The sequence below is a fragment of the Perissodus microlepis genome, chromosome 14 (genome assembly GCF_051167445.1).
Source record: "Perissodus microlepis isolate ML-2025 ecotype Zambia chromosome 14, ASM5116744v1, whole genome shotgun sequence".
Classification (NCBI taxonomy): domain Eukaryota; kingdom Metazoa; phylum Chordata; class Actinopteri; order Cichliformes; family Cichlidae; genus Perissodus; species Perissodus microlepis.
In genome coordinates, this window is record NC_140474.1 from 6,588,007 (window position 1) to 6,643,167 (window position 55,161).

The 55,161-nt window shown below is 39.7% G+C and overlaps 5 protein-coding genes and 1 long non-coding RNA gene across 6 annotated transcripts; 3 read left to right on the forward strand and 3 right to left on the reverse strand.

The window, feature by feature from the left end:
• The first annotated feature begins 3,678 nt into the window (after positions 1 to 3,678).
• Positions 3,679 to 19,628, forward strand: tmem91 (transmembrane protein 91). Its single transcript, XM_084951068.1, has 4 exons — positions 3,679 to 4,221; positions 10,274 to 11,873; positions 15,390 to 15,536; positions 17,378 to 19,628. Exons 2-4 carry the CDS (start codon positions 11,439 to 11,441, stop codon positions 17,531 to 17,533), a joined length of 738 nt encoding a protein of 245 aa, XP_084807194.1. The 5' UTR covers positions 3,679 to 4,221; positions 10,274 to 11,438; the 3' UTR covers positions 17,534 to 19,628.
• A 104-nt stretch (positions 19,629 to 19,732) lies between these two features.
• exosc5 (exosome component 5) lies at positions 19,733 to 24,899 on the reverse strand. Its single transcript, XM_084951070.1, has 6 exons — positions 24,751 to 24,899; positions 23,052 to 23,165; positions 22,710 to 22,831; positions 22,453 to 22,593; positions 20,891 to 20,980; positions 19,733 to 19,921 (listed from the first exon to the last, which is right to left on the reverse strand). The coding sequence occupies exons 1-6, from the start codon at positions 24,884 to 24,886 to the stop codon at positions 19,826 to 19,828; spliced, it is 699 nt and encodes a 232-aa protein (XP_084807196.1). The 5' UTR covers positions 24,887 to 24,899; the 3' UTR covers positions 19,733 to 19,825.
• Positions 24,900 to 26,499: 1,600 nt separating this feature from the next.
• Positions 26,500 to 37,610, forward strand: bckdha (branched chain keto acid dehydrogenase E1 subunit alpha). Its single transcript, XM_084951062.1, has 8 exons — positions 26,500 to 26,822; positions 29,840 to 30,016; positions 30,124 to 30,210; positions 30,887 to 30,995; positions 34,571 to 34,732; positions 34,828 to 35,034; positions 35,134 to 35,275; positions 36,666 to 37,610. The coding sequence occupies exons 1-8, from the start codon at positions 26,709 to 26,711 to the stop codon at positions 37,006 to 37,008; spliced, it is 1,341 nt and encodes a 446-aa protein (XP_084807188.1). The 5' UTR covers positions 26,500 to 26,708; the 3' UTR covers positions 37,009 to 37,610.
• Positions 37,611 to 37,802: 192 nt separating this feature from the next.
• Positions 37,803 to 40,678, reverse strand: LOC146373332 (N-acetyllactosaminide beta-1,3-N-acetylglucosaminyltransferase 2-like). The gene is made up of 2 exons (XM_084951064.1): positions 40,182 to 40,678; positions 37,803 to 39,262 (listed from the first exon to the last, which is right to left on the reverse strand). Exon 2 carries the CDS (start codon positions 39,173 to 39,175, stop codon positions 37,919 to 37,921), a length of 1,257 nt encoding a protein of 418 aa, XP_084807190.1. The 5' UTR covers positions 39,176 to 39,262; positions 40,182 to 40,678; the 3' UTR covers positions 37,803 to 37,918.
• Positions 40,679 to 42,062: 1,384 nt separating this feature from the next.
• On the reverse strand, positions 42,063 to 46,974 carry LOC146373333 (N-acetyllactosaminide beta-1,3-N-acetylglucosaminyltransferase 2-like). Its single transcript, XM_084951063.1, has 2 exons — positions 46,801 to 46,974; positions 42,063 to 43,522 (listed from the first exon to the last, which is right to left on the reverse strand). Exon 2 carries the CDS (start codon positions 43,433 to 43,435, stop codon positions 42,179 to 42,181), a length of 1,257 nt encoding a protein of 418 aa, XP_084807189.1. The 5' UTR covers positions 43,436 to 43,522; positions 46,801 to 46,974; the 3' UTR covers positions 42,063 to 42,178.
• Positions 46,975 to 48,591: 1,617 nt separating this feature from the next.
• On the forward strand, positions 48,592 to 49,691 carry LOC146373334 (uncharacterized). The gene is made up of 2 exons (XR_014802217.1): positions 48,592 to 48,787; positions 49,415 to 49,691. It is a non-coding gene; the product is annotated as an uncharacterized LOC146373334 (long non-coding RNA).
• Positions 49,692 to 55,161: the final 5,470 nt, after the last annotated feature.

Here is a 55,161-nt window from a genome sequence, read left to right on the forward strand (position 1 = left end):
CATGAGTGATGAAACTTCCATCCCATTAGAACAGTTTACATCACAAGCTGCTATGTTAAACTATTGATCACCGAGCTCTCTTCAATGCAACGCAACACTGCATCACCTTTTGCCCCCCTCTAAGCTCAAACATTAATGAAACATTAATCCGTGTTCCTGAGAATTCACTCACTCATCCAGTCAAAATAGCTACAATTATGAACATGATAATACTTAATACTATTGCTAAAGCATGTGTCCATATTCAAATTGTGTTTATCATAAACATCCTTGCATTTGTGTGAGTGTGTTTGTGCCACATGCTGAGTGCCATTTTGATTGTTGTTGTATCCCTAAGCAATTCTTTCCTTATGTAACATAAATAATTTAGCTCTCCAGAGGCAGAGAGTGGAGCCCGAACATTCATGAGCCATGAGCGCCAACTTTCTTCATGTATTGTCTTGCATGGAGGGATGGATCTACAAGGGCTGCATTTCCCCTCTGCTGGTGTGTAAAACCCAGCAGTACTGCAGCGCATGCACACACAAATCATCCCTCATCAGCTGTGTGCAGCCCTGATGGAAGATTGAGCTGCTGCATTTGCATTTCGCCCAAAGTGCTTGGCACACAAACAGCATCTCTTGTTAGCCTTTTTTCTGTAACAAGAATAATAGATTACATCTTGCTAAAACATCAATATGTCCCCTAGAGCTCTTTCAAAGCAAAAATAACAGCAGGTTTGAGCGAAGATCATCCTGATCACTCCTGCTCATGTTTTTTGCCCTTTATATTGGAAAAGGCAATCTGATGCTGTAAGCCACCTGTGCAGACAAAACATGTTCCGTCAATAATTATGTTTTTGAAATCTAGAGTAATGTGGTTTTCCCTCCTTGGGGAGTATTAGTTTTACTGTGTTTTCCCTATTGTGCTACTTACCACCTCAGGCTCTCTGCTAATACTACACTCCTCCTTCTCTCCCTCCTTTATTCTCCCTTACAGGTTTTGCTGAGGTGGCTAACTCTGTAGCGCTGTTGCTGCCACAGCGCTTCTAAAGGAGAAAAACAAACTTATTTAAAATACCAAGCCTAGCTCTATTTGTTTGCATCTTTTTTTCTTCTTATTACAAAATGTAGTAATTGAACTGCATTCCTGAAAACACTGCTGTATGTGTAAATATGCTGCTGCTGCTGTGGTCATCGCCTTCTATCTGGAAGTTGTCTTAATCCACTGTTAGCTCATTATTTGCAAAGCTGCTTGTTAAAAGTGACAGGCTTGGTGATAAGGGCTTTATCATCAACAGCGGATATTGGTATGCAACTGACACATACAAAACCAGTCGGGGTGAATTGTAGTGCAGTGCAGAGAAGCTGATATCATTTTTTAAATGCTTAAATATTTGTGGGGCAGCACAGTGGTGTTGTGGTTAGCTCCTCTGCTTCAGAGAAAGAAGATCTTAGGTTTGAATCCACCAGCCACATCAGGCCTTTCTTTGGAGTTTGCAGGATCTCTCTGTATCTGTGTGGGTTCTTTCTGGGTACTCCAGCTTCCTCCCACAGTCCAAAGCCATGTACACTAGGTTTATTGGTGACTCTAAATCCATGATGTACCCTGCCTCTCGCCCTATGATAGCTGGGCTAGGCTTCAGGATGGATGGATGGATGGATAATTACTGGCACCTTAGCCTAGGTGTACTCCACCTCATTGCTTATGAGAGCTGGAATGGGCTCCAGCCCAATTGTGACTCTGAATTGGATATGCAAAAGAAAATAGATGTACAGATAAATATTTGTAAGAAGAAATAGTAATCAAGCCTTTACAAAGAATTGTGTGTTGTTTCTTTTTGTCTTTCTTTGTTCAGAATTTTGGTTAAAACTGAATTATTTAAAGAGGCCGATGCCATTATTTATTCAAGTGCTTCCACATTCTTATATGGGCTACAACTATGTAGTACTTTTGCAATCTTTTCTTTACTTCCACTGGTAAAAAGAATTTGTCTCTTTGGTGTAAGACATGAGTGCAGAAATAATATCACTTCAGGCTAAAGACACTGATATCTGATATTTTAAGCCAAAATTTCAAATCCCATTAATTTTACTGAGCATTGTGCATATTCAGTGAGGACAGGATCCAAGCACAGAACACTAGAAACCAGGTTAGTCTGAAATCTAAGTCTTTAATCCACAAGCTTGGGGTCATGCATGGGAAACCAGTCTGTAAAGCAAACAAATGCGTTAAGGGGGAAGTCAAAATACATTGCACATAGAGGCCAACCAGAATCATGAGAAACTTGAAAAACAAAATGCACAATTATAGAAAAATGAAGGACCTTCTTCTTTTCCTCCTTCTGTTTCTTCTTCTTTTTAGGAAGTTAGCATCCAAATGGAAGTGATGGGAAAAAATCAAACAAAAAAACAAAACAAAACTGTGACAAAAACATTAGACTTTGTTGTGTGGCTGTTTTCAAATTGTCATATTAAAGGTTATAAGCTTATTATCAATTAACATGATCAAAAGACACCTTGCCTATCCTTAATCCTTATCTCTGCATATTTTCAGCTAAAATAGAGCAGAAGATGGAGAAAGATGATGAGAGAAAACTAAAGCAGGAAGAGAGAAGGAATGGTGGAATAAAGGAAAAGCAGGAAAATAGAGTGAATGTGCGAGGATGTGCTCAGACTAAGGAGAGCATATTGATCTCTATTTCATGATGGACTGGACTGAGAGGATGCTTGTCACACTGACAGGCAAAGATAAACGAAGCATCAGATAGGCAGCATTGTGGCTATGCTGACTGCCTGGAAAGAACCAAAAAGCAAGAACAAAAACAACTAAAAGGTTAAACCGTTTCAGGGGGAGGGGGATTCGAGCTAAGGGCAGCGTACCTCATTAAATACTCAGCTTAAGCCCTGTGGATTTCATTGACTGCTGGTGTCCAGAAATGCATGAGCTTTATCCTGCATGGCCTCCCCTGAAAAAGGCAAAATAGGCAAAAAAGCAAAATAAGCATGGCCCAAAGCAGGAATGTCTGTTTTTGCATCTTGAGACTATTTCTGACTGGAGATCTTAATGTGAGCTGGCCTGGGTGACTAAAGTGGGTCACAGGGTGAAGCTGACATTAAAGGACTGACACAAAGTGGAGTCATCCTTGCCGGAGGGCATCTCACTGCCTCCACTCTGGAATAGCACATATATACATAGGCCTAAAGAAAGCAACTGCATAATAATCAACCGCCCTCTGGGTCCCCCTCCCTCAGTTTTTGTTCCCTCTCTGTTTTGATTGCTGCCTCTGTCCACTTTTGTGTTTGCTACATGCAGAAACATAAATGAGATTTTCCATCTCATACTTGCACCTTGCCTGTGGGTATTGTATTTTCAGCCTGTCCAGAATGCTCAAATCAAATGGCATCCCAAAGGACACATACATTTGTTTTGCTAAGGCTAACCTTAAACCTCCCCGCTAGATCCCTGGTCTTAACCCAAATCCTAATTCCAACCCAAAATCAAGTCTTGACCCTGGTAATCCTCTTAAAGAAGTAAGAAAAGGCAAATGTCCTCACTTTGCATGTGCACGTTTCTCTTACTAAGCTTAAGAGGGCCTGAGAGTAATTGAAACACATCAAATACAGGGTGAGGACCAACAGGCTTTAGGACCCAGTTTTTCCGCCATAATATGGTAGCAGAAGCGCTGAGAAAAGACAATAAGGAGAGGGAGAAGACAGAGGGGGTTGGAGGAGCAGAAGAGAGAGAGAGAGATGCTTCAATGTGGAAAGTCAGAGAAAAACTGAGTGTGGCAGAAGAAAGTTGACGTGGTGTAACTACAGCAAGGCCCTTCTTTTCTCCGTGAGAGGGGAGAGACTGAGCGGGATACGATAGGAAATGTTGTATTGGGGAAACGGGAGCCTTTGACTAAGCATGCACGTTTACTGCTGCCAGGTTGCACAGGTGTATTAACGGCTACATCCACATGCATTCACAGCCGCATAGGAACCGCTGATGGGATACTGACAAGTTTGACTGTAACTCCGCGCACACGTTCCACTCCCACACAAACACGAGTGCTCGTATTTAGCTATACGCTGAAATGTACACGCTTTCTGCACCCTCCCACGTGAAAAGGCGAACAGAACAGCGCAAGATCCCTGTGTAACAGCATCCAGCCCTGTGGACTTGTTAAAACTGGGACACTGGATTCCACCGGGACTCACCTCGAGGACAGGACGGATCAGAGTTTCCGACGTTAAGGTGAGGAAATATTCAAAGAAAATTCCGGTGTTACTTACACTCAGCCCCCCCTTTTTTAAAAGTCAGAGGATGAAAAGACAGAAAGCTGAATAGATAAAAACGGTCGAACCAGTAATAATATTATTAAATATTTATTATTAATTTATTAAGACGGTTTATGTTTGTCATGTACAGTATGTATGTAATTCTCTGAAGAACAGGCTGATAGTATTTCAACCACAGTGGGAGCTCGTTATATATATATATATGCTCCATTGTTAACGTTTCTTTAGCCATTTATCGCTGTATAACAAGCCTACTGTGCAGTATTGAGCACCGTAGCACAGTCACGGAGACCACCTGATAAAAGCCACTTCCTTTTTGTTTTTTTGTTTTTAATTTAGGTAGTACATCTAAAGCTCTTTCAGCCTTCAGCCAGCATCTGAATTGGCAGATCAGTTTAAGTGTTAAATGTAAAATGTCCGGTGGGAAACTGCTTAAAAAACCTAGCCCAAGTGCTTTCAAAAGACATGCAGGGTGTTCTGGGGTTTTTTTGGGTTTTTTTTTTGTTTGCCAGCAGTCCTAATTAAGAGCAGGTCTTTTCTCTGCGGGGGGTGGGTGGTGCACACACCATGCCCTCGGTCTGTGATGATGATGATAATGAAACTATGTAAGAAACAGTGCTGCTCATCTGCAAGAAACTAATTTTCTAATCAAGTCATTATTGCATTGCAACACACTGATTTATATTTGTTCCTCAAAGGCTTACATTAGCGCTTAATCATAAACATTCCAGCAAGTACAGTATGACAAGCCAAGTCCTGAAAGCTTTACTTTTTGTGAACCAGCTTTTTCTCTAAAGTTTTAAGGTGGATCCTGACAGAATTTTGTGACCACATTGAGATTAACACTAGTACACATACACACACCACAGATAAAAAATACAGGTGTACAGGTCATTACACTGAAGGACAGTTGATGTAAACACAGTATGAATGACATCTGTGCAGTCTTGTTTAGTACACACATTTGCGCAGGCATAGCTAAAATGAAACTTGCTTTTCTGAACAAAAACCGGTCAGATAATATTTCAGGGGGTTTATGAATTCAAGAAATCAGAAATACTATTTTGGAGTGTAAAAATATTATTTAATACTTTTATGCTAGTCTTACTGGCTGTTAGGTGTATACTTTAATTGTTGTCTATTATTATTTTGAGGTCCTTTATTGTATAAATTAAGACATATTTAACATTGTATTTAAAGCACAGGAATCTTAAATTAATGTGTTGGATTTAATTTTTGTTATTTTGCATCTTTAATAATAATAATAATAATGGATTGCATTTATATAGCGCTTTTCGGGACCCTCAAAGCACTTTACAATACCACTATTCATTCACTCTCACATTCACACACTTTAGTAAGTGGTTTACAGCTGAAACTGCAGATTTGTTTAAAAATGTCTCTAATCGTCTCCCTGTAGTGCAGCGTTTCACTGTGTGTGTTTTCTAATGCTCTTTCATCAGATTTTCACATTTTATTTTACATGACAAATACCAAAATTACTGTAAATTACTAGCACACACTGTTTGATATGTAACTGCTCGGCAAGCACAAACAAGTAACATTATCTTAAATGGTGAAATGTTATTACACAGTAACATTAACATAAACCATTATTCATTTATTCATGTAGAAAGCATTCCCACAAACAACACAAACTATATACACGTTTACCACAAATAACAGAACATTGAGAAATATAGCGCATCTCTGTGGAATGTGTCCTATGATGCGTTCAGATTCATATTGCAGATGACTGACTACAACATACTACATATTCCGCAGAGATGCTGGAGCAATGTGCAATGTAGTACAGATGGGTAACTTCTCATTTCTTGGGCCTCACTGCACATGAGCACCAGCTGTGCGAGCAGTGCGTGTATGTGTGTGAAAAGAGACAATCTGACTATGGTGCAGCTGTGTACATGAACATGTGGGCTGGTTGGCATGGATTGCTTCAAAGGGTTTGTTTTTGTGTGTCTAAAAGGGCAAGGTGATGCAAGGCTGCAACGGACTGCAAAGTGTGTTTGTGAATGCATGTATTGTGAGGCAAACTAAATGACTGTGTGTGTCCGTGTGTGTGTTAGAGCAGGACATGCCATGGACCGATTAATGAGCTCACACTGTCATACACACATTCTGCGCAGGGGGTTTAAGTATTCCCAGTGTCTGGCATGACTGCACTCATTTGTTATTACAGAGTGATTCTGTGGAAATTATCTATCTTTTGCACTCTGAAATGACAGTTACATTTTTACTGGAAGGCACAGTAATGCTGGAATTATCCCATCCAGTTATTATCAAGCCAAGCAGAGGAACAGTACTGAAATGGCAAATTAGCCTCTGCTTCATTTATCCTGCAGTGAGCACTCCACTCCATGGTGAATGTGTTTCCATAGGAACATGGTGTTACTTTGAGCTTCATGTGCTGTGCGACGCTCTTGACGATCCTGCCTGTTTTTTGCTTATCTTTTCTGTTCAGCTTCCTCTCCTCTCCTCAGTCATTCTGTACAGATCAAGGAAGAGCAAAAGGGAGAAAAAGAGTTTGGAAATGAAATCAATAGGGCCATTTAACCACCGCTTGCGTTTTCAGAATTTCATTTGGCGTATCTCAGAGCCTGCTCTGGCCTTATCAGCCTGACATCGCTGTTCTTCAGGATGCCTTTTTATTACAGTCTGCAAGCATTTACAGCGCCAATTTCCTACAGCCACTATGCTATTTCTTTCCCGTGAGTGTGTTCACTGTATCTGCATCTTCATCTGTATCGGATGAAATATTGCAGCCGTTACTTCCAGTGAGAATGTGAATGTATGCTGAGAGACAGCGAGTCTGTGTGTGTCAAAAAGACTGCAGAGTCGCTGAAAATCTGTGTAAGAGTCAGCAGCAACAGTTCTCTACTTTCACGACAGGGGTTTAAGGCAATATTTCACTTTAGTTGCATATTTCGATGTCTTAAGAACAAGCTGTCTTTTCATGTAGTAAGTGGAAATGCTACTCAAAGAGACAAGTTTTAAGTTTAGTACAGTGGCTTTGCCAAAAGTATTGGCTGGATTATAAAAAGGAACAGAGTCAGATCAAAGAAAAGGAAGAGGGATATGGAGGGAGCTGAGAAGATGCGTGCTTGTATATGTGTATGACAAAACACCAGACTAAAAGGACAGAGATAGGGAGAGAGAGAAGAGGGTCTCTTGTAAAAGTGGTGCCGGTGATATACAGCAGCGTCCTTGCAACCTTCCTTCTACCTGACTGGATGTTTTATGAGCGTTGCAGAATCAGAAAAGGAGGCAGGCTTATAATACAGCTGACAGAAGTCTTTTTATGGTGGATGGGCAGAGGTGGAGGAGGGATGGGAGAGGGTGTAATAAAGCTGAGTGCATCTCTCCTGGAATGAAGCTGCAGCAATTGGGAGGGGGCAGAAAGGAGAGGGGAGGCTGGTGAAGTGCTACAAATATTAGTGTTACATGAGCGTGTGTGCAAAATGCACCATATGTCCAGATGTGTGCGTATGTGTTAGGAGAGGAAGGCAGTTTGCACAGAGCTTTTGCTGACGTCACTCTGTTGAACAATCACTCAGCCTCCATAAGGCAAGCAGAAAATGGAGCCCTCAGCATACGCCAGCCCAAAGACACCCAATTAATCCATTTTTTCCCCTGTGTGGTGCGGTGAAGCGTGCAGTGAGTCACAGAATTGATCTTGAGCCTGTGAAGTAATATACCGTGCAGAATGAATACTTACTGATGAGATATTATGTTGTTTGTTGAAATGACACTTTGTTATTCTGCCGGGAATGAAAAGACTCTTAACACACAATACAAAGACTTTTTTTTTCATCGCTTCCTGCTTGTCACCTGACAGTAGCAAATCTTGACCATTTAATTTTGATTGATTAATTTGAGATATTCTTACTTTAGAAAATGCAAAGTCAGTTTTACATGAGCTTAATTTCTTCATTTCAGATAACTGAACTAACAGTTTACATATTACATATTAACTGATGATGATGTAGGGATATCAGATCATGCATTGCAGGCCACTGGATAAAGATCTCCAATGTCGCTAAAATGTGTGAACAGTTGAAAAATTTCCAAATCGCTTCTATTTCATCCAATTTCTCTTGGAAAAAAACAAGCTTACCTTAAGCCAAGGAATGTGACAGCTCTGAGCTTGTGATTTCCCACAAAATATAGTCAGCAGTAACTTAAAATATATGTTATTATATGTTATTTAAACCTGATTAACTGCTTGCTAATGCAAATATATAATCAGCCAGTCACATGGAAGCAGCTCAGTGCATTTAACCATGTAATCACTTTCAAGAGTTCAAGTGTTATTGCCAAAGTTCAAACTGAGAATTAGAACAAGTGACATGAATGTGGCATGGTTGTTGGTTTCAGATGGCTGGTCTGGTTGTTTCCAAAACTGCTAATCTAGTGTGATTTTCCCATACAACTTCCTCAGTTTACAGATAATGATCCAAAAAAAGAAAAGAAAATGTCCAATGAGCAGCAGTTCTCAGGGTGACAATACCTTGTTTATGCCAGGGGTCAGAGGAGAATGGCCACATGGCTGGTGGTGATGGTGTAATGGTGTGGGGGATATTTTCTTTGACCATTTTGTGCCCATAGTACCAACTGAGTGTTGTTTTAATTGCACAACCTACCTGAGTTGTTGCTGACCATGTCCATCCCTTTATGCCTACAACGTGCCCATCTTCTGCTGGCTGCTTCCAGTAGGATAAATTCCCATAGCACAAAATATCATCATCTCAAACCAACTCACTGGTTTCTTGAACATGACAATAACCTCACTGAACTCAAATGGCCTCTTCCCTGGGGGCTCCAGTTATCAGATCTCATTGCGATAAAGCACGTTTGGCATGTGGTAAAAAGGGAGATTCCCTTCATGGATGTGCAGCTTACAGATCTGAATCAGCAACTGTTTGATGTTATCATCTCAATACTGACTAAAATCTCTGATATTATTTCCAAAAAATAAAAATAAAAAAAATAAAAAATATTTCCAGCACCTTGTGACTTTATGCCAAGAAGATTTAAGACGGTTCTGAAGGCAAAGGTGGTTCCGCCCAGTAATAGCAACTGAATGTAAGACACAGATAGAAAATGGGGAGTAATAAACAATCATTTCTCTGGAAATAGATGTTGAGAGGGTGGAGATTTCAAAAGCATGCAATGACATGTTAAAGAGGAATACTGGAAAGTTTGCAGTTTAAATAGACCAACATACTGGGACATGTTGTGTGTGAATGACGCAACACAGCTTGAGTTGTCTACCTGAACAAGCTCATAGGCTTGTTACATCATTATCCACACTGCTACAATTTTTACATTGTGTAGCTGTATCAAAATACATAAATACAGTGACAGCAGCTGTGCCCCTCCATCAACAACAGTTGAAAGTGTCTAACTGTTGTTTACATATTTATAATATTGACTAAATCTTTGGAAAAGTACTGGAAAGTTACCAGCTCAGGCTCCACAATGGGCCAGAATGGAGCATATTTTACTCACAATTTTTAGCTTTTTGGACTGAGATTTTATTTATGGCTGAAACTGGTATAAAACTCTGGTTCATGTAAGAGTAAAAATCCTATAAGAAAGACAACATTTCCTCAGCCATACCTGCTACAATTCATAAAAATACAGATATATACACAATAGAAAAATCCCTATGTAACCAAGAGACTAAGTGCATAAGGGAAAGGTTCATTTTCATAGGCAACCTTTCAAATCACGCTAATCCTCTGCTCTACTGGGAGCTTATTAAGTAAATCGATCAAGACGCACAGTCTCACAGTGAGATTCTTTTTTACTGGAGTAAAAAAAAGGGTTGATATATAATAAGAGTGCAGCTTTTTTTCTGTATGAAGTTATCTGCGCGCATGTGAATCAGGAGTTTAAGTAGCTTGAGCCCACAACCCTCGCAAACTAAATATGAGTAAAAGTGGAGAGTATAAATATTTTGTGTGACCTTGTTCTTCTCTTAACAGACATCAGCGTCCTCACTGGCGATCTGGATAGAGAGATTCCTCGTCCTCATCTATCCTGAATGAAACCCTCTTAAGGTGGATGCTAAGCATTAAAATTGCATGTCCCAGTGGAGAGCTGCCATACCAAGTAGCCAACCCGCAGCAATAAATCAACACTAGAGGACTTTTATTTCTTCATTATCGCTTCCTGCAGCAACAACAAAGGAACAGGCATGTTCACAGGCCTGTTGACCTGCGGATGTGCTCCATAGGATTCTATTTTTGGAGCCTCATTGCTTTTACAGATTAACTGCCCTCAAATATGGCCCCAATCCGTTTGTTGCTCCACTAGTTTGACTGCTGCCGGAGGTTGTGTATATTCATGCTTCAGAACGCCCCACTGTGTGACAGTTTAGTCATCTGAAGGGGCACTGCTTCTTTTTGAAAGCAGTTTGAGTCCACTTTTTTCACACTCTTGCAGAGGAACAAACACTTTGCTGTATGTAATGACAGCTGGAAAGACTTTTAAGTTATTCTTGTCAACTCCTAACTAATTGCCCTCTTTCATTGTGTAACTGAGGAAAGATTGACATCTGAAGCTTTTACACCACTGCCAAGTCAGTGTGCTTAGATTAGTGCGTCATATTTTACTGAAAGAGTTTTTCAGTCACACTACAGTCACACTGAATTTCCATTGCACCTTCTAGGACTAATCGAGATCTTTCATCGTCAGATTCGAGATTTTCATAGTGCGTGAAAGCAAAAGTAGCTACCGTTAGCAAATACGAACTGACTCGGCCATGTGAAATGGAAGACACAGGCCAAAGCCTGAACCATCAAGTCCTTAAAGAATTGTTTATGACATGTGAAGAGAGGACATTTTTGAATTATCCAACGTCACTCCAGCTGAACATTTCACAGGACAAAGCTACCACTGCTTGTTTCACTCTGACATAAATCTGGCATGCTTTGTTGGCCCCAGGGCCAAGCCCTATAACAAGAGAAAAATTAAAGAATAGGATTAAAGATGGATTATCACTGAAATACTAAAGCCAGCAAAGCAGCTGCCTTTGCATACTGTAAGCCCATTGGACTCTTCAGGGAGAAGCTCTATTGACCGATTTGTAGATTGCATTTGGTTGTTGATGTGGTCACCTATTGGGTGGCTGGTATTAAAAAGGAAAGGATGGAGAATCTAGATGAGCTGGAGCACCCTCTTCTGGGAGAAAGTGCCAATAACAACTGGGGACCAGGGCCGGGGCTGGGACCTGGAACTGGACAGGCCCCAGGTGGGCTGTTCAAGGGAATCTTGGTTAAGTGTGAGGAGGACAGGGCCTACCCTCCATTAACATGGAGGGGCTATTGTGGACATCCCCCTGAGCTTCAGCAACAGCAGCTACTGGATCCTTGCTCCTTACCACGCACACTGGAGTCCTTTTACCCAGCAGCCCCCATTTGGGGCCATACAGATGCCCTGCTCAACAAAGACTACTTGGAGACCACGTTTGTGGACATTCGGCCAGGTTCAACACTGGAGAGGAAGCTGCTGGCTGAGACGCAAGACTTCCACAGTGCATCCTACAGCATGGACGATGAGGATGACCTGCTCCCTGACTCTGATGTAAGCAGTGTTGGACAAGTTACTTTGAAAAAGTAATTAATTATAGTTACTTGTTACTTTTTCAAAAAAGTGACTGAGTTAGTAACTGAGTTACAAGATTCTAAAAGTAATTAATTACTTGAAAAGTAACTATTGCGTTACTTAAAAAAAACCCGTTTAACCCTCTGGGGTCCAGGCCATTTTTAACCACATTTCACCTTTAAAATCTATTTACTTTGCCTTGTTTGGTATCATCCTTTTCAGCACAACCTCACGTGTCTGAATTTACAGTTATGTTTTCATTTTGACATACTGTATTAACACAATTGATCTAAAATCAGACAAAAAACATAAAATCTGAGTAGAAAAAGTTATATTTTTTTACTGTAACATCGACAAACATGTTTAATGAATCATATTTCATAACTTTAAATGCAAATATAAATTGTCAATTTTAAAATCATATGCACAAGTTTTGCAAACAACAAAGTTATTTGCAACCATTTACCTTTTAGCGGTTTTTATAACCATTTCAAACTATTTACAGAACAATCAGCTGTTCTGCATTCAACAGGATGCCACACAAATTATTTGTGCCACTCCAAATATTTCTGTCCACTATAAAGGAGAACATCACAGCCTGATACCTGCAGGTGTATCACTCCTACTGTTTTCATTCAGCATTGTTCTGACACACAACACAAAACTATCCACAACACTACACACTAACTACACAAGACGACACATTAACTACACACTCCAAACACGCTAAACGTCACAAATCTCTCACATCTCAAAACTCTCTCTCTCTCTCGCTCGCCCTCACTCCTAAAACTTCCCCCTCTCCCTAAACAACAAAATGTCATGTTGCCACATCATTTTTGATTGGTCGGCATGGTGCATTTTTCCACCAACACGAAAGGGCAGGTTTTTTTTGTTTGTTTGTTTTTCTTTGTCATAAGCAGAGAGTGCTCGCTGCGCTGTCCTTAGACAGTAAACGTGACGAAACTATTGAGGAAAAAACGCCGCGTATATATTGTTTATCATGACTCTGGTTTTACGTGGCCTATCAGCACAATTTAAAAACTGGTATATATCACCTTGTTGCTTTGTCATCTTGAAGTGGTCATGTGATTGACTTAGCACGACTACTTTATTCTTCTTCAGTCAAACAGCTGCTTAAAGCTGCTGCTTAAAGCTGTAGCGTCCAGATTACTTACAGCTACTTCCGTGGAACTGATATAAAATGCGGTACGCTGAAGACAGCTTCAACCGTCTGTTTGTTGAAAAATAGTAACGCGACCGCACCGCATTGTCTTGTTAGTAACGGTAACGGCGTTATAACGATAGAAATAGTAATTAGTTAGATTACTCGTTACTGAAAAAAGTAACGCCGTTACTTGTAACGCCGTTATTCCCATCAATGGATGTAAGACACTTAAAAATGTCTTCTCTTTCTTCTTTTGTACTGACAACAGAGCTTGTGCAACCGTACAGGAAATAAAAGCAGGTCAACAAATTTTCCTGCTATTGTTCAAACAGAGGATTCGGGAATATTTAGATAGGTCTGAAATTAAGCATTCGTTTCTCAATTAGTCCTTTGTTTTTGTCTGTTAAGTTTCAAAAGTAACAAACCTGAAAGTTTGCATGTAGATGCCCATATTAGTTTTATCAAATCATTCTCATCCTCAGCTCAACCAGATCCTCTTCTTTCATGAAACATGCTACAGAAAAAGCAATGGAGCCTCATACTGTCAGTGCAGGTTCTGGAAACCAAAGACGAACTTAAAATAGACATGCGAGCAAAGCAGCAATTGAATGCTTACTGTCAAAAAGCCAGATTACATAAAGCTGCTCTCCTGCTGCATAACAGGTAATGACACCATAGTGCCAGTTCTATATCATGGACCACCGAGCAAAGCCCATCATGAAGTAAAATATAAATTAGCTACGAGATGCCAACAGCAGTCAACAAAATAATACATACTCTAAATGTCACCAATAAATAACGTTAGTGTTTGTACTGTTTAGTCTCACATCAAGGTCAAGTAAAAGCTTTTTAAATAACTAGAACTAAAATGCTAAGGGATGTTTAATGATTATTACTTTGATTAAGAATGCAAGTAAAAACACAAATACACAGTAGCACTACACACCGTTAAAATCGACAGCAGCTGGCTGCCACAAAGTTTAGGTAAGAGTTTGTTCCCCAAGGACAAAAGGAGAGCTTGTGTAAAATATTTTTTAAGCTCATTCTGAATGCTGGCAGTAGTGCAGTGATGCAGAGTCCTGGGCCTGTGGGAAAAAAACCTTGCAGTGACCTCAAATCTGCACAAGACAACATCTTCTACTTTGCTTCACTTCAATTTTTTTTTTTTTATAAAAGAACTTAAACTGACACATGAAACTCACTCATTGCTCCATGGTCAACATTATGGAAAAATAAGTGTCCCATCCTGATTGATTTTACATGTGAGCACAGGCTATAACTGACTTTTGCTTAAATTGATTTCCCTGCTTCTCATCAACACAAAAAGGATTTTATGTCTATAAAAATACTTCCCAACTATAGAAAGATTTTTTTTGACCAATAGAACAGACATAATAGAAATAGCCCTGTGATCCAAGCTTTAAATTAATTATCTTGTTTAGTAAAAAAAACAAACACTTTATGTCTATGTTTGCTGCTGGTTTACAGAACAGTTACTAAAATATAACAAAAGCCTTTTTTGGAATTGTACAACTGTTTCTTACACAAAGTAAAATGACCAAAGTGGTATGACAGGGTCATTGTGAGAGAGCAAGTCAGACTCAATATGCAGCTGTTTCAAAAAAGATGCATGAGTCATAAAGTGCCCCGCGGTCAGCAGAGCTAGTGCATATCCAGACTAACCCCATTCAATCACATTATCTTTCAGACACTAGCAAAGTTTTTAGTTGTTGTGGATGACTTGAATATAAGAGAAACAGCGTGTTTCACTTAATGTTGGAGTAGATCATCTTTGTATGTTTAAGACAACAAGAGGTATCTTTGTTAGATGGACACAAAGAGGTAGATTACAGAAATGACAAAAAAGCAAGGTTGTTTTTTACTTATGCACCTGTGCACTGGCACCTTGATGAAATAAACTGAAGGAAGTTGACAAGGCTGCAGCAGTACTGATCCATGAAATGGATCTTCAGAAATATGTATTCCTCTCTAGAAACAAAGTCTCAGTTTTTCTCTTAACCCACAAATTTTATTGAGACTCATTTTGAAACAAACTTCTTTGAGTCAAAATGTTTTTTTTTTTATTCACTTTACACACCGTCCTTGCACAGTACCTTACATTTGAAAAGTTTCTGTGTAATTTTCATTTGCAGGAAAATGAAATTAATGTAATACCTACTGCATTTTTGTGAAGGCTGAAATCTCACAGACAAATATCTGAAAATGTGCCCAAACAAAAACAAATCACCCTAAAAGTATTTCTTTATAATGTATGTTATCGCTTTCTATCCTGAACTCAACCTAAACGCACTCTGTTTGAATCCCAGGACTCATCCATCGATGATTTTAGTGATACAGACAGTGAGAACAACTTCCCTCTGATGATCCCTCAGGACTACCTGGGTCTGGCCTTTTTCTCCATGCTCTGCTGCTTCTGGCCCCTGGGCATCGCTGCCTTCTATCTTTCACAGAAGGTATACGAACACACACACACACACAAACACACACACACACACACACAAACACACACAGACACACCCTCAGTCCTGAGCAGACAAGATACAACTTGGCTCTATCATTCACAGCTGAGGGTGAATTTTTACCCTCTGCAGTATGTATGGACGATCAACGAGTCCAGTTCTTTAGTGTTGTGCAAGTGAAGGATTTATGGAGGAGAGCTGTGACAAGGAGATTACACCTGCAGAATCACACTTCTGAAATAGTACAAAGCTGAGAACTTTAGATACAAACACTTAGATCACATCCGAATCACAGTTGTCTATAATATGGTCTCTGTTGGTATCATAACTCAGATTTCTTCACATTGATTTCTTGAAGACATAAGCTTGAAAAAAAAAAAACCCACTGACCTCTGTTCTTATGTATCTTTTTCATTATGTGTTGCTTAATTTAATGGGCATGCATATGCCAGTATTGTGACAAGATGTATTTACAACCTTTGCATCAAGCAATACATAGAGCCATGACAAAACTAAGAAGAAGAAATAATAGTATTCCTGTACTGGGGTTTTGTCTTTAAATCAATATTTACATAAATATTTCATTGCAGCGCATAAAAACTGCTTGTTGGAGCTCACTGGTTTAAACAACATGCTAAGGGGCATGTACTGTGTTTTGCCTACATTTATTGAATAATAAAGTCACTCTTTCTACCATATGTATACTATAATATGTATAATGTCTGCCTTTCAACAGGGATATATCCAGTCCAGCAGAAATCTAACAGGATACCACATTAAAAAATGAATAAACTTAAAGTTAATATAACTACAAATGTGCTGTTCTAAGCAAACTATACTATTCATACACAACTTTGTCCTGTAAGTGTTCAGCATCTGCACACCACATATTTAATGACAATTTAATTAACAGATACAAAATGTAAACAGAAAAAAATTGAATCAAAAAGGACCGGCGATCTGTCCGGGGTCTACCCTCCCTTCGAAGACTATTTCCAGGATTAAATGTGCTTATTATGTTAAATGGCACTTTTTAGAATCACATACATGCTCAATCATAATTTCTGACTCATTGTTGTGCATATCACTTTAATTTTGCTCTTATTGATTGATGTTAATGTGGAAATATTTAAATAAAGTACTGTGCGTTATGAAAGCGCTTAAGTAAATGTACAAGGCTGTCTTTGTACTCGTCCTATCCATGCGCTCATCTGGCCAACACCTCTGGCCCCTCACCACAGAAAAAACAGGATAAAATTATTAAATCTGATTATTCAGAAGTCAGATGACTGGTCACCCAAAAGTCAGAATTGCTAGAAAAAAAGAACTTATTAGCCACATTTACCTATGGTAGTATTAAAATACCCCTTACACAAATATCTCTAGACTCCCTTATTTTATAAACTCATCCCTCCAGCAGTGCAGGGGAGAAAGAAATCCCATTAACACTTTTGCAAAGCTAACTGGCAGCATGCTGCAAAGGCCTTTTGATCAGATCAATGGCCTTCGTTAAGGTTTAATTAGAGTCATAACAAGAAACCTCAAGGTGATAGATTTCCAATATTGTTGAGTGCTGCCTAAAACAGGGGTCAGAGTCAAAGGCAAGGACTAGAGGGAGAAAGGAAGGAAGGAAGGAGGAGAAAATGATGAATGAGCTGCAATCGCTGGGTGTGATTTGGAGATGGAACATAATATGGGCTTAGCGTGAGATTGGAATGAGTGGAAGAGGAAAGTGTAGGCCAGGGAGGACATTGACAAATGATGATAAATGCTGTTCTCTCCTATTTTTTTCACTCTAATCTTTATCTCAGTGTCTCGTCTCCTCTTTTACTCAGACCAACAAGGCATCGGCTCAGGGGGATTTTCAGGGGGCCAACGCAGCGTCTCGCCAGGCTCTCTGGCTCTCGGTGCTCTCCATCGTGTTTGGAATCATAACATACATCTGTGCCATCGCTGCGTTGATTTCTTACCTGTCCGCAAAACCACCATAAAAGTAACTCTTTCAAACGGACTCGCATACAAAAGACTGACCTCTCACATATTTCATGAAGATCAACACATGCCAACATATCACCGTTAAATGTCAAATAATCACAGTGTTTGTCTGTCGACTTGTCTGAAGTCACGTTTCATCTACACCAAGCTGAAAAGCTGCGACACTGAAAACAGAAGCTGGGAGCTGGTGTGTCGTTTATAATCGCTTTGGGATTATAAAAAGAAAAATCAGCTCAAAGGATGTTCTGAGCACATGAAGAAAAATCATTGAAAAAGCAGTCTGTTACTTGTTTAGTGATTTGAAGACTTAAGTTACCTTCTGTTAAATCTGTGCTGTAGTTGTCATCATATGTGAAGCATTACTGAAGTAAAAAAAAAGAAAAGAAGAAAAACAGAAATTCACATTTTTCCACAGCACTGTAGATATCAGCATTACAAACAATGGATGAATAATAAGAAGCAGTGGGGATATGTGTCATTGTCTGCCTGGGAGGAGCTAAGTGGAGGGCAGTGTACGATTAGATGGAGTCTGCAGATTTATGAGAGGTCACAGCAAGGACGTGGCAGCAGATAAATCCCGATGGACTTCACTGTGGGAGGGCCTGAGCCAGCACTGTCACTCGAGGGGTGAAAGCTGGTGATGATGTTTTAAAACATACGATGAGCCAGAAGCAATAGTCCTTTGGAGAGCCCAGAGTTCCTTGCTGACGGGAGGGACCCCGAGGGAAATGCTGCACGTGAACATCGATAAGCTCATCCTGGTTTCACACTGCTTCAGTCACTGTTTACTGACAGAAAGGACTGCCTCTGCTTTGTTTATACCAACTGAATCATTATCTTCATGTTGAAATGCACAAAACACTAAATAGCTAACGCACAGAGTGTAGTTGCTGGTATAAGAAAATACGTTCACGACTTTTAAAATTAAATGCAAAACTCGGAGGTAGAAAATGGACTCAAGATATAGACATTAAATGTTATCCTCTCTATATACAGAGGGTTAAGAAATCATAACATATACAGCGGAGGAAAGAGCTGGAAAAAGTGCCAAAAATACAGAAGAAACTCTGAGGATGATCCTTTTATCAGCTATTCCATTATTAGAAGCAGCCAGGCTGTTCACACCATGCTCCTTAAATATAGATTCTGCTATTTTCTCCACCAAAAATAGAACTGACATCTTCAGGAGCTTGCTTCTTGCAGTATGACTGACTTTAAAAAAAAAGTCTACTGAAAACTTCTGTTCAAAAACACACAAATGCTTTATTTAAATGGGTCAAGAAAAGTTGCAAAAATTGTGATGCATGTTTCAATAACATCCCAGGTTTGGTCATAAGAAAACCCTGCATGGTGAGCTTGTTGGTTTCCTGCTGCAAACTTTGTTTCCTTTAATTGGACCAACATTGTTGCAAAATTGACTGGATTGACTGGAATAAGCTCTGAGCCTTTAACTACATAGTAAATGGGGGGTATCCAAGTAAATATAAAGGAATGACTAAGGTGAAAGCTGACATTTTCTATTTAGATAAATAGTTTTATAGAGCACACAGCTCAAGTACATATAAAATACTATGTTTGCTGCAATCCCAGTGTTGTTTCAAAGCTGGTAATAGATCACTTTTAACAGATTTTAGTAGACAAACCTCTGGTATGTCCGTGTCTTGCCCTTGTCAGCTCTCTCATTGTCGATGCGCTGTGATTCAGCTGTACACTGACAATCCTGAACTACCGTCTGTCTCCACTGTACTTTCATTTTAATAGAAGAAAAACAAATCACACTTTGTTGTTACAGCTGAGTTACGTCAATTATTGATTTATATGGAGGCATTTCATGTGGATTGCTCCGAACGACGAGGCTGTCGTGCGACAGGCTCCGCTCAGGTTTGTCTCGCTTTGTGTCACTCGTACAGATAATAAGCGGACACTGAACGTGTGAGTCAGTAAAGTTCAAAGGTTGCAGCAAATGGGATTTATTACTACAAAAAATATTCAGGGCTTTTCTTTTCCCCAGGTCACATCCTTGTATTAAATGTATATATTAAAGTGAAAGAAAATCAGCAAATCCCAATAAATGCACTTGTTTGACATTCACCTTTCCTCCTTTCATTTCTGATCGCTGACAAATGTACTCATACAAGCCTTCCCACCATGAAGCACAGCTGTCTACAACTGAACTGAAGAAATTGTAGCCCACAGGGGTTTCTAAATATTTTATTACGACATCAGTGTTTGCATGCATTGTTAAAATAAAAATAAAAAAGACTAGGCAAAAGAAAGCTCCGTGTTTCTCATAGGCTTTTGGAGTATCGCCGCTTGACAGAGTCTCTGTAGAACTGGAAGATCTTCTCTGATGCTTTCTGACTGACTGCTATGCACTGCTGCAGCTGTGAGAGAAGAAAAACAACAACTGAGGATCAGACAAAATATGAAATGCAACAACAACTGATTTAAGTCACATCAGACCTGAGGCAGACAGGGAGAAAGCAAAAATAAGATAACCGTTTTCCAAAAAGTCACACATGAAGCAGAATCACAAATCTAAACTTAACAACGTTGTAGGGAGTGTGTTATGGGAGTGTGTTATGTCTTTATTCCAATGGGACAGTAGAGAGCAGACAGGAAAGTAAGGAGAATATGATCCCTACAGTCAGTATCCAGTCAGCATACTGGTTCCCTGTAGGTGGGCCAGAGTGAACCCCATATTATAGTGTTTCTGGAATAATACTTGTTATTCAGTCAAAAAAAAAGGGAATCCCATTTGATTTTTCCATTCAATTCCTTAAAGAGGTCATGTTTCGATCCATGGGATCGTCTCCAGGAAAAAGAAGCAAAAGAGTAGATTTCTTATAGAGGCAACATTTATTATCATTTCTGTCATCCGCTGATCTAAAGGGAATCCAGGAACCCATGGGACAGTTTCATCTGAGTCCAGTCTTCCTGTTTTATGCAAATTGTCTAACCACATCAGCTGATGATTTATAGCTTGCATTTAGATAAATGCTGTCCCTCTTTTAGTCTCCATATAGATAGCTGCATGCAACCAAAGGCTGCTCAACATGATTGATCAATAGCAATATAAAATAAATCCCCTGAAATTTCCAGAAACTATGGTCCTTTCGGGTAACAGGAGAAAAAAAAAATACTCCATGATATTGTTATCAAGACTGCAGAAACTCCAAAATGGTTTTTAGGATGTATTCTTGGTTTGGCAACATCTACAAACAGCCTCTACAGGGGATGCCCAGTCTTTTCTCTTTGAAGCACGCTTTAGAGAAGTCTTTTCTGGCTTGGCATTCACAGTTTTGTTTATTTGAAATGGTGCACACTTTTTTTCCTGTCATTAATCCACTGACCTCATGCACTGAAAACGATCCTTTGGTCGACGACATCAAAACGCTGCGTTTTGCGCTGTCGATCGCAAAAGTCATCAAAGCTCGACTTTCCTTTTGAGAGAGAAAACAAGACACAGGCGCTCCATGAAATTCAGCAAGGAAATTAAGACGATGTCAATCTGTCCCGTTAGGAAGCAAAACCATTACCACTGATACAAATGGAAGTGACAACAGATGCATTGGACAGACAACAGTAAGATATTCCAAAAAAGGGAATACTTTAGCTGGTGGTGACTATAGATCGCTGTGCTTGCCTTATCGTTCCTGACTGATTTTTCTCTAGTTTTGTTTTTCTTTGTCATTTAACTGAATTCAATTTATTTTTATTTATACAATTTCCTCCACAGTTGCCACAAGTAGTGCAGTATTCAGGAGAACATCCCAACAATTACATGACAGCGATGTCAAACATATGGGCCAGGGGCCAGAGTTGGCCCAGGAAAGACTCCGATGTGGCCCCCACTGGACAGCACTGGAAAATATGAAAGAAGGTGTAAATGGACTGTTCATAAGTTTTACAGTTTTATCTTTACCGATAAAGACGTACAACATGGCTAATCAAGCTAAACCAAAGTAATTAGGTCAGTTTTTCCAACCTTTTGGAGTCACGCACTTATTTCAGATTAGAAAAAAAAAAAAAAAAATCACACGGCACACAACCTAACAAAAATGTCACAAAAAGCATGTTGATAATTTTTCCCCACGCACCAGGTATAGAGGAATTGGCTTGGTTTGTTGCCAGTATGCCTTTTTTGCTTTCTTCTGAGCACTACTCGTGCTCGGGCCTTTATCTGGGTCAGAATTTCCTCCAGGACCCAGGTCAGACTGACTACTTTTTCTTTTCAAATATTTATGTATTGCTATTAGGGGCTGCACCATCTCACAGCATGACTATTATGTAATTTCTTCTTCATCGTCTTCTGTATTACTGGCAGTTGGTCACCAATTTAATTAGAGCAGGTGATTGTACTGCCCTCTAGTGGAAGAGAATATAATGGTTCTGCCCATTACTCATGCCGATCGTACTAATCAGGTGGAACCAGATAATCTTCCACGCACAGCGGTTGGAAACACTGAATTAAGTAATGTGTAATTATAAACATTTATTTGTTACAATTTAAGCCCTTACAGTTTATTTCTATTTAAGAATCCTATTGAAGAGTCTTTCAGTAACTACAACAGCTTTTCTTTATTATCATTTTATGTAGAAAAACTGAAACGTACTGTTCAAACTGCATTTCTTTTCCTTATATTAAGATATTTCAAGGATTGAACTTCTTGATAGAAAAGAGTTTCACTGGTATGGTCCACCTAATGTCAAAGTGGGATGTATCTGAGCCACAGCGTAAAATGAGTTTAACACCCCTGCCCTATGAACAAGCACTTAGCAATGGTGGGATGGAAAAGACCTATATTTTCTGTGTCATTTGTTTGAAAAGTTCTCAGGAAATTTGACAAAAGCCACCATCAGAGTGTTTTGGGAAGATTTTTGTCACCCAACATTCTAAAAGTCTTAAATTTACCTTTTCCTGAGCTGCAGTGGGGTCTGTGATGATTTGCCCATCTGTGCTGATGGCACAAGTCACTCCGCAGAAGAGGCAACTCATAGGCAATCCTGCATCCATAAGAGCCATACATGCAGCATTCAAACAGCAAGACAGCAGCTGAGGAACAGGTAAGGAAGAACACTCACAGAAAACATCTCAATTTTAGAGCCCTACTTGCAGATTGGATATAAACCTCAAAGCTTGCAGCAGCACAGAGTTTTACAGAAGGATACTGAACCATCATCATGCAGGACCTGAAGGATGAGAGTGAGCGAGGAGCGTGGATGGAGCGTCAGGAGCAGAGAAGCCTCACAGGTTTCTCGCACACACTGCTCTTGCGATCGTTCCCTTACACCTAGAAAACCAACAAATCTCGGTATAAAAAAATTAATGTGGGCAGAAAGCTCACGTACCCCACCCTGTGGTCAGCTGTGGCATAGCAACTTTTCCACAGCAGAAACTTCAGAGACATTCTTGTAGATATCAGGATGCAAAAGGTCTATTTCACATTAGCTTCCCCAAAATAAAAGAAGCAATGCTGCATAATGAAAATTTTTACCCCTAAAAAAACTCACTTGGCAGCCCTACTTTGGGCTGTACCAACACCTCCAGGGTCGCCCGGTCATAGATCTCCTTGTTGACTTTGACCTCAGCTGGTCCGTACACTCCAGCCATCACACTTGTGTCTCCTTCAGACAAGAACAAAAAGGAGCATTATTCAATAAATAACACTGGATAATTAATGATGTCTTCTAGGAGGGGAAAAGTAGTAACATCAAATCATTTAAAGCAGTACGACACCCAGTAAATGTGCTCACATCACATGTATTTTTTTAAAGGGGGGACTTAAGCGCAGACACCCTATTTAGAACAAGCTTTTAATAAGAGAACTAAAGCTGATGTGATACTTCTAAATGACACAAAGTCTCATCGTGTAAATTTCACATTTATTCTTCCTCTTGCACCACAATGTTTTTTTTTCACGACACTGAATCAACCCATCCATCCATTTCCGCTTATCATTATCAGCTACCATAGGGCGAGAGGCGGGGTACACTCTGGACGGGGTTCTGGTCTGTCACAGGGCTCATCTCTGAATCATTCTGGAGTAATAATCTTGCTATTACATCAAATGGTTGATTAAACTGTGTAAAATATACTTTAATAAATTAAAGTTTGCATATAGACTTCTACCATTAAAATGAACCATCGTTATATTCTTACCTCGCTCTATGTTCCTATTAAATTGTTCCATTGTATAATAATTACAGTCCTTTAACATTTTGGTAAAAAAATACAGTCAGGATCTATATTGCTATCATACCCCAGTGTCCCACTTTCCATTTGATTTGTTACTTGAAATGTCTTCTGTAGCTTCACTAGCTCTTGATGGAGCCTGGTTGTGGCCTGGTGGCTGATGATGGACCCTGATCGTGGCCTTATTTTGACACATAAAAACAAAACAAAGAACTACACAACACACTAACTATACATTAACTACAGACTCCAAACACGCCAAATGTCACAAACCTCTCACATCCAATGACTGTGGAATTGCTCACATCTCACAGTTGATCTCTCTCTCTCTCTCTCTCTCTCTCTCTCTCTCTCTCTCGTTGCCTTGCCATATCATTTTTTGATTGGTCAACATGGTACATTTTTCCACCAATAGGAAAGTGGTGGCTTGTTTTTTCGGGCTGTCATTAGAAAATCCAGTTTTTACCTTTTCTTGGTATATAGTTTGAACTTTCAACACAAATAAAAATGTAATGGAGACTCAGTGGGAATGCATTTTGTTGCTATGTCATATTAAATTGGTCATGTGATTTGGAAGCCTCAGAGGGTTAATAAGAAGTTCAACAATAAACCACCTGTGTTGAAATCTGAAATGCCCATGTTGTTGATTCAAAATGTGCACAGTAGATCCGCCCCTGGAGGGAGGTTAACAATATGCAATAAATATATTTATTGTATTAATTAGTTGTGGCTAGGCTCAAAGTTAATGCTACCTTATTCTAATAAACAACATTGTCATATGCAAAAGTAAGCTGGCACATGCCACCCCATGCCACCCCATGCCACCCCATACCACCCACGCCAGCATAAAAGATGCGCCCCTGATTCTCATTATTATATTATTTTGGGTATAAGGGTAAAGAAATTCATGTCACTAACTGAAGTGGCAGGTTAACTTCCCTAACCTTTCTCCGTCCTTTACGTCCAGTTTAGAGGCAAATAAACGCCCAGATAAATGATTTCTAAAATTAGTGTTACCTTGGACGAAAGAAGCAGAACCATCAGTTCGAGACAGCAAGCTCTGTTCACAACCAAACTCTCTCAAAGAAACAGTCAGAGATCCGCAGACCTCCATCGTGGAGAAAGCAGGTTTGTCGCAGGCGGATGGCGTCATCTGTTTTCCCTCTAGTTTAGGCTCCTTACTGATGACATCAGAATGAGAAAGAAATGTTGGCTCTAATAAATAGTTAATTCACAAGAAATGTGGATCTGTAATATATTTCTATGACAACGAAGAAGAAATAATATTTTTCATCATAATTCACGTTTTCCTGATGCAATCTGAAGCCCTATTTTGCATTAAAATGGTTAATGTATTTTGAAAGTACCGGAAGTGCAGCATCTGTATATTAGTGTAGTTAATCACAATGACCGCTAGAGGGCAGACAGCAGCCGCATTTAAACACAACGGGTTCAACCTTTTATTTTCTCCCGTTATTGGTCATAACCACCCACCAGAATTTTATTTACATCAGTTTATTTACTCATTTTCACAGGTGATCATTCACTGGCATGGTCTGAATTGCAACCACCATGTTGCAGTCTCCGCTATTACCACTGGATGGCGATAAACACTCGTGGCTGCAAAAATTGGTTTATCTGCCGTCTGTATTTACGTCATCAGTTAGCTGTGAACTGACTGAAACGAAGACATTTTTAGATTTTGACAAGTAGTTAAAATACTTTATTTTAATATGTCAACGGCTATACCTGCGATATTACTTGGTTTATCATCGGAACTGGAACTAACAATATTCTTTATTTTGCCACTGACGCTGCTTTTACTATTAATGCAGTACCGCAATGTGACCACAAGATGGCAGCAGAGTAGGATTTAATATTTGGTAGGGTTGAAAGAACGTAGAAATCGTTGTTTTATGACTGAATTTAAGAACAGCTGTCCGACTTTATTCATCGGTTCTTCCGTACTGCTTACGGCTCTCTCCTCCCTGGCTGTGTCTTCTCTCTTTTTCTTTCTTTCCTGTGGCATAGTTGCCCCGTGTCTCTTTAATACCAGTTATCGTCAGGTATACCTGACATCTCAGGTTGAGTTCGTCCAGAGGAGCGCTGTTTTATTACAAACTGTTTCACGTGTGTTACAACTGATCTGTATGTGCAAAAGACAAATGCGTAAATGCCGACGCAAAGCATTTTTTTTCTTTTACGTTTACTTCTTTCTGTAAGATGTATTACATATCATATTGCAATAACTGTCAAATTTTGTTAATGTGACTGCGTTAGTGTGTCTGAATCTTAAAATAGGCAATATTGATTTTGATAAGTTAAAATCACTCAAAAAGACCATAGAAAAACGACCAGGGCACGTCGTTACGCAAAGTGACAGTATTTTAATTAACAGGTCAGCATCACACAATGGACTTTCATCAGGTTAATCCCCCGATGAGGGGGGGGCTTTATTCATAAAACTGACACTCTGCCTTCCTGGGAATCCCACGCATTTTTCATTTATTTATTATTATTGTTATTCTAACACAAAAGAGTGTTAAATCTCGACAGCTTTAATCAATCAATCATTTCCTCAACTTGTGAAATACGTAAAAAAGTGACAAATTAATTTCTTCCCGTTATACTATCTGTGCATCTTTTAAATCCTCACCTGCGGGGGGAAAGGGTGAAGGAGCGTAGTTAGTTCCGGCAGAACTACACCTACAGATTAAATGCTACGTAGCATTTCTTGCTTCACATTTTGGGGTTTTATTTTGAAGGCCTGAGCGGATGTGGAGGATACTGTAGCCGACTTTAATGTTGCAATCAGTTTGCAACTCTCGGCCTGTAAACTGTGGATGAAAACAGGAAGGACAGCGAGTGGTGGTTATTAGCAGTTCCGTTGGCCAGATTTTTGCATATCCACCAGTGTAACTTCTCCTTACCTGGTGTACGGCGGCGGTTAAATCAAACAACTACTGAGTGTGCAGATGGCAGCTGTGAGCAGCATGAGCAAAATGTATGGGCTCTGTTTCCGCGCTGTCCGTCACACAGCAGGACTGAAGGCATATCGACTGCTTCAGCGCAGAGGCTTCAGGGTAACTGTAAGTGAAAACTCTCATGCACTGTTTGGATTGAGCAATGAATAAATTATGGGAGGCTGGACTGGAGATAACGCTGTCATTAAGAGCCCGGGATACAGCAAGGCTCACGAAAGAGTATCGTCTAACTCAATCAAGTAGAAATACTGTTAAAAATAAACAATCTTTTAATAAGTTTTGGGGTTAGGTCTAGTTTGCACAAAGATTCTGGTTAGCTACGGAGCCGCTAACTTGGCTAACAACCTTGCTGAAATGCTATACCGATTCTCCAGTGTATCCGTGAAAAGTCAGACTAACTCTCACATAATTAGTGAATACATGTTTGACATTTACTAAACAACTTGAGTTGCAATAAATACTAATTTTAATTTTTGTTGTTTTGACTCTCACACCAGACTAGTTAGCCAGCCGGCTAAAGCTTAGCTAGCTTCTTTTCCATTGGTCGAACCAAGGGGCGTGAAGGAGGATATCCGATGTCCTCGTTTTTTCAAAACAACTTTATTTAGTTGCTGTTGCTGCTGTATGTCCTTCACTGCTATTTTATTTCCTTCGATCGCTCCAGCATTTAAATCTGGATGTAACTCTTTAAAAATAATCTCATGTGGAGTTTCTAAAATCTGTATGGGAAAGAGATTTGGGAATTGTTGTTACAGCGGAACAATGGAACTGCACTGGAAGGAGTACATACTTAATCACTTCCTCATTTATAAGAACCCAGACTTACGAAATGAATTCGTTCCCAAGGGTCTTTCGCAAGTCGAAAATTTGCATTTTGCCGTAACACGGGTAGAAATATTGCCGTTAAGTGCCTTCATAACTTGAATTTTTTGTTAAATGTGGTACTCGTAAGTCGGGGTTCCACTGTATTGTATTGTCTTCATTTTTCTGAAATTAAGCTTTCTAAAATCTCTAAAGGTTCAACCAGTGTTATTATAATGAACTAAAACAAAACTAAAAACTTAAACTAGACTAAACTAGTTACTTTACTTGCCCTATGAAAGAGGAGGTCTCCAAGTCCCCAACCTCAGATGGTATTATATGGCTGCCCAACTAACATCAGCCACCCATTATTTCTGCCCAACAACACCTCCAGCCTGGGTTGACATTGAGCAAAAATCTGTTCCAGATCTTCCCTTACACACTTTTCTATATTCTTCAGACACTAAGACATTAAGAAAAAATACAAGGAACCCTTTCTTGAAAAATACAATTATAATTTGGCATGCAGCTCATAAATATGTGGGAGATCCTCCATCGCTTTCGCAATTTACCCCTATTTGCGGAAATGAAAAGTTCACGCCTGGTAAAAGTGATGGAGGATTTAAAATATGGAAAAATAAAGGCATTCAAAAAATTAAAGACCTATATGCAGACGGCATGCTGCTCACATTTGATCAGTTATGTAAAAAATATTTAATACCCCCAAAGCACTTTTTTAAATATTTACAATTGAAAAACTATTTGTCATCAAAACTGCAAAGGATTGCTGAACTTCCACCATTGACAAAAATAGAGGAGGTATGCATTAAGAATACAAAAGGGAAAGGTTTTCTCTCTATATATTATAATTTACTGATGCTTTCCTCCAAAGACTCAACAGCAGATAAACTGGATGCTTGGAGAAGGGAGATCCAAGAGGACATAGATGAAAATGACTGGAACCAGGCTTGCTTAAAAGCACAAAAACAAACAATAAACACACGCTTTAAACTACTGCAATATAAATGGCTCATGAGAACCTATACCTGTCAAGCTTCATCATATGTCCAATGATATTCCGAACATCTGTACTAAATGTTTAGTTGAAAAAGGAACTCTTCTTCATTGTCTATGGGAGTGCCCTAAAATCCAGGACTTTTGGAAAGATGTTATCAAATATCTGTCCGAAGTGTTTAAGGTAAAAATCCCTTTAAAAGGAAAACTCTGTGTACTTGGAATATATCCAAGGGAATTTAAGCAATCGGGAAAAAAAAACTAAATTACTGGACTATGGACTACTTCAAGCCAGAAGAGCCATTGCGCTATGTTGGAAGAGTATGGATGCTCCCTCCATGGGACTGTGGAAGAAGGAAATTTCAGTCTCTCTAGGCCTGGAAAGACTAACATATATTGCCAAGGGCAAACAATGGGACTTTGTGAATAAGTGGAAGCCATATATGGATATTTTAGGGAGTGGAGGTGAAGGACATTTATGAAAAAGAAGGAAAAGAAGAAGGGAAGGAAGGGAAAATCTTGTCTATCCTAACCCATTGTATTTTTGTATTACTGTGAGAACTATGCTCATTTCTACATTTGAATGTGATGTAGGCAGGTTTGATGTATGGATGCGTGTGTGAATGTGAGGGTGTTCAACATTTGTTTGTATTGTACTATAAAAAAATTCAATAAAAATATATGAAAAAAAAAAAAAACTTAAACTAGATGTTAAAAAAGTTACCTAAAATAAAAACTAGCCGTTTGAAAAATAAAATAAATAATAAAACTAAGAATCAGTCACCAAACTTAATTTATAATTCAATTTTATGCATTTCATTAATGCAGTTCAAAGTCCTGGTGGACAAGCCTGTGGGGGAAAAAGAGCAAAAATGAAATGAAGCAACACGAATATAAAAAAAAATATATATATACACAATAGAAATTCAGGTAAGTTGTTTGTGCACAGGTCTCTTAAGGACCTACCGCAGCATTTCAGTCAGGTTAAAGGTTGTGACTTTACTGGGCCATTGGAACACCTTGAATTTTTTATTGTTCTGCTGTAGATTTGCTGCTTATTATCCAGTTGTAGGACCCAGTGGTTGTCAGAGGTTGCTTCACATTTGACTCTAGAATACTTTGGGATACAGAAGAGTTCACGATTGTGTGGCTGCAAAACAAGTTCAAATCATCACCCCTACACCACGTGCTTGATATTTGCACGAGTTGTGTGACCTGATATGCTGTGTTTGCTTTTCCTAGGGCCTTTCTTTGCCACAGCCACAATGAGATTGTTAACAAATAATGCTTGTATTCAATCCTTTCAGGTTCTTCAGCTGCAGCAGACCTTTGACTCTTCGCTGGAAAAGCCCCAGTTTCCAGGAGCCTCGGCCGAGTTTGTGGATCAGCTCGAGTTCATCCAGCCCAATGTCATCTCTGGGATCCCAGTGTACCGAGTGATGGACAGGCAGGGAAATATCATCAACCCCTCCCAAGACCCTCAGGTACAATCAGCCTACCTGTGCTCCTGGTTCCCAAATGTGCCCCTAAGACCCCTGCAGTCTGTTGAGCCAATGTTAATTAATCGATTATGTGTTTCTCTCCTACGCAGCTCTCCAAAGAGACAGTTTTGAACTTTTATCAGAAGATGACGATGCTGAACACAATGGACCGCATTCTTTATGAGTCTCAAAGACAGGTATGTTTCCTCCTGCATTTCCTGGCTCAACCTGATTATTTAAAACACAACACCAGCAGTTTTTGAACTTAAAAATAGGTGTTTCAAAGGGTATTTTCTTTATCCATCCATCCATCCATCCATCTCCACTTATCTGCTGTCTTAGGGCGAGAGGCAGGGTACACCCTGGACAGGTCGCCAGTCTGCTGCAGGGCTTTTTTATGTTAATTATAATTAAAAATTAAAAATGAATGCATAAAAATTAGATAGGGGTTCTCAAGGACACAGGTCCATCTCATAGGGAAGTTGGGCGCTGACTAGGGAGTGTTTTTGACTAAAAGGCCAACTGTTGCTGATTACTGAAAGAAATCCAGTGAGAGCTCTTGAGTGATCCTGTGACACAAGCAGATATTCACTAAACCACTAGAGTTTTATTCCATCCAAATTTTTAGTCATTTTGGCTCGAGCTGAACTAAACAGCAAGTGAGTTTTAGTTTTTATGAAGGGAGGAAACCAAATAGCTGTAAAAGAAAGAGGTGCACTTGATTTATAACAGCAAAACACAACGATTTCAGGTAAAATTAAATCAAAAGTAATTATTTTTTCCCAGTTGTTTTATTTTCGTAATTGCTTAAAAAAAAAAAAAATCATACTTGAGATTACAGTCTGATTAACCGTCCAGCCCTGTCCGTTACAGGGTCGGATCTCCTTCTACATGACTAACTATGGTGAGGAGGGGACACACATCGGCAGTGCTGCTGCTCTGGATCCAAACGATCTGGTTTTTGGGCAATACAGAGAAGCTGGTAAGAATGAAATGTGGTTTCCTTTGGGCTTTTCCCCCAACTAATATAGTTCTATTTTTTTGGGCCATTGTTCATATGAACATTTTAATTATAATCAAAACAGTTGACCACTTCAGTGTTCATTTCTACATCTCCTTTTGTTGTTGTTATCACAAATGTTTTCCGGACAACATTTGAAACTGAACAAATTACTTTGCAGTATGGTCAAATGATTACTACAGAAAAAAACTTGTTTATATGAGAATTTAACAAGAATATTTATTGCTTACAAACTGAGTTCATCCGGTTTCCAAAAATTAGTAAAATTAATAAAATCCAGTGAGTCAAAAACTATTTGCCTCAGTGCCGCACAGTAATACCAGCTGTAGGCTAACTGGCATCAGCAGTGCTCCCTCTCATAGTTTAAGGTTTTACCAAAGTAATAAGACTCTTGCCTACCTTATAAAAAGATCATTCCAAGCATGTTAGATAGTTCAGCTAAAGGGATGTGGTGCACAATAATCACATTCCTCCTGTCCTCTTCTGACTGTTCTATTCACCGTGATTTTTGTATTTATCAGTGAGAGAATAACAATCATCACTTCAGTATAAGGAATAATAATCATAGCATCAATATAAGGATTCAGACGTGAGCAAATTCTTTTTTTTTTTTTTTTGACAACTTTATTTATAATTTTCCAATATGACAAAAGTACAGAAGAATATAACTCGAATTGCGATTACAAACACTGCCATTGTGAAAACTGGTTACGCCACTGCGTGGCGTAACCAGTTGGATGCAGGAAAATGTGTAATCTATGGGCACAAACAAGAAAAAAAAAATTACTATCACGTGAACAAGGCAAAAAAAACCAAGCAAACGAACAGAAAAAAACAAAAAACAAAACCCACCAAAAAAAACAAAACAAACAAAAATAAAATAAAATAAATACATAAATAAAAGGGGGGGCTGCATTGTGCGCAGTTCTTTTTGGCTTGCTACAGATAGTAGGTGGCTTTAAAGAAAGAAAGAGAAAAAAAACCCAAACATAGATGAAAGCAGTAATACATCATACTTCAGTAAATGACAACTTCTCTACATAGTCAACAAAGGATGACCAGGTTTTGTAGTATTTACTTTGAGACCCTCTCAAACTGTATCTCAAATGCTCTATCTGCAAACACCTCATCACCTCTCTCACCCACTGAACAAACACTGGCGGACCTGAATCCTTCCATTTAAGAAGAATTAGCCTGCGTTCCAGGAGAGATGAGAAAGCCACTGCATTCATTTGATAAGAAGTCATCCCGAGTTGGTTTGGGAGTACACCAAAGACTGCTGTCATCGGATTAGGATCAATTGTTTTCCCACACACATATGAAAAAGCTTTAAAAACTAATTCCCAGAACCGGTTCAAATCAGAGCAGGTCCAGAACATATGGCTCATAGTGGCGGGTGATTGCTTGCACCTTGGACATCTATCATCGGAGGTACTGTATATTTTGGCTAGTTTAGCTTTGGTTAGGTACGCCCGGTGAAGAATTTTAAACTGTATTATGCAATGCCGTATACAGATTGAGGATTCATGGATCCTGCTAACACTAAGGTCCCATAGGTCGTCTGGGATCTGGAGGTTTAAGTCCAGCTCCCAGGCATTTCTGGCTTTGGACACAGAGTCTGCCTTTATATGCTGCAGTGTGCTATATATTTGAGAGATGTGGCCTCTAGCCATAGATCGAAATTGCAGACAGTCCTCAAGTGGACAGTCATTAGGTAGACTTGGATAAGAAGTGAAGTGCTTAACTGCAAAGCTACGCGCTTGTAAGTATCTAAAGAAGTGGTTCTTCGGGATTCCAAAATCTTTACATAATGTTTCAAAGGATAAAAATGACCCTTTAACAAACAGATCAGAGAAGCAGATAATTCCTCTGCTGTAACAAACCTTGAACCCTGCATCGCTCTGAGCTGGTAAAAAAAGATGATTTGACGCAATAGGGGAGCAGACAAGTGACCGTCTCAGCCCGAAATGTCGTCGACACTGAAACCAGACATTGAGAGAGTTCTTAATCACAGGATTTTTAAAATTAACATTGCGACTGACTGGTAGACCTGAACACATTATTGCAACAGGGGATATGGTGAGATTACCGTCTAGCTCCATAGTGGACCAGGGCAGCCCTCTGCCCTCCCTAAAAGCCCGCATCCAGGTGGATAGTTTCATAATGTTGGCAGCCCAATAATAATACATAAAGTTCGGTAGGACCAGGCCGCCTTCCGACTTAGAACACTGTAACAGGGATTTACGGATTCTTGGAACTTTTTTGTCCCAAATAAAAGATGATATGAGTCCGTCTAACTGGGTGAAAAAGGTTTTAGGAAGAAAAAGGGGTATCATCTGGAAGAGGTACATGAATCGAGGCAAGACTACCATTTTAATTGTGTTGACCCGCCCAGCAAGAGAGATAGGTAATACTGCCCAGCGTGCCAAATCCAATTTTGTTTTCTCTAATAAAGGGGTAAAATTTTGTTTAAAAAGATCCTGATAAGCATCTGTGATTTGAATAACCAAATAGGTGAATGAGGAGTGTTCCAGTCTAAACTGAAAGGCTGAGTAGTCAGCCTCCTTCGCCAGACTGTTAACAGGGAACAGTGTGCTTTTAGCCAGGTTCAATCTGTAACCAGACAGGCGGCCAAAGGATCCAATGAGGTTCAGAGCTAAAGGAATTGATGCCTCCGGGTCTGTAATATACAGAAGGAGATCATCTGCATACAAGGAGCACTTATGAATAGTGTTTCCCCTAGTGATCCCCCTTATTCTGGGGTCCGTTCTCAACGCTGCCGCCAGTGGCTCTATTGACAGATTGAATAACAGGGGGCTTAAGGGGCATCCCTGTCGGGTGCCTCTATGTAAGGAAAAGTATTCTGAAATAGTGTTATTGGTGCGGACTGAAGACAGGGGCGCTGAGTACAGAGCCCTGATCCATGAAATAAAATTAGAACCGAAGCCAAATTTGTTCAAAACTGAGAACAAATATTGCCAATCCACACAGTCAAAAGCCTTCTCGGCATCTAGTGAGACTATTATCTCGGGGTGATCAACAGAGTGGTCAGAATATAGGATATTTAACAGCCGTCTGATATTGAAATATGACTGGCGGTTCACTATAAAGCCTGTTTGGTCCTCATGTATAATAGAAGGTACTACCTTCTCAATACGAAGTGCGAGAGCTTTTGTGAGGATCTTATAATCCACATTCAGCAGACTAATGGGGCGATAGGATCCACATTTTTGAGGATCCTTGTCTTTTTTGAGTATTACAGAGATTGTGGCTTGGGACAGAGTATGTGGCAATGTGCTTGTTGCCTGAATTTCTGAAGACGTGAGCAAATTCTGAGGGGAAGATTGCTGAAATTATCAGAATGGACACATTTGAATGTAAAACACAAATATGTTTTACATTCAAAAAAACTGACCACAACAAAAGAAGGGTTCCCAAGTCTCCAGTCCTTATTTTAATATCCCCACTGTTTGCTCCTTCAGTCGGTCTGGTTCTCTTGTCTTGTGAGAAATCGTGCGACACATCTTCTATTACAGGAGTGCTGATGTACCGAGGCTTTCCTCTGGATCACTTCATGGCTCAGTGTTACGCCAATGCTGATGACCTCGGAAAGGGCCGGCAGATGCCCGTCCACTATGGCTGCAAAGATCTGAACTTTGTCTCCATCTCATCTCCTCTGGCCACACAGATTCCTCAGGGTGAGCTCCACGCCTGTGTATTTACCTCTGCTGCCTGAAGCAGGATAGACAAACACACAGCTGTAAATATGTTTGTGGCTCTGTGTCTCTTTCAGCGGCTGGAACTGCGTATGCAGTCAAGAGAGAGAACACAAACCGTGCTGTCATTTGCTATTTTGGAGAAGGAGCAGCTAGCGAAGGGGATGCACACGCCGGCTTCAACTTCTCTGCCACCCTTGAGTGCCCACTGATATTTTTTTGCCGCAACAATGGCTACGCCATCTCTACCCCTACAAACGAACAGTATAGAGGTGATGGCATCGGTAAGGCTGAATGTGATTTTTCTGCCACTTTTCTGCTGCTGTCTGATTGATGTTCCAGCTGCTCTTATCCACACATCTCTGGTTCTTTTTCTTTAACAGCTGCTCGTGGTCCTGGTTATGGCATGTTGTCCATTCGTGTTGATGGTAATGATGTGTTTGCTGTGTACAACGCTACAAAGGAAGCGAGGCGCAGGGCTGTGGCTGAGAACCAGCCATTCCTCATTGAGGCAATGACCTACAGGTTTGTTAATGTTGGAGTGATTTTGTATTTGTCTGCGTTTGAAAGGACATGTGGAACAGTTTTTAGGCTGACAGTTCATCACTAACATATTCTTCATTCTTTATAAATGTTTCATTTTATTACTGAAATTTAACACTTGAATGGACAGCATTGAATAAATAAGTAAATACACTCAACAGAATTTGGTTAGGTACACCTTGCCTAGTAATGGATTGGAGATTTTGTTCCATATTGACATGATGGCATCATGCAGTTTCTGCAGATTTGTCTGCTGCACCTCCATGATTTGAATTTTCTTTTTCACCACATGCCAACGGTGCACTGTTGGACTGAGATCTGGTGATTGTGGAGGGATGTTTGAGTCATGTTTGAAAAAACGGTTTGAGGTTATTTGACCTTTGCGACATAACAAATTATCCTGCTGGAAGCAATAATATTCAGTCCTCAGTTAATACTAAGTGAAAATTTCCCCCACACCACGAAAACACCACCACCAGCCTGAAACGTTCATATAAAGCAGGATGGATGGAGGTTTTCATGTTCATCTCAAATTCTGATACTCCCACCTGGAAAATAAACAGTTTCCTGTTCTTGGCTGACAGGAGTGGCTCCCAGTGTAGTCTTTGGTGCTGAAGCTCATCTACTTCAAAGTTTGAACAGGTTCATGTGCTCTGGCCATTCTCCTCATACCCCGGGAATCAACAAGATGTTTTGTTCAGAGAGCTGCCACTCACTTTTGGCGGACAGACCAACAACAGCACGAGCCAGAGTGGCCCACAGACATACTTAACAGACCAGTTTGTACACTGCCTTCATCTAATATAGCTGGAGCAGGCAGCGAACCTCTGCTGGACTACAAAACCAACTTTAACCTTGTAGACTGACAGCCGAGTCAGAAGTTTGAAGCCAGAATCTAACAAAAATGTGATTATGTAGTTAAAATAGTCAATTTTCTTTGTGTAAACTAAAGCCAGCTGCTAATGAAGACTCTGAACTGTGCAGTTCATCGAGTAAATATGGCACTTTACAAAAGCCAGGTGGCTTTCTTTTAGCTGTGATCATTCTTTAATTTCGCTGTTGTTTTAAGATTATCGATATGCACCTTTACCAGAATGCAAGGGTTTTACCCCTAAGCCATAAAAGGCTCATTAGATATTGGCAGTAAAGTGAAAATATATTTGATCATCTAAATATTATTAAAGGTTTATAGTTAGAGACGCTTAATATTTTATGTTGCTATAATGAAAATTGTTGTGATTTGGTGTAGAATTTTAAAAGTACATTTTTGGGTTGTAATTGAAGAGTGCTGTACACCAAAGATGTACTCATCCTGAAACAGCGAAAGTATGAAAAGTCATGTTAAGAAAAGTGTATTTTGTTGATTCTTCAGAATTGGCCACCACAGCACCAGCGATGACAGCTCGGCGTACCGTTCGGTGGATGAAGTGAACTATTGGGACAAACAGGACCATCCCATTTCCAGGCTGAGACATTACATGACAGCCCGCGGATGGTGGAGTGAAGATGACGAGAGGAGCTGGCGAAAACAATCGCGCAAGATGGTGATGGAGGCGTTTGAGAGGGCTGAAAGGCGGCTCAAACCCAATCCTGATCTGTTGTTCACCGACGTGTACCACGAGATGATACCCAGCCTGAACAAGCAGAGAGAGTCCCTGTGGAGACATGTGCAGCAGTACAAAGAGCACTACCCACTAGACTTGTATGAAAAATAACTTTTTTGCTACGGGGCAAAACAAGTTGAAGTTTGGTTGATAAATAGACTGTTGCACAGTTTTAGCTGTATTCATAAAAGGTAGTTTTGATACTTGTCATTTCTTTCTGCATGACAGTGGGGAGAAAGATTGTGCTTGCAAAACAAAACTCCAAGCTCTTCATGTCTCTGGGTTTGGTGCCTTAAGTTAATAAGATTTACTATCAGTAGTAAAGCTTCTCAAATTTAAATTCACACCTTTATTTCACATTAATTCCAGGTTCTGTAATGTTCTGCAAGTACAGTAGAATCACCTGCTGCAGTGTGAATGCATTACTCACAATATAAACACAACAGCGGGCAAAAAAAAATGGAACTTGACTTTGTGCTTCTTCTCTTCTTACACTCCTGTTCAGTGACGTCTAACAGGTTTTATTGTGTATCACTGAAGTGACCGCTTTAACGTATGTCAAAGAACTATTAAAATGCTTCTTAGTATACACACTCAAATTTTAGATGGGATGGTATGCTGTGGTGATGTTACACACTGTTCTAAATCCCAGAACTGTACACTTACCTAGCTCGTGATTGGTGTTTTGTGGAAAATAAACTGAGGAACATTCATTCTTGTTTTTATTTCATTTCAGTTGTATGGCAGGTTTGTGAGTCATCAAAAACAAGCCGATTTCACCTGCATGTGATTTAATGCCTGAATTGGCAATCAGATGTCTTTCCATGATGACACCCAGTCTGGTAACAAAATCAAGCTGCTTTACGGCAACTTAATTTTGTTCACAATACATTTTTGTTTTGCTGGCCAGATGTTCTATAGAAAATCAACTCTGCAAAACCATGAATAGTACATTAGTGGAGAAACAAATCTTTAATATGCAAGTGCAGTCACTATTTGCCATCTTCATAACCAGTCCAGTTCAACAAGCCATCAGGGAGCTGTTAATCCCCTTCCACAACTTTTTTATCTCCTGTGGGGACCTCTGGTGAACCAGAATAAGGTTTTTATATGCACAGAGATCCTCACGATCTTCTGCTCTGATATCAAATGTCTGAAATCCTGGGTGTGCCTCAGGAGAAATCCCTAAAGCCATGAAACACATCCCAACGTAGGCATCATCAATGGGGAAGAAAGGAATGATGTGTAAAAGTGAATAGAGGGATTCCAGCAAAGCTCCAGAGATAAGATAGCCACCTCCACCAGCATAAGGAGGGTATGGGCCATTGTAGAAGCTCATAGGGATGTAGTATTTGCTATTTGAGTCCCTGAGGGGACTTCCAACACTTATAACATGACCAGCATACAAACTAGATACTTTAGAAGCCTCGAGAGACTCGATGAACCTGACCAGTGCTGGGGTGTTGACAAATACATCATCATCCCCACTAAAGACAAAGGAGACATGAGGACAGCTTTTCAATGTCCAGTCGAGCAACATGTTCATTTTGAGCGTCAGGTTTAGAAATGTTTCATGGAAGTCCCACTGCAGGATATCCCCATAGAGTTTTGCTTCAAATGACAGCAGTGGAGTCAGGTCAGGATCCTGTGGTGGGGAGCTCCCCAGAAGGAACACCATACGCACTTTGAGTCCATTTGGATACGTCATCTCTCGGCCCCACGTCTCTCGCACTGCCTGCCTCTGCTCAAAGTTTCTGGGAGATGACTTGATGGCAAAAAGCAACAAGGTGTGGCTCTCCGTCTTCCTTTTACTGAAAGCACATTTGTTGGGCTGATCAATCAGAATTGGGGCAGTCCTGCAGTTCATCCCCTCCAGAAAATCCCGAAATCGGACAGGGTAGGAGCTGAAGCCATGCACGTTGATTTGCAGAAACTCTTGATTTGTCAGCCTGCAGTTAGACCAGTTAGAGTTTCGATTGAATGGGTTTCCTCCCTTGTCCAGATTCATCAGGGCTGAGTACAGTAAACGGTTCCAGTAAGCTCTGCTTTCAGGAATGGTCTGTCTGAAGCCAGCTGAAACGTGTAAATGAACATGCCTAGTAATGCCCTTCTGTTGGGGAAATTGTGTTCTTACACTCTGTAAACTGTGGGTGGTCTCCACCTGGACAGTCATGTAGAAAACGATTAAAATTAAAGAGAAGAAAAGAACCATAACATTGAATGTCTGAATACGCGTCATTGACTTGAGGTAAGTAAGCAAAGCTGCGACTTGTGCCATTCTAGATATGAGTCATCTGTCATGGGGACTGGACAATATGCTGTATTCCAGGTTACACCAGCTCAGTAGGTTACAAACGGGAAGTACCTGTCAACAGGGGGCAAAAAAAGCAACATTACATCAGAAACTGAAAAGGGCCCAACCTCAAAAGAAATGCATTCACTCTTTAAAAATAGAAATGTATATAGGGCAGCTTATTTGAATTTTTTTAAAAGGCAGATTTTGAAGAAAACACAAAAATGTTGCTCGCTAATCCTGCGCGCGGGAGTGACGTCCCTCCCGAGTTCCGATGAATCCAACGCGGAAAGTTGAATTTGCAAACATTTCGTAGGATTTTTTTTCAACCCTTTTACAAGGAAGGGTGAAAAGCGGCTTTTAATTAGTTAAGGCAGAACATTATAACACATCTGCTGTTTCCCCCTGAATCAATCTATCTATAAATACAAATACACACACATTTATTTATTTATTTTATCTAGTACTTATTTAGTTCTACTTCCTAATCGACTTACCAGTGTAGGTAATTCAACAGGCGGATAACCAATTAAACGGCAGTTAAATTAAGAACACCTCTCCAATCCACGTATAATATCAGTGCAAGTGTGTACTGTTAAAACAGATATTTCTAAGGAGTTATCCAACTGACAAAGATGGAAAAAAGTAGCTTGTAGCCGAATCTGCTAAAATGCACCTGCGAACATGTTTGCTCGCCGGTTTTTAATTAGAGGCGAGCAGAGAAATAAAGGAAAAACGTCTCGATGGCTGAGGAGAGGGGAAACCTAACAATTAAAAATACCTTAAAGGACTTCCTCTCTTTATCTTTCAAGCGAGAATCTTTGTTTCATAAGCACAAGACTAACTTTGAACGTTTGACATTTTTAATTTTCATTTATGCACGATTTGGTTCAATTGTTATATAACTGCGCAAACTTTACACCTAAGCGGAAGACAACCCCTTAAAAAAAAAAGTGAAACCAATGATAAATGAGTTGCGGAAAATACTTACTGATCGTAAAGCAAGAGGAAAAAATCAAATTAGTTTCCAAGTGTCCTCAGGTACCGCAAACAAATCCGCAGGAGCGCAAAACCTGATCATTTAGCTTTGCAATCCTGTTTCTGTTCAGCAGGCGAGGGAGAAATCCCACTTAATGCAGGTGCAGGACTGTATGAGATCAAGTGTTCCCTTCCCACACGTTGAAACCACGCCCACGATGCGCTATTGAGACAGGTTTATTCAAACGTTTGACCGGAAACAAATAATTTAAGACCAATTGTTCACTGACAAAATCATCTGGATACATGAGCACTGTAATGAACCGCTGATCTGTACCAGAAGTCATCCTTGCGGGGGTTGTCGGAACTGTATGCGCAGTCGCACTAAGGACAGATGTGCTCAGAGGCATGCCCCGTAATGTGTATGGAGCAGTCTGTCGCAGCAGGAATAAGTTGTACAAAATCCATGTAAGTTACGATAATACTTTGATAAGTATGATAAGTGTGTTTCTAATGCAAGGTATGTTGCTGCGTTTGTATTGTGAGCTATCTGAAAACCTTTTTGTTCTGTACTTACGTTACTTACATCCATGTAATATTTTTAGCTAGACATGTGTGTCATGCAAGCTAGCAGCACCCCATGAGAAACGGGCCGAAGTGTTTAAGTGTTTACCGGAGTTTTGCACCCTTGGCAAGCGGACTGAGGTATGTGATGAGAGGTGATCTGTTGTTATATTTTATTTAACCGAACTGTGTAACCCCTTTTGTTTTATTTAATATGTGACTGTATATCTCAGAATTACTTGTTTGAACTTGCCTGAATTAACTTAAGCTCATTGTTGTTATTGCTCATTGTTATAGTTCAAAAGTACTGTACGGGTATCAATTTTTCTTATTTTATAGTTTTCACGGTGCTCAATGTCCAGAGAATGAGCCGTGTGTGGTGAGGAAATAAATGGCTGCACCCGTTAGAGACTCTTCTGTCGTTCTTGATGCCAAGGGCTGCTACAAGCACATTGTTCAGATCAGAGCTCTTTTTTTCTTTAATATATTGCATCTCTGCAGGCGTTAAAAACTGTTTGTTTGTTTTTGTTGTTGTTTTGTTTTTCCTTTTCAGCCTAAGCCTAAGACAGAAAAACACAACTCAAACATTAAAAAGTTTTAGCTGTATTCATAAAAGGTAGTTTTGATACTTTTCATTTCTTTCTGCATGACAGTGGGGAGAAAGATTGTGCTTGCAAAACAAAACTCCAAGCTCTTCATGTCTCTGGGTTTGGTGCCTTAAGTTAATAAGATTTACTATCAGTAGTAAAGCTTCTCAAATTTAAATTCACACCTTTATTTCACATTAATTCCAGGTTCTGTAATGTTCTGCAAGTACAGTAGAATCACCTGCTGCAGTGTGAATGCATTACTCACAATATAAACACAACAGCGGGCAAAAAAAAATGGAACTTGACTTTGTGCTTCTTCTCTTCTTACACTCCTGTTCAGTGACGTCTAACAGGTTTTATTGTGTATCACTGAAGTGACCGCTTTAACGTATGTCAAAGAACTATTAAAATGCTTCTTAGTATACACACTCAAATTTTAGATGGGATGGTATGCTGTGGTGATGTTACACACTGTTCTAAATCCCAGAACTGTACACTTACCTAGCTCGTGATTGGTGTTTTGTGGAAAATAAACTGAGGAACATTCATTCTTGTTTTTATTTCATTTCAGTTGTATGGCAGGTTTGTGAGTCATCAAAAACAAGCCGGTTTCACCTGCATGTGATTTAATGCCTGAATTGGCAATCAGATGTCTTTCCATGATGACACCCAGTCTGGTAACAAAATCAAGCTGCTTTACGGCAACTTAATTTTGTTCACAATACATTTTTGTTTTGCTGGCCAGATGTTCTATAGAAAATCAACTCTGCAAAACCATGAATAGTACATTAGTGGAGAAACAAATCTTTAATATGCAAGTGCAGTCACTATTTGCCATCTTCATAACCAGTCCAGTTCAACAAGCCATCAGGGAGCTGTTAATCCCCTTCCACAACTTTTTTATCTCCTGTGGGGACCTCTGGTGAACCAGAATAAGGTTTTTATATGCACAGAGATCCTCACGATCTTCTGCTCTGATATCAAATGTCTGAAATCCTGGGTGTGCCTCAGGAGAAATCCCTAAAGCCATGAAACACATCCCAACGTAGGCATCATCAATGGGGAAGAAAGGAATGATGTGTAAAAGTGAATAGAGGGATTCCAGCAAAGCTCCAGAGATAAGATAGCCACCTCCACCAGCATAAGGAGGGTATGGGCCATTGTAGAAGCTCATAGGGATGTAGTATTTGCTATTTGAGTCCCTGAGGGGACTTCCAACACTTATAACATGACCAGCATACAAACTAGATACTTTAGAAGCCTCGAGAGACTCGATGAACCTGACCAGTGCTGGGGTGTTGACAAATACATCATCATCCCCACTAAAGACAAAGGAGACATGAGGACAGCTTTTCAATGTCCAGTCGAGCAACATGTTCATTTTGAGCGTCAGGTTTAGAAATGTTTCATGGAAGTCCCACTGCAGGATATCCCCATAGAGTTTTGCTTCAAATGACAGCAGTGGGGTCAGGTCAGGATCCTGTGGTGGGGAGCTCCCCAGAAGGAACACCATACGCACTTTGAGTCCATTTGGATACGTCATCTCTCGGCCCCACGTCTCTCGCACTGCCTGCCTCTGCTCAAAGTTTCTGGGAGATGACTTGATGGCAAAAAGCAACAAGGTGTGGCTCTCCGTCTTCCTTTTACTGAAAGCACATTTGTTGGGCTGATCAATCAGAATTGGGGCAGTCCTGCAGTTCATCCCCTCCAGAAAATCCCGAAATTGGACAGGGTAGGAGCTGAAGTCATGCACGTTGATTTGCAGAAACTCTTGATTTGTCAGCCTGCAGTTAGACCAGTTAGAGTTTCGATTGAATGGGTTTCCTCCCTTGTCCAGATTCATCAGGGCTGAGTACAGTAAACGGTTCCAGTAAGCTCTGCTTTCAGGAATGGTCTGTCTGAAGCCAGCTGAAACGTGTAAATGAACATGCCTAGTAATGCCCTTCTGTTGGGGAAATTGTGTTCTTACACTCTGTAAACTGTGGGTGGTCTCCATCTGGACAGTCATGTAGAAAACGATTAAAATTAAAGAGAAGAAAAGAACCATAACATTGAATGTCTGAATACGCGTCATTGACTTGAGGTAAGTAAGCAAAGCTGCGACTTGTGCCATTCTAGATATGAGTCATCTGTCATGGGGACTGGACAATATGCTGTATTCCAGGTTACACCAGCTCAGTAGGTTACAAACGGGAAGTACCTGTCAACAGGGGGCAAAAAAAGCAACATTACATCAGAAATCGAAAAGGGCCCAACCTCAAAAGAAATGCATTCACTCTTTGAAAATAGAAATGTATATAGGGCAGCTTATTTGAATTTTTTAAAAGGCAGATTTTGAAGAAAACACAAAAATGTTAAGCTAGAAATAGAGTAGAAGACTATGATGGAGTCCTGGTCTAATCTTGATAACATATTTTAAATGCTGAGGTGACACGACAGGATCGTTAGGCTCAGTGACATAATTACTAATTACACTTCTGTCAGCAACTTATTACCTATTAGAGTAAAAGATCACAGCATCATGATGTATTTAAAAAATTAAAAATCCGTTACTTATACAGCACAGATTCACAAAAACAGTCACCTCCATGTTTGTTTGTTTTTCCATAGGCCTAACTTCTATAGGGCTATCAAAAAGTATGATAGGCTAGAGGCTGGGGCCACAAGATCATTAGTAATCTAATGCAGTTTCTGTAATACAATGAACTCTTAATGCTGGATAAAACACTTCAATGTAAACAGATTATCCCAAATTATGCATTCGTGAATAAGTTGGAATTTACATTTCCCAGCTGGAATTTGAATGTGACCGCCCCCCCTCTCGGATTTGCTACTCTGAAAGTCAACCCCGAGTTAATGATTCAAGTAGCGACAGTGAACGTGGACAATAGTGATGTGCGATACCACTGATTTCCTTTCCGATCCGATACCAAGTAATATTCTGGGTGGTATCGACGATACTGATCCGATACTTTGTACAAAAACTTATTTTATTTATTGTATCTCAAATTATAGCGTCATAATGATTACAGGACATCAGATTACTTGTTCTTATCACTTAATAATGCAGAGTTCATCATATAGAAATAAAAAAAACCTGAAGTTGTGCGCTATTTGAACACCTTGCCTGCCTGCAGCACTAAAGGATTCAGTGAGAGACGTCTGTCTCGCCCTAGCAGCACCTGTCCCTCTCCTCCTCTTCAGTTCACCTCAACATACGCTCCTCATATTCTGTGATATGACTTACTCTGAGGTGTTTGACAAGGTTATTGATGTTGCCACAACCATACATGCCAACCCTCCCGATTTTTCCGGGAGAATCCCGAATTTCAGTGCCCCTCCCAAAAATCTCCCGGAGCCACCATTCTCCCGAATTTCTCCCGATTTTCCACCCAGACAACAAAATTGAAAAACCATATTGCAGAATTCATAGCGCGGCCCAGCCAATTCCAGTTTCCAACAATGACGGCAGCTACTTAGTTTTAATATTACTCTTATTTCTCTTTCTGGGTCGCAAAAAAACTTTTAACATATTTTCAGGTGAGAATGTAGCTGTGTAAACTTCAAATATCTGAGCCGACCGACACGTTGTCTTCAAACCCCCGTGGTCTTTCGCTACTCGGGTTAAACATGATATATAAGTCACTTTGATAACTTAAAAATGTTATTGTTTGGCTTTTTCAGTGTTTTATTTGTTCGTGGGTAAATCGGTTTGGCTGAGATTAAAGTGATTAGATTAAATTAAATTAAATTTTATTAATCCATCGGGTGGGTTCCTCCGGGGTTTTCACACAGCTGAATAAACGTCAAACAGAAAACTGATTAAACAGAAGTGTGCGACGGTCGAGAGTTTAAGTCAGCGCCCGGTTATATTTTAGATAGCAAGGAGCACACGGCAGCATTTCACTCCACCGAGGGAGTGACGTACTACCCGGCTTTCTTTACACCGCGAAGGCCGGGTCCTCAGGTGGAAGCAGCCTCTGAATTTGGACACCCCCGCTGTTTCCAGGCCGGGTACATTGGGTAGGATGTTTTTCCAGGTAGGATGGATTCCCAGAACACCGGCCAATAATAACGGTGACATTTAATGTATTTTATCCGATAAATAAACACTGTAAAATGTATTTATCACCCCCCACCCCCACCGCCCTTTTGAATATCTCCCTAATTCTGAGGTCTCAAGTTTTGGCATGTATGGCCACAACACCTCACTTTTTTGCCACATGTATCGCAAACCACGTCTCAGCTGTTTGTGGAGGTAAAATACGTCCGCACATGACTCCAATTATGCTCAGCCATTGTTGTGAGTGCACGCCAGCGGCTGCGAGACATTTATACAGCGTATTTCGCACATAAGTATGAAAGGCGGAAGAGGAAGTAGTTCCTTTGAATGTAGACAATCCGAATGATGTGGTTTCTTTCCACTGTGTTCCTGTTAATGATAAACTACAAATTTACCCTAAAGTACTAAAATATCGATATTTTAATGTGAGAATCGATTCTAGAACATAAATGATTAGTATCGGAGGAATCGATATTTCAGGATCGATCCGCACATCACTAGTGGACAATAGAAAAGCTGTAAACGTTTAATGTGTACTGCCACCGTTGTGGATTTATGACTGCACTGAACAGCCTGGTCATCGCTGTTTTAAAGCGCAAAAATCAAGTATTGTGCTGTGTTGCCAGTGATGCCTGAATGGCTCTTCCTCGCTAATCCTGCGCGCGGGAGTGAGGTCCCTCCCTAGTTCCGATGAATCCAACGCGGAAAGTTGAATTTGCAAACATTTCGTAGGATTTTTTTCAAACCTTTTACAAGGAAGGGTGAAAAGCGGCTTTTAATTAGTTAAGGCAGAACATTATATAACACATCTGCTGTTTCCCCCTGAATCAATCTATCTATCTATAAATACAAATACACACACATTTATTTATTTTATTAAAGTACTTATTTAGTTCTACTTCCTAATCGACTTACCAGTGTAGGTAATTCAACACAGTTGGATAACCAATTAAACGGCAGTTAAATTAAGAACACCTCTCCAATCCACGTATAATATCAGTGCAATTGTGTACTGTTAAAACATATATTTCTAAGGAGTTATCCAACTGACAAAGATGGAAAAAAGTAGCTTGTAGCCGAATCTGCTAAAAATGCACCTGCGAACATGTTTGCTCGCCGGTTTTTAATTAAAGGCGAGCAGAGAAATAAAGGAGAAACGTCTCGATGGCTGAGGAGAGGGGAAACCTAACAATTAAAAATACCTTAAAGGACTTCCTCTCTTTTTCTTTCACGCGAGCGCCTTTGTTTCGTAAGCACAAGACTAACTTTGAACGTTTGACATTTTTAATTTTCATTTATGCACGATTTGGTTCAATTGTTATATAACTGCGCAAACTTTACACCTAAGCGGAAGACAACCCTTTAAAAACAAAGAAAGTGAAACCAATGATAAATGAGTTGCGGAAAATACTTACTGATCGGATTACTGTAAAGCAAGAGGAAAAAATCAAATTAGTTTCCAAGTGTCCTCAGGTACCGCAAACAAATCCGCAGGAGCGCAAAACCTGATCATTTAGCTTTGCAATACTGTTTTCTGTTCAGCAGGCGAGGGAGAAATCCCACTTAATGCAGGTGAAGGACTGTATGAGATCAAGTGTTCCCTTCCCACATGTTGAAACCACGCCCACGAGACAGGTTTATTCAAACGTTTGACCGGAAACATCACAAATAATTTAAGACCAATTGTTCACTGACAAAATCATCTGGATACATGAGCACATTGTTCAGATCACTAGAGCTCTTTTTTTCTTTAATATATTGCATCTCTGCAGGCGTTAAAAACTGTTTGTTTGTTTTTGTTGTTGTTTTGTTTTTCCTTTTCAGCCTAAGCCTAAGACAGAAAAACACAACTCAAACATTAAGAAGAAAAAAACATACACTCTTACACTCCTACACGGATGGAAACCATGCAAATGTTCACAGAGTTGAAGGACATCCATCACCTTCTTTTATGGAAATTTTGTTAAAATTGCTGTTAATGGATATGAAAACAATTAGCAAATTAATTACTTGTGCTTATAAAAGCATGTTTTATAAATCTTCATCAAATCAAGTCCAAATCCTGAGAAATTTGCATCATAAGTCAGAGGGGGTATATATTCAATGGAAAAACCTCAGACAGACACTCTTGGCCTCTGCAGCTGAGATCAAGCACTGTTTAATTAGAGGTGCTCTCCTTTGTCAAAACAGTACACATATGCATTCAAAATCACCAAAGCAAATTTGAGTGCCTTTATCAATATTGGCATTTTGGTTTTGGTTGTTCTTGGTATTGGTATTACAGCCCAATTACGAATAACTGAACTATTTCTGGGACAATACCTGATTCATAATAATATACAACTTACATACTGTGTGAAGCCTGCACTCAGAAAGGTAGTGTTCAGCGGATAGAATTTGAGAGAATACTGCAGGAAAGAAATGGTATCTGTGAATACAAAGGGTAATGGTCAAACAATTATGAAGGCTGCTAGTATGGAAGTGAGAGGTCAAGGCAAAAAGAAGAATGCAAGTTATTTGTTTAGGGCTTATAAGCAGGATAGGCAAGTCAGCGAAGGTCACTCTCCTCATCCTCTGTATGGTTTTCTTGATACAGAGATGGTGGTGAGCCACTGGGCCAACTGAGAAATGGTGTCAAATTCTTCTATTTTGTATAGTATGTTATTGTATTTTATCTTTTCCTATTCTATAGTGTTTTTCTTAATTTTTACTGCTCTTAACTTGTACTTTTGTTTTTAACTTAGCTTTTGAAACAAATTAGTTTGACTTTCATTCGGCCTGCACTACACCACATAAATGCAATTTTAAGTATAATTGTACTATTATTTCTTTGTTCTGCCCGCAATGCAGTTTTACTGTAAAGCACTTTGATGTACAGTAGTCTTTTAAATGTGCTATATAAATAAACTTTGACTTGACTTGACTGGCTACCTCCCTGGACTTTTTTGGGGGGGAGGTAACAATGTTTAAAACAATAACAATAATAATATTTATATTTATAACAAGGTGCAATAATAATGAATGTGCAATAATAACAGTGTGCAATACACATACACTTATTCTTCTTCTTCTTTTTTTTTACTAAGTTAATATACTGTGTTGTGTTGTTTGTGTTGCGTTGTGATGTGTCATATCGTGTCGTGTTGTGTTATATGTAGTGCTGACGTAGGACAGTTTTACAATCTCATTGTACTATTGTATAAAAGGCCCCAAAGTTCATAGGATAGTTTTACTGGTGTTTATAAGTTCATGTAATAGCCAGTCTTCTGTCAGTTTGGGCCAGCCCACCTTCTAGTGACATCATCCGGTTAGTAAGGTGGGCAGTTTAATGTCGGATGAGCAGTGCTGGTCCGGAGGGGATGCACTGATTCCTGGGGAATGTTAGGTGTGCGTAAATGACAAGTAAGTAGTGACCTGTGTTGTATTTTGCCTTTGTTTGTGTCAGTACTGTAGTATGTTACCATTTAGGAGCTAATGTAGTCCGTAGTTGGAGCGGTAGGCCACGCATGCAACGCGTGAGTTCACCCTCATTTCATATGCTAATTTATGTTGTTAGCTTACCCCGGTTTAGCTTTGTTGACGCATGTACGGTCGCTCATATGTCCATAATGTCATTCCTGTGTTATCAGACCTTCTCTGTATGTTGTATGTGATGCTTGTGATTGTTTACTTTGAAGTAGCGGAGTTTGTAGCGAACAATTAGGTACGTGGATTAATAAAATAGCGAACGTAGTTTGACCGGAAGTATAGCGTCCCGCTTCCCCTTCACAATAAGAGCATTATAGCGGATTATAATGGGGGGCGCTTTTAGTTTGTACAACTACCGGAAGTAGTTCCTGTGTACTGACGGTTGCTTAACCTCGAACTAATGCTATTTAGTTGCATAGTGTGAGCAGTTTGAAGTGTATTATATTTTTCTGATCTTTATATGTGATTATGTTAACTATGTTGTATTATGTTTATATTTGAGTATTTGACTTGTCTATTCTCTTTAATTATCGTTATTTCCCTTGTTTATTTCCTTTGTAGGAAACCACACACACACACACTTATGTACACCCGCTGTGTTTACAGCCCCAGAAATTGAGTGGTGACAATAAAGTGCCTCAAACGGAACCTCAAGCTCCCTCCTTCTTTCATACTCTGTGACAATTTGGCCTTAAGTGGTGTTCTGGCCGACACACCGGGGTGACCGTAGTGCTCAAAGACTGAATCAGTGCCACAGCCGTGCCTATCTTTGATATCTCCACTACAACTATTGTACTATGTATGACTGTGCAATGACAATAAAGAGTTATCTTATCTTTCTGCTGTGACCAAAACATTTCCCACTTGTGGGACTAATAAAGGTTATACTATGGATGCTGATAAAGCATCCATAGTATTTTTCTTCAAATCTTTATCATTTATTCATTTGTTTATTATATCATTTATTTGATCCATTTGCAAAGGCAAATTAAACTCCCACAAAAACAACTTATTTTTGTAGACATTTCAGATAAAAATAGATTTGTTTCTCCATGTTGACATCTGGTCTGGACGTCATTATAGGACGGGGTAAACCCACTGTCAAAAGCAAAAAGCATTGAAGCACTGCACATACTGGTGACAATAAAAGGGAGTAGAAACTGGCCAAACTTGTTTAGTGTATAAGGAAGAAACAGAAATCTTCTCAGAGAAATCCTCTTTTTATCCTTCCTTAGGTCCTCAGTGTGTCACAACCTTGATTGTGCCCCTACAGTTTCTACACCTGCTCAGCCTCCACCTTCATACAACAGTTTACGTAGCAGTGATTGATAATCCTGGAAGGCAGCTTTTATAGCCTCTACCACCATACAAGAGTTGGACAGCATGTGGCATAGGTGGATTGTTGTAGCAACTCAGTAACAACCAGAGCATATTTACCACCGGGGGTTTCACATCAACAAGTTTTTCTCCCATAGTCAACCACACGCGACAACAGTGCAGACCCTCCAGCTGACCCCTCGAATGTTAATGGCTCAGGTGGCAGTGGCTACTGAACAGCCCATTCTGGTTTTTAGACTTTGGTTAGTGCCACAAGTTTAAAAGTCATTATTCATTTGCCGCACCCAAAGGACTCAAGCAAGACACCGTTACCTGCAGAGAATTTAACCCTACTGTGGCTACTGGCTGCTGGTGCTAAATGCAGGGAGCAGCAAACTGGATTTTCTCTCTTGTTGTGCACACAAAAAGAACTGTTCAGTTGGTAGCGCTATCAATAATAGCACCTTTAGTTCTATCACAGGAGGAAGCTGCAGCTATTCCAGCCCTTCAAGAAGTCCTTAAGACACTGCAGGCTCAAGGTAAATATGATATAGACCTCATTGATTATCCCAAAATGTGATTATAGGCCTCACCAACAACAATAGCCATTAAATTGCCTTTTCCCCCTACTATTACCCCCATTTTTGGGTCTTTGAGGGAAGCAGGATTGATCGTTCCACGATCAGTCCGGCTTCCAATGTTCCAAATCCTTACACCATCTTTTCTCAGCTGCCTCCTGATGTTTGCTGGTTTTCTTTGGTTCTTTTTTCTGGGACGCAGTATTCATTTACCTTAATCTTAAGGGGAAAGGTTACACACACACACACACACTTGCCTGTGTCTCGGCTACTGTGAGGCTCCCACCTTTTACAATGATTTGAGTTCAGAATCACTGCAACAGATGAGTGACAAATCACTTCAACTCTCTTGTTGTATTTTGAGAATTTAATCTGCAGCCCAAATAAAAAAAAAACAATGTGATGTTGACATTGTGATGTTACAGATGAGACACAAAGTCTGTCTTTCTAGACTTAAGCAACAGATCAACTTTTTGGGTCATGTGATCACAGCTAAGGGCAACTCCGTTTCACCCAATTGTGTTGAAACGATTCATAAAATAGCAAAACCTGTAACGAAGAAGCAAGTGTCTTTTCTAGGAATGTGCTTCTACTCTCTCACATTTATCCCCAACTATGTTGTTTTGGAAACACCACTTTGCACACTGTTGTGCATGGGAAACTGAGCAAGCTTTTTTTGATTCATTTAAAACTTGCTCTGCAGTCTGCAACCACCTTGGGTCTGGCTGACCCCACCAGGTCTTTCACACAGACAGTTAATGTGGTTGTATGTCTTCTGTTTTGTTACAGCATCATGGAGACTGACAACGATCTTTGACCTATTTTTCAGCAAATCTAGATCCTGTTGCAGCAGGACTTCCTCACTGTATACAAGCTGCCATTGCAGATAAGAGGGCTGTGAAGAACCTAATGTGATATTGCTGATTACTCTGATCTGACCTGTCTTGTTCTCCATTCAACTTCTCTTATTCTTTCAGAACAAAAGTCCACAATGTTGCCTGCTGTTGGAGAAGGGAAGTAGCATAATTGTGTTTCTGTGCTAAATGAAGCATGTTCCCCTCACGCAGTTCTCTCTGAGACACCTATTGCCTTTAAACCTGATTTTGTTATTATTGTAGATTGTTCACCATCTTGACATCCAGCGACTGGTCAGAATCCAGTGAGCTATGCAGTTTCCACACAGTATGGAGTAAATCTGGTTCTCTGCCTTCTCATGTAAGTCTTGCACACTGCTGAGTTGGTTGCCCTCACTGAACGATGAAAACTGGCTAAAGTTAAAACAGCATCAACACCACTACAAAGTGGCTTCACTGGTAGATCCTGTTCTTCTGCCAAAGGCTGTTGCTGTGTGGCAAGCTCACACTAGCAAACCTAACCCAGTTTCTACAGGGCAGATGTACTTCCTCGAGCAGGAGCTGAGCAGGAGGTGACACGTACACACACACACACACACACACACACACACACACACACACACAAAACTCCTTGAAGAGTGACATACCTCCCTCCCTCACTGCTATGCAACAGGTTTCCACTGATGCAGAGAAACAGCTTTGGAAGAAAAAACATGCCTGCGCTTTTCAGGATGGTATCTGGCAAGGGCCTAATAACAAACCATCTCTGCCTACACATTTTTTCTCCATAATGCTGAATTGGCCAGAATGTTTGATTCGATTTAACAAAACCGATTCACTACAGGCTTCACTACTTACACAGCAATGTTTTAGCAGTCTTTGTGCCTTTGTTTGTGCAACGTATAATTCTAGGCGAGGCACACCACTACCCTAATCGGCACACCCAATTCTGATAAACCATTTTGATATGTGATGATTGATCACTTAAATGTTTCTGTACAGATCAATTTAGAATTAATTAGTCTGAAAATGTTAAAAGTTTTTTTTTTAAAAAGTATTAATATGTGGAAAGCACATCCCATAGGAGAGATTTAAGAAAAAAATTCAATATTGTGAAATCAGTTGACTCAAAGTCTTCTAGACATCCAAAGTTTCAGCAAACGTGTGCATCCAAACTAAAAAAAAAAAAAAAAAAGTACTAAAACTAAGAATATTTTATTTTTAGCTAGTTTTCCAGATTCACAAAATCATTTTAGCTAGTTCTTAGATTTGTTTTACTTAACTATAACTATCCTGGTGCTGCAGTTTCCTCTTCACAATGCCCAGTGTAATGTAAATAAAGAGCAGCAGGAGTATGAGTCCAGCTTTCTGACAAATGAAGAAACTAAATGAAATGTAGAGAATATATTGTTAGTGCCCACACTGTGTGGTGTTGTATAAGATGCATTGCTTATCCTGGCAGAGTATGGGGATCATATTGTTGGTAGTTGCCTGCTTTGCTCATCATCAAGGTCTTTTGTGTTTCATATCATCAGAAATTATATAAATTCTGTAAATCTAACATGGTAGCTGTGAAGAAAACAAGTTGCATTTGTTTGCATGAATTTTATTGTGACTTGGGTACATTCATTACTTCTGTGTGGTGATAGAACTACAATAATGACATTTTTAGTGTTTCTGAGCAGCAGAACTTGCCTTAAGGCATCATTGCCTCTAAGGTGGCATGTAAAACATATGAGATATTAAACTGTACTGGTCCTTTAAAAATCTTAAATAGTAAGAGACATTTGGAATGATACTGATCTGAATTGAAAGATTAAGAAAGTTTATCCTATATTTCGGTTTAACCCCACTGTTGTTCTGGGGTAATTTTTGACCCCCAAAGAAATCTTTTGCCATCAAAATGTGTTTTTTATTCATCAAATGGTCTGAAAATAAGTTATTCAATACTATGCTATGCATGATTAGAATAAGTTTTGCATATTTTTATTGGTTTATGGGTTTTTTAATTGAATCTAATAACACCTGTTGTCCTCTGAGGACAGTACAAAATGGTGCAAAGGGTCATATTGTCACACCATACTGCTTTCAAACATCTTTGATCTTGGATCATTGATGTGTGGGGTCAAACAGTGGTCATAACAACAACAAAACAGGCAGTATAATGAGGAGGCAGGTGCTCTACATTGCACTTGAGGCTTGCGTGCTAATTTGTTTTTTTACCATGTTGTGCAAAAAGGAATGACCAGAAGAACAATGCATATATTTTCCTGTAATATAATCAGGAGGAAGAATCAACTGATGAGGAGGATCCAGGGTTAGAAGATAAGGAAAATATAGCCAATATTTAGACGACATGCTACTTCTTTCTCTGCAGAAGTGGAAGAAAGGTATAAAGTGAAGGAAATTGATGATGATGAGGAGGAGGAAGAATCTGAAATATGTTCAAGTAGGCTCCATCCAATTAGTAGATGACCTGCTCTACAGCCAACTCAATGACAAACAAGGAGGGACAATAAGAGATGAAGAAAGGTGGATCGAATGCAACTACAGGCATTCCAAGTAAACCGGGGAACTATGAGATAAAAATACGGGCAGTATGTGATGCCAAGCCCAGCTGTACATGGAACATGCTAGACTATGATGGCACATTGCTGGCCTGCAGTCAGGGCACGCAAGTTGCCCTTATCATTAGAGAAGGTCTCCAAAAGAAAATGACCACCTGTGACAACTTGTTTACTTCATATGCCCTTGGCCTGGAACTGCTGAAAAGAAAGCTGTACATGGTGGGACCAGTACAGAGGAATAAACCTGAGCTTCCTCCTGCACTTGTGCCAAATTTGGACACGGCTTGGTTCTTATGAAAGTTTGCCTTCACTAAGACCCATGCCCTGGTGTCATACCATGCCAAAACACAGAAATTGTCAGGTAGTGAGTTGGAATAAAGTTGAATAAAACCTTGAAACACAGAGATGGATGATATTTTATACTTTATGCTTTATCAATAGTCAAACCAGATAGAGTCATTTTTGACTCCAGAGGACAACAGATGTGATTATTTGCTGCCAGTAAAAAACTTGAAGTGGTTTTAAAACAGCTTCCTAAATTAACTTTGACATACCGGTCTGTGATAATCTGCCAAAGCAACCGACTCTGGTTGTTAACTATAATCTCAATAACTGATGACTTGATTTTTCTTTTTTACCAGACTGCTGTTTTATCAGACTTAAATTTGAAATAGAATAAAGAAATAGTGTCAAAATGTTTGAATTAAGTTTTAATTAAAAGTGGGTGAAATATCCGCTGCATATCATTTAAGTATCAATGAAACCAGATTGGGTCCGTTTTGACCCCAGAGGACAGCAGGTGTGATTATTCTCATTAAAGTTCAACATATAGCACTCTGTGGTTAGTCAAATAGTCAAAATAATCTAAAAATGTTAATATTTTATTGTCTCATTTTATTTTCACTCAAAAATAGGGTATACTTTTATGGAAACAAGGTCTGGTGGCCCTAAATTGCAAAATGAAGGGAAATTTTGTGGTTGTGCTGGTTTTA

What these genes read in the sequence shown, in the direction of transcription:
- tmem91 (XM_084951068.1), top strand. Translation starts at nt 11,439, where the DNA reads ATGGAGAATCTAGATGAGCTGGAGCACCCTCTTCTGGGAGAAAGTGCC. An exon ending in ACCTGCTCCCTGACTCTGAT is followed by an intron (nt 11,874 to 15,389) that starts GTAAGCAGTGTT and finishes TTTGAATCCCAG; the next exon opens with GACTCATCCATCGATGATTT. An exon ending in CCTTCTATCTTTCACAGAAG is followed by an intron (nt 15,537 to 17,377) that starts GTATACGAACAC and finishes TCTTTTACTCAG; the next exon opens with ACCAACAAGGCATCGGCTCA.
- exosc5 (XM_084951070.1), bottom strand. Translation starts at nt 24,886, where the DNA reads ATGACGCCATCCGCCTGCGACAAACCTGCTTTCTCCACGATGGAGGTC. An exon ending in TTCTGCTTCTTTCGTCCAAG is followed by an intron (nt 23,166 to 24,750) that starts GTAACACTAATT and finishes TCTTGTCTGAAG; the next exon opens with GAGACACAAGTGTGATGGCT. An exon ending in GATCGTTTTCAGTGCATGAG is followed by an intron (nt 19,922 to 20,890) that starts GTCAGTGGATTA and finishes CTTCTCTCACAG; the next exon opens with CTGCAGCAGTGCATAGCAGT.
- bckdha (XM_084951062.1), top strand. Translation starts at nt 26,709, where the DNA reads ATGGCAGCTGTGAGCAGCATGAGCAAAATGTATGGGCTCTGTTTCCGC. An exon ending in GCAGAGGCTTCAGGGTAACT is followed by an intron (nt 26,823 to 29,839) that starts GTAAGTGAAAAC and finishes CAATCCTTTCAG; the next exon opens with GTTCTTCAGCTGCAGCAGAC. An exon ending in ACCCCTCCCAAGACCCTCAG is followed by an intron (nt 30,017 to 30,123) that starts GTACAATCAGCC and finishes TCTCCTACGCAG; the next exon opens with CTCTCCAAAGAGACAGTTTT.
- LOC146373332 (XM_084951064.1), bottom strand. Translation starts at nt 39,175, where the DNA reads ATGGCACAAGTCGCAGCTTTGCTTACTTACCTCAAGTCAATGACGCGT.
- LOC146373333 (XM_084951063.1), bottom strand. Translation starts at nt 43,435, where the DNA reads ATGGCACAAGTCGCAGCTTTGCTTACTTACCTCAAGTCAATGACGCGT.